The 72089-nt window shown below is 43.8% G+C and overlaps 1 long non-coding RNA gene across 1 annotated transcript; it reads left to right on the top strand.

Moving 5' to 3' along the window:
* The first annotated feature begins 17366 nt into the window (after window positions 1-17366).
* Window positions 17367-68306, top strand: LOC143840694 (uncharacterized). The gene is made up of 6 exons (XR_013232326.1): window positions 17367-17506; window positions 31496-31640; window positions 38414-38467; window positions 60054-60150; window positions 61278-61328; window positions 64716-68306. It is a non-coding gene; the product is annotated as an uncharacterized LOC143840694 (long non-coding RNA).
* The last annotated feature ends 3783 nt before the right edge of the window (window positions 68307-72089 follow it).

Genomic DNA, 72089 nt, shown 5'->3' with positions numbered 1-72089 from the left:
TTTCCATTTTGATTTTGGGCGATTTAAATTTCCCCTCTGCAACAAGCACGATTGAACCGGAGTGACCCTGCCTTTCCTCCACGATATCCTGGAGTGGATATAACCCTCGATATTTAAAAGATCACCATCAGTAAGCATGCAACTGTATGCTTTCTCCCAAATAACATGCTGTTGAGCCTCCAACATTGTAGAAAAGCCCTGATTGGTCAGGGCATCTGTTCAAAGGCTTCCTCCTTCCAAGGCTGCAAGGCTTCCATTAAATGGGAAGACCTAACTTCTCTTGGCAGAAGTTCCAAAAGCCCTAACTTCTCTCAGCAAATATTTGCCTCTTGGATTTATTCCCCCTTCTCTGCTATCTCCAATCCCCCCCCCCCATTCAAGAAAAGAAAGATGGTCCTGCTGTGCTTGGCTCCCCCTCTTTTCTGAGCTTCCCTAATCACATGCAGAATACTTTTCTGTTTCAAAGTAAGTGCAGAATCAGCCCTGGTATCTTGCCCATCTTTAAAAAAGCTATATGGCTGCAAGTTTGTTTTTGAGTCCAATTCAAGATGCTTAACCTTTAAAGGTATTTTAAAGCCCTTCACAGCCTAGGAGCAATGAATCAAAAGAACTGTTTCCTCCCATATGTCCCCATCTGCCACCAGATGTTCAGGCCACCAGCCAATAGCTGTTCTTTCACTCAAGGTGTCCACCTAACTTTAGCCAAAGCCTCTTTCTTTGCAACTGTAGCTCTCATTCTTGGAATGAGCTCACTGAGGGGTTCCTATCTGTGATTTTAATCTGCTGGCTTTAGATGGTGTGTAAGGCACCTTGAGGCAAAGGAAATGTATTATATACATTTTAATAAATAAATTTCAAAATGTTTTTGACTTATATCAAATTTACTTTACTAACATTTCATCTTCTGTTTGAGAATGTCTAGTTTATCAAATGATATCTTCATACACAGACTTAAGGAAATCCTCTAAACTGGGAAAAGACACCAGGATATGGTGTGCAACATCCTGATACAGGGTCAGCAAATACATACCACTCTGTAGGTTCAGTTTGGAATGGGAAGGAAATGTGTATGAAAGAACAGATTGCAAATTAAAGGACAAACTAAAAAAATTAATGAGCTGAAGAAAACCTCTTATTCATATCAGCACCATTAAAAAATCTGTGAAATTCATTAGCTTCATAATTTAGTTGAAATATTATTCTCAGTGGATGCATAAAGTCACAGTAGAATTGCATATACAAACTTCTGCTTGTTCATTAGTCACAGCAGCAGTTGAGGGCAGGGCCAACATGCATGTAGGTGGGAAAGTCAAGTGAGAACAGGCTGCTTTCTGGCTAGAAACACAAGAGAATTTGCTATATCCAGCATGACCTTATCTGCCCTAATGCAGTTTGTTAGACAGTTTTACCACTGATGTGTCCAGGCAATGATTGTGCAACCCAAGCCATATGGCAACCATTTAGGAGAGAAGGTGGGTGAAAGCAGGAAAGTTTTTTCCCCCTTTTAGCTTATGCTAAATATTTTTAGTAAGAATTTGCCACTCTGGAAAATCCATTTTTGGTTCCTGTGAAGTAACTAGAACCACAAATGTATCAGCTCCAGTTTGGGATTGGTGCATTGATGACAGGTTTTTGGCAAACCAAATAACCCCACAGGAACCTAGATTGGCAGAGCGTAGACTGGTTTATGACGGCACTTCAATTTTCATTGCCTTTTAATGTGTCTCAGTGGAGCAACGGATCATACAGTATTATCCAGTTTTAAATTGTCACTCCATCATTTCAAATCCATACAAATAGGATCAAAGAAATAAGTTATATGGAGCACCACACTCTTGTTTGAAATAAGTACACTATATAATAGTTGAATATGCACTTTGGTTGCCTCCACTGTCACAGTGAACTCCTAAGATTATTTCCAATTATTTCCAAGAATGAGCCCAAAGTCTTTTTCCCACTCAAAGTTTTTCAAACAAAATGGTTAACCTCAGAATACATAAGCTTATAACATGTAGATATTGCTTTGCACTAGGGGAAGAAACCTTGTATGTGTGTTTTCATGTACCTATTTGTTAAACATCATTCATTGTAAAGAGAGGGATGGAAGATTTTACTTTAACAGTAAGGAACATAGACTGATGCTGAATCATACCAGTACCCCACTTTATCTCCAAGGGAAGATGAGGTTCAGCAATTTGTGCTGCTCTTTACATAAACAAAAAACAACCCCCCTATTGCTGCCTTATATTCACGCATCAATATTCTGCCTTTCTGACAGGGGGACCAGAATGTCTCCCATGAAGGCACTGAGTAAATCCAGACTTGCTTAGCCTTACCAAAGTACCATATCCCATGCTCATTAGCCATATAGTTGCATGAATGTGTTGCTTAAATAGTCTGCATTCAAAAAATACAATGTGATTGTGTGTGTTTGGGACTATGAAAAAAAATGTATGAAAGTATTTCTTTCTTTCTTTCTTTCTTTCTTTCTTTCTTTCTTTCTTTCTTTCTTTCTTTCTTTCTTTCTTTCTTTCTTTCTTTCTTTCTTTCTTTCTTTCTTTCTCCAAAGGGGACCAAAACAGCTTATATTGTTCCTGCCTTCATTTTACTGCTGCAACAACCCTGTGAGGTAGGTTAGGCTGGGTGTGACTGATCCAAGGTCATCCAGCAAACTTCCATGGCAGAGTGGAGATTCAAACCTAGCATGACACTGTAACAGCTATACCACATAATACATCCAATTATCTGTTATATGAGAACAGAGCAGACATGTGGAAGGAAAAATGTGCTTTATGCCATCACAATCATGGCCTAATTCTAGCACATATGGGTGCCCAGATAACAAAGGAAATTAAAATAAGCACAATTAATTAAATGTTCTGTAAGGGAAAATGAAACCATTTTGCTAAAGAAACAAGTAGAAACAATCTTTGGTTAAGTTTTCTCAATTAATTCATTGAGAAAAGACTGGCAAGAAATTAATGAAATGTCTTGTAAGCAATGGGTTAAATTACTTAGAGTAGTTTGCAGAATAAATAACCTGAAGCTTCTTGGCAAGGCATTGCTACCCTGAACAGCAGAAAACCTTGTGGGTGTTTCCTATTTTTTGAAAACATTATATGAGCACTGATGCCACCCAACAAGGAAATGTACAGCTTTCAATGGGTTGATAAGAATTTGGAGATTTTGTAACATCTAAAAATTAAATAACAATAACAATAACAATAATAATAATAATACGAGGAGGGTGTACATGGCATGGGCAGTTACATAGCTCTCTGGGAGTGTGGTGAACAGTCCTGTGCTGGTCTGCAGGCCCTGTTCCAACCTACATAGATCATAATGGCCACCGTGGCTGAGTATGAAAATAATAGAGGTGTTCTGAATATGAGGAGGTTGATTACAATCACTTGCCAACTGTGTTATCTGCTAAAGATTGGGGGAAATGCCTAGGCTAGTATTTTGACTGCCAGAGTTTTGTATGTGTAATAGTCTGAGTTATGGTCTGACTGTGAGAATGATTTAAGTAAATCTGTATTTTTTCAAAGAGTAATCAACAGCAATGAGCCTCTTGTGGCGCAGAGTGGTAAGGCAGCGATATGCTGTCTGAAGCTGTCTGCCCATGAGGTTGGGAGTTCAATCCCAGCAGCCGGCTCAAGGTTGACTCAGCCTTCCATCCTTCCGAGGTCGGTAAAATGAGTACCCAGCTTGCTGGGGGGTAAACGGTAATGACTGGGGAAGGCACTGGCAAACCACCCCGTATTGAGTCTGCCATGAAAACGCTGGAGGGCGTCACCCCAAGGGTCAGACATGACTCGGTGCTTGCACAGGGGATACCTTTACCTTTACCTTTAATCAACAGCAGCCTCAGTTTTATTTGATGTACATGCTTGAATTGTACAACCATATACACACTCCTAAGGCTGCTACCCTAATAACACTTTCTTGTGTAGTCCTAAAAGTGCTTTACTTGGAATAAGTGCCTTTGAATAGGACTATGAATCAGATTGACTCCTAGTCTACTAGGTCTACCTATTTAGGCTTGCACTCACATGAGCTACATTGCTTCAGCTCAGTCTTTAATGTTCTGTTTTTTTAGGTTGCCATATGAAACCCCATGAACTGAGAAGGGTGGAACATTGGTGGTGGCACAGAAATGTACTAACTTGTCAGGGACACCCATAGAAGTTGTTATCCAACCCATTTCATTGCTCTGCTTCAATTCATTGTTAGCTGCCAACACTATGTATATGAGTCAAGAGAAAGCTATTTGTTTCTGTTGGCATTTGCTAGATCCAGGTTCTTTCCCCTGGGCCCACACAGGTGCCAGAACGTTTGAAATGAAAAAAAAAATTGGCAAGTTTTGCCATTAGAATCCCTGTAGGTTTTTACAAGATGGGGAAACTCTAGGAACAATGAAAGGATAAACAGGTGACTCCTGGTTGTTCTACACATCTGTTCTCCCTCTGCATTTTCACAGTTATGGAGTCAGTTTATTTTCTTCCTCACACAGTTTAAGTAATCTGGATTTATTTATTTATTTTTGGGTTTTGATCTTCCACGTTCAGTATAGAAATGCCTAAGATAGAGCAGGACCCCAGTTCATAATTTTGGTCAACCCCCCTCCCCCCCCCGGCCTCAATCAAATGCCTGGAGGAAGAGCTCTGTCTTGCAGGGCATGTAGAACCTAGATTTATTTATGTATTTATTTATTATATTTATATACCGCCCTCCCCGAAGGCTCAGGGCGGTTTACATAAAACGTCTGAACAATGCATGAAACAATCCATAGCATATAAATAACTGTAACAATATTAATAACTGGTAATTATAACATTGCAACAGTGCAAACAACAGTGCAACAGTGCAAACAGGCCCAGAGCGTGTTAATGGAGTTCTGGGAGGGAGGTAGCAGGGGCCCTTCAGATGTTGTTGGTTAGACCTGGCCCCAACAAAATGCCTAGCAGAAGAGCTCCTTTTTGCAGGCCTTGCGGAACTGTTTTAGCTCCGTAAGAGCCCTGATCTTCTCCGGGAGCTCATTCCACCGGGGGGGGGGGCAGGATAGAGTATGCTCTGGTTCTGGTCGAGGCCAGGTGGGCATCTTTAGGGCCAGGGACCATTAGCCGGTTGGTGGTGGCGGAGCGAAGAGCTCTTTGAGGGGCAGAGGCAGGGAGGTGGTCCCTCAGGTACACTGGGCCCTGACCGCGTATGACCGCGTACGACCACGTATGACCATGAATGGAGCGATAGTTCTGTCAGGGCCCTTAACTTTTCTTGGAGCTCATTCCACCAGGTTGGGGCAAGGGCTCAGAAGGCCCTGGCCCTGGTTGAGGCCAGGCAGATAACTTGGGGGCCCAGGACAACCAGCAAATTCATACCCACAGAGCAAAATGCCCTGCAGAGGCATAAGCAGATAAGCAGTTCTGCAGATAGGTAGGACCTTGGCCACGTATAGCCTTGAAGTTCAAACAAGAACCTTGAACTTGATCCGGAAGCATACTGGTGACCAGTGTAGTTGTCTCAACACTGCCTGAATATGAGTCCTCCAAGAGGTCCTCACGAGGACCCTTGCAGCCTCATTCTGTACTAGCTGCAGTTTCCAGGTCAATCAAGGGTAGGCCTGCATAGAGCGGGAACTGCACTGTTATTATCAGTAGCATCATCAGTTAAAAAAATGGAAATAGAACTACTTGGGGAGGGAGAGTGGTTTGATGATGACAACAATCCAGAAACCCAAAAGTGGCTTGTAGATAGCTGGGAGTCAATGAGCCAAAAACAACTGACAGAAACATTTATGCACAAAGGACAAAGGTGACTCAAAATCAGCTTCTAGACCATGACTAAGTACTGAGGGGAAAAAGGGATACCCCCACCTCCCACAAGAAGCAAACATTAAAGACATAAAAATACGTGTAGAAACCAGAGGTTAAATTTAAGCAATATGTGGCTGGAAATGGCAAAAAGCAAGCAAACAAACAAAACCCTAGAAAAACTCTGTGAGCAAGGTTGTTATACTGTGTTTCAGTTTAAACCAGTGCAAGCCTAGTTTCACAGATAGGAAACTTCACTACACAAAATCTCCAACCTTATAACCCAATACGGGAGGGGGGGGGGGCTAATTTGTAAAGGCTCACAAGAATGTTTGAAAAATCTGAGAAGCACCATCTCCTGGCTATAAATGACCCAAGGCCCTGGCAGCACCCTGATCTATCAACAATTTAAACTTAGTGTGGTTTTTAACAGAAGAAAAACAAGTTTGCTATTTTGTAAGGATTTATTAATATTATTGAAAATTTCAAGTTTTTCCACTTATATTACATAATTTCTGCCTTGCAGAAAAAGTGCAGAGAGTTTTCCCTAATCTTAATTGAAACCTGGCAGTAGGAGCATTCCTCTTTGCAAAATTCCAAGTATGAGTGACTGTTCCAGAGCAGGTGGCATTATTAAGATAATATTGGCTACAGAAAACAAGTACAAGTCAGAGGGAAGCAAAAAGTCATATGTGCAAATTGAAATAACAACAGTACAGAGCTGGATCTCTCTGTCTCTCTCTGTCTCTGTCTCTGTTCCTTTTTAATTTGGTTAGTTTTAAAACTGTTAAAAAATCATGGCAACAGCCTTCATTTCATTATGAAATGTTTTTCACTTTCTCTTCTGTTCCAGTCCCCTAGTAAAAGGGAATTTTATGCATAATTCTTATCTAAAGGCCACATTACGTGGGAGATGCACAACCAGATCTTCCAACATTTTCTTTATCACTGAGAAGTAACCGCAGGAAGAGGCTCTTATTTTGGACTGGAGTTATGGGGCTGGGAGAGAAGTCTGCATTCCTTCACTGTCTGCATTTCCATGCTTCTCTGGCTACCTCTTGTTCTGACTTGCTGTTTGCCACAGGAGGGAAAGAAAGACCAGGGAGAGAATTCCTATAGGGGAAATGGCCCAGGAAAGAAAGAATTATATGGAAAAGGATTAAATGTGCCTCCCTGGCACCATATCCCCAGTCTATGTTTGCCTGCTTTCAGAAAATACAGATTTAATCACAGATCAAGCTGCTAGACCAGAATTAGATCCAAAAAGGACAGGCGAGTTGCTTCCAGACACTGAGGCGAGGAGCAGGCTGTTTGTTGTTGAAAAATAGATACCTCAGGGTAACTTTTTAAAACTGGATACATATATATTTCGTATACCTGTATATCAAAAATATATGGATCTCACCCCAAATGTGAAAAGTATATTAATGTATAAAATGTGGCACATATATGTTAAATGTATTTGGAAGTGCAACTCAGGAAAGGCTTGGACTCTGCCTTACAGGTTTTTATAGGTATATGTGTTGTGTTTCCCATAAATATTCATTGGACTGGCCTTCCACTGAAGTAAATGAGGATGTGGGGTGCTGGGGTCCATAAGCCCCAAAGAGCAACTGGATAATTATGTTCTTTCTCTTAGGAATCAAAATTACAAAGAAAATGCTGCAGTATTATGTATCAGATTGCTTTGTTGCTCCCTTTGCCTTTTTTTTTTGAAGTCATGTGCAGTTAAAAAGTAAAAGAGAAAATATTTCCCAGGAACATCACTGAAGCAGTAACAAATACAAGGCATTTTGCAAGGAGGAAAAGACATTAATCCATCTGTGCCATTTCACAGACTTTCAATGTGTGCTTTAACTCAGTGGTCCCCAACCTTTATTAGGCTGGGGACCGGCAGGGCATTGGGCCGCGCCCGCAGGGACCGCGCGGGCCGCGCCCACGAGCCGCGCCCGGCCGTGCCCGCGGGCCGCACCCGCGAATCGGGCCGCGCCCGCGGGCCGCGCCCGCGGATCGGGCCGCGCCCGCGAGCCGCGCCCGCGAATCGGGCCGCGCCCGCGGATTGGGCCGCACCCGCGGGCCGCGCAGGCGCGGCCCGGCCCTGATTCCCTCTCCCCGCCCTCCCCGCAGTAAGAAGCTTCCCGGGCCGCAAGCTTGCGGCCTGGGAAGTTTTTTACTGCGGGGGGGGGGGTCGGGGAGAGGGAGCCGCGGCCCGGCGCCATGGCCTTTGTGGCCCGGCGCCAGGCCGCGGCCCGCAGGTTGGGGACCACTGCTTTAACTCATCATCTCTCAGTGTGCACAGGATGATCCAGTCCACCCAATCTGCCTATGCATTGGTGGGAAAGCAGTTCAAAACAATAACTTCACAAGCATCAGAAAAGGGGCCTTTGTGTACTGTGTGATATGGAAGACTGGCTGCAACCACCTTTGGCATGAACTAATATTGCTCCACATTTTATTGCTGTGGTCACCTATCATCCATTATGTATTTGGGTGCCATTTCAGCACTGCCAATATAAATATAGAACTCTAGTTTGGCCTTCCAAGATTCTTTAACTATATAGGCCTTTATAAAGAGAGTTCAAAAATATTTCAGAGTATGTAAGGGAGGAAGTCCTCATGTGCATATCAAAGTTTTACCCTAGTGTGAGTTCAGCTTTAGAGTCCCTGTCCTTCATGCTCCCTTATCAGAGACAGAGCACCTGAAGCTGGTAATGCATTGGTGATCCTGAACTGTCCCCTCCATCAGTTATGATTCACTGCAGGTTGCTTAAGGGGGCTCAGGAATACAAGGAATAATTGATTTAGGAAGATGCTGATTTTAACCTGGTAAAAATTTATGCGCTTAAAAAATGACTTGCTTATTCATCTTATAGAGCCTCTTGTGGCGCAGAGTGGTAAGGCAGCCATCTGAAAGCTTTGCCCATGAGGCTGGGAGTTCACTCCTAGCAGCTGGCTCAAGGTTGACTCAGCCTTCCATCCTTCCGAGGTCAGTAAAATGAGTACCCAGCTTGCTGCTGGGGGGTAAACGGTAATGACTGGGGAAGGCACTGGCAAACCACCCCGTATTGAGTCTGCCATGAAAACGCTGGAGGGCGTCACCCCAAGGGTCAGACATGACTCAGTGCTTGCTCAGGGGATACCTTTACCTTATTCATCTTATATTTATTTCTGTATTCCTCCCCTGGGGACTAAAACTGGCTTACAAAATGACATAAGCATATATTTTCCAAAACATATATATCCCCTCATTATTTATTTACTTAAACTATTCCTGGTAAACCTGATAAAAATTTATGGTAAACCTGGTAAAAAAAAAAACCTGGTAAAAATGCATGCTCTTAAAAATGACTTGCTTATTCATCTTATATTTATTCCTGTATCCCTCCCCCCCCCCTCCCGGGACTAAAACTGACTTACTAAATTACATAAGCATATATTTTCAAAAACATATATATCCGTTCATTATTTATTTACTTAAACTGCAAGTTTATTTACTGTTGTTCTTCTTCCAAGGTATGAGCTACAAGGATCACGGAATTAGGTGTGTGTATTACATCATACATGTGGAACAAAGCACATGGGCCCACAGTCCATATTTGGCATTTTAACCTTTACAACTGTAGAATACATAGTTGGACTACTTTTTTTTCTTACAGTGGTCCTTCTTCTGAATGTGATCTTGTGGAGAAAATGCAACAAGAGTCAGGTTGTACACTGAAGTGGCCATACCTACCAGTTAGTGAAAAATATAGGTTGGCCACTAGTGATTTTGCAAAATATGAATCTGAACAGAATCTGTACGTGAGTGTTGTTCACAGCATCTTTTGTGGGTGGTTGATTCTTGGAGGGTGGCTTTTGGGGTTGTTTTTAGTCCGAGAGGATTATTCTGCCTCTAGGCCTTCCTATCCAGTATTCCCAGAATCAGATAAGTAGGCTGGCATATATTCTGTGAAGCTTTTAAAAAAATGTTTAAGATTGGCAGTATGCCTTTTTGCTCCTCCTGGAGAGGAATTAAAACATATCCTTTCAAATGAAAACAACATGAGAATTTGTGTGTGGGTTTTATGATGGTGATGCCAGCTTTCTATATTATTAGCAAAATGTCTTGATGTATGCTGTGTTTTAGTTTAACAATAATAACACTGAAAACCCCTGCAAGAGCACATGCGATTACTCATACCTAGACACCCACACTGAGTAAAACTCAGGAAATTCCTGACATTAAAAGTGGCATGTTTGCTTTCTTGTGAAGAAATAAAAACAATAATTGTAAACCCTACCATTTAAACCAAGATTATTAAATTAAAACATAGATTACATTCTTTCCCTGAATTCAGTTGTGTTTATTGAACGGTGAGGTATTTGAGTACTTAGCAGCACATGAGTGTTTACATTGGTTACCAAAGGAATAAATGGTTCTAAGGATGCAGATGTCTAAGTAGTTAACATTACAGCTCATATATGCTGCCAAGGAAATAGGAAAACCTGAACTGCTTTCCTGCAGAACTACTTTGCTAATCTATATTTTTGATATTAATGTCATGCTTCATTTTTCTCTCAATTTCCTCTGGTTCCATATATTGCTTGAGTAGTCAGTGTTCAAAGGTAGTAATAGGTAACGCATACTGAGGGACATTACATCAAGTGGATGGAACTCAGATCCAAGTCTAGAAACTGTCCAACTGATGCATGGTGATGGAGCTTTCAAGTACTCCCACTGACATAGCTGCCAAGAATCAGAGTAAGCAGCTCACTAATGGTGCAATCCTAAGTGGAGTTATACCCTACTAAGGCCATTGATTCAGTTGGAAAGGGGTAACTCTGTTTAGTCTCCAGTCAAACCGTTAATTCCTTGCAGTATCTCCAACCCAAAAAAACATAGGAATTGTCCAGGCTATTCCAAATCAATAATGGATCTTTTTATTTCTTCTTTTAATAATGATTCAAAACTTTATAAAGTATCCAAAATCATAACATAAATAAATCACAACAAAACCAGGTTTGTAGGTAAATTTTATCCCTTTTTCCCAAACTTCCTCAGTGATTGTGATACTTCATAATGTTTTCACTGCTCCTTATTAGTTATCACTTGGGTTCTCTTCTCATTATACTCTTGGGCCCTAATTTGCTAAGGAGCAGTGAAAACATTATGAAGGATCACAATCACTGAGGAAATAAGAGTTCAGTGGCACTATTCAAGGCATGAGCTTTCGAGTGCAAGCACTCATCTTCAGATTATGAACTGACAATTCCTATATTTTTGGGGATTGGAGGTAGCTCTGATTAGGACTGTACTGTAAATCAAATGTCAAATTCCAGCATTTAATCATTGATAGTGAAGCACTACAATCCTTTATTCTTGTTGGGTAGTAAGGATTTCTTCATGTACACACATTTTCCTGTAAGCCACTTTCAACATACTGAAGTAAATACAAAATTTCATAATGTATCACATTAATATTGTTTTCTACATGGATGTCATTAGCCAATCCTCTGTTTTCTAAGGTTTTCCTTTCCTTGGTATGCTCTTTCTCAAATCTGCTTTATTATGATTTGGTGTGTATGTGTCAGAACACAGTTTAAGCATGTCAAGATGCATATTTTGAAGTTTTCACCCACACTGGCTCCATTATCCATGCTTAGCTGTTATTTTTTCCTGCTATGCCACAGGAGGGCTTTTTGTGCTGCTGCAGGAAAAGAGTGCAGGAAGGGCTGGGGCCGGGTATGTGGGCCACGGCGAGGTGTTCGTCAAGTGGGTGGCTGGAGGTGGCACGAGAATGACGGCGGGCGGCCATCCCTGGCTGCCTGTGAATGCAGAGGCGGTTGGAGGCCGGGCGAGGACGACGGGGGGCCAGAGTGTTCGTGCAGGGAGGCAGCGGTGGCGCGGCTGGAAGGCGAAGGTGGTAATGGCGGCGGCGCGGCGCAATTGAGCAAGGCGAAAGGTGGCCGGATTATTCAGTCCTGCGCCAAGGGACCAATTGCGAGCCGCACAGGACTGACAATTGGAGGCGCAATCCTCCGCTTGTCAGTCCGGAGGAAGGGGCTTATGGGCACCCTTCCTCATCACGGACAGGGCCCGCCTTGGTTGGCCTTAGCGAATTATTTAATCCGCTCCGCTAGGAGCGGGTTAAAGATGTCTTGGTTTTATTATTGTTATCTGCCTAGGACTATAAAGCTGCTGCCACCCTAAGTGCCCAGTGGCCGTTGTGGAGGCAGAGGAGGAAATCAAAAAGCACGTTGTGGCATGCTGACTCCGGGTGGGGGACACACGCCCAGGGTGCTGCACGCTGCACATGTGATCATTTGGGTGACGAGTATGCCCGCCTGCCTCTGCAACATCATATACAGTGGCCGCTATGTTGTACTGGAATCTTTGCAAGAAATATGACTTGTAATCAGCCAGAAATCCATGGGAGCACAAACCAGATCCTTAATGCTAGTTACCAAACCTGTCACCAGACAAGATCATGGAGAATAACAAAATAAAGATTATTTCAGACTTTAAATAGATAAACACTTGGAGCATAGTACCCCTGATATTAAAGTTATAGAAAACGTGAGAAATAGGTTTTGGATCGTCGACAGAAGACAGAAGAATAGAAAAGAAAGGAGACGATCACTAAATGCCTATAAACAGAGTTAAATTCCTTTGCAAGAAGAAAGTGACCATCATACCAGTTGTCATTAGAGCCCTTGCAGAAGTACCTAGCAGTCTAAAGTAATACCTGGACATTGAACAAATAATTTCAGTTCAGCTCCAGAAGACAGCATTGACTGGAACAGCAAGAATCCTACTGAGTTACAGCTGCAGTTCCTAAGAACTTGGCTAGATCTTGAGTTGCAGGGCACCGTCTGCCAGTTAAGTATTTGAATGTGGCAATCTATCATCATCAATAATATACCTAATTTCAAACTGAACCACATAATTTGATCAATAGATCTGGAAAAAGGAAGCTAGTGATAAATGGGAGATATCACAGTATAAACCTGAAGGAAGAATCAGCATTAAAGAGGTTGCTAGGTGAATAGAACAATGTCAGTGAGCCTCCCACCATGGTGAAGAGCAGAAATGAACTTAAAGGTCATAAAAATCTGTAAAGGGGCAATTCCCCTGGTGGAGGAAGACTGGGGTAGGACTGGTTATGACCACCATAGATTAATTATCCACCCACTCAGTCTGAATATGGCTGCCATGCAAATGTGTGCTGGGAAACAAACTCTGCGAAGCGTCCTCAGTCATGCAACTTTTTGAACTGCCTGGCTGACAATTTCATTTATCAAATGGTAGATGAACGCACAAGAGATTCAGCCATACTAGACTTAATACTGACCAACAGGCAAGAGCTGGTGGATGAAGTGAAGGAGGTGGGGACCCTAGGGGGAAGTGACCATGTCCTCATAGAATTCCTTTTGAGATGGGGAGCCAAGGAAGCTTGTAGCCAGACGCGGATGTTGGATTTTCGTAGGGCAAACTTTAATAAACTCAGAGACATGATGAGTGTCATACCATGGATGAGAATGCTGGAAGGGAAGGGAGCATGTGAAGGGTGGGCGCTACTCAAACAAGAGCTATTGCATGCTCAATCAATGACTATCCCAGAAAGACAAAAACACTGCAAGAGCTCTAAGAAGCCTATCTGGATGAACAGAGAACTTCAAGAGGGACTAAGAAAGAAAAGGAAAATGTTCAGGAAATGGAGGGAAGGACAGAGCTCTAAAGAAGAGTACCTACAGGTTACTAGGCACTGTAGATCAATCATCAGAAAGGCCAAAGCTGAAAGTGAGCTAAGATTGGCCAGGGAAGCCCATTGTAACAAGAAAAGATTTTGCAGTTATGTGAGGAGCAAACGTAAAGTAAAGGAGGCAATAGGCCCACTGTTGGGTGCGGATGGACAAACTCTAACGGAAGATGCAGAGAAAGCAGAAAGACTTAGTGCCTATTTTACATCTGTTTTTTCCCACAGGTCAAAGTGTTTAGGCACATCTAGAGATGGCAGTAGCCAAAGGATAGTGTCTGGGTGGCAGGTTAACATGGATAGAGAGGTTGTCGAGAGGCATTTAGCTGCACTGGATGAGTTCAAATCCCCTGGTCCGGATGAAATGCACCTGAGAGTACTCAAGGAACTTTCCATAGAACTTGCACAGCCCTTGTCCATCATCTTTGGAACATCTTTAAGGACTGGAGATGTCCCAGAGGACTGGAAGAGAGCAAACGTTATTCCGATCTTCAAAAAAGGGAGGAAGGATGACCCGGGAAACTACAGACCAGTGAGTCTGACCTCTGTTGTGGGGAAGATAATGGAGCAGATATTAAAGGGAGCGATCTGCAAACATCTGGAGGACAATTTGGTGATCCAAGGACGTCAGCATGGATTTGTCTCCAACAGGTCCTGCCAGACCAACCTAGTTCCCTTTTTTGACCAAGTGACAGGTTTGCTGGATCGGGGAAATTCGGTTGATGTCATTTACTTGGATTTTAGTAAAGCTTTTGACAAGGTTCCCCATGATGTTCTGATAGATAAGTTGAAGGACTGCAATCTGGATTTTCAGATAGTTAGGTGGATAGGGAATTGGTTAGAGAACCACACTCAAAGAGTTGTTGTCAATGGTGTTTCATCAGACTGGAGGGAGGTGAGTAGCGGGGTACCTCAGGGCTCGGTGCTCTGCCCGGTACTTTTTAACATATTTATTAATAATCTAGATGAGGGGATGGAGGGACTACTCATCAAGTTTGCAGATGACACCAAATTGGGAGGACTGGCAAATACTCCAGAAGATAGAGACAGAGTTCAACAAGATCTGATCACAATGGAAAAATGGGCAAATGAGAACAAGATGCAGTTTAATAAAGATAAGTGTAAAGTTCTGCATCTGGGTCAGAAAAATGAAAAGCATGCCTACTGGATGGGGGATACACTTCTAGGTAATACTGTGTGTGAACGAGACCTTGGGGTACTTGTGGATTGTAAACTAAACATGAGCAGGCAGTGTGATGCAGCGGTAAAAAAGGCAAATGCCGTTTTGGGCTGCATCAACAGAGGCATCACATCAAAATCACAAGATGTCATAGTCCCATTGTATACGGCACTGGTCAGACCGCACCTGGATTACTGTGTGCAGTTCTGGAGGCCTCACTTCAAGAAGGACGTAGATAAAATTGAAAGGGTACAGAGGAGAGTGACGAAGATGATCTGGGGCCAAGGGACCAAGCCCTATGAAGATAGATTGAGGGACTTGAGAATGTTCAGTCTGGAGAAAAGGAGGTTGAGAGGGGACATGTTAGCCCTCTTTAAGTATTTGAAAGGTTGTCACTTGGAGGAGGGCAGGATGCTGTTTCTGTTGGCTGCAGAGGAGAGGACACGCAGTAATGGGTTTAAACTTCAAGTATAACGATATAGACTAGATATCAGGAAAAAATTTTTCACAGTCAGAGTAGTTCAGCAGTGGAATAGGCTGCCTAAGGAGGTGGTGAGCTCCCCCTCATTGGCAGTCTTCAAGGAAAGGTTGGATACACACTTTTCTTGGATGCTTTAGGATGCTTAGGACTTATCCTGCGTTGAGCAGGGGGTTGGACTAGATGGCCTGTATGGCCCCTTCCAACTCTATGATTCTATGATTCTACTTCCATAGACAGAGCCATTGACATGAAGGTTCCTTTTGTATAGACTCATTAACACCCATCTCCAGACATGGCTAGGCCAATTCACAATTTCCTACCCATGGAAAATTCCATCGTGTGCCCACCATGCCCCTATCATGTCTGCATCATGAGCTTAGCATGACCTCCTTTCCCCTAAAACCTATAAAAACTTTGGCTTAGCCAAGCCAAAATGTCTTCTGTAACACATTTCATGCTGCTGGCTGGTATTGTTGCTCTTTGACATCTTTGCTCTCCAGGTCTGGTAAATATATCTACTGCAACTCTGTTCCCCCTTTATTTGCCTATCTGCTCAAATAACAGTGTGCTAGATATATTTTTGCCTGTTACTTTTTGATATTTTCCTTGTTATTATTTTACTATAACGATCTGTTGTCTGCCTTGAGTTCTAAGGGGTGTAATCACCCCGTAAATGTTGGCAAATGATCCTTAATGCTAGTTACCAAAGATGTCACAAAGCAATTCCCCACAGCTAAATATACACGTGTCTTGGCATACATGTGTGTGTACATTTCTGGTAACTGAGTCAGGCCCAGAGCAGCTATAAATAGCTGCCACATGTGAACAGTCTGCCTCTCCATCCAAGCAGCTACTGGAACAGCTGGCTGGGAGGTCTGGGGCTCATTGGCTGGTCAGCTGGGAGGGATAGCCCAATGAGGTGGGTGCCCATTGTCCCCCCTTTCTGAGGCTACTTCCCCAGAAAAGGATTCCCAAGTGGCAGGGGACCCACTGTCCTGGCTGGGAATACTGCGAGTCTCAGTGCGCCTCAGGGAACCGGATTTGAGCAGCCAGATGGCTGATGGTCAGGCTTCACTCCTCATGCCAGGCCAACCCTTCAGTGGGTGACAGTTCATCTTAATAAAAGCTGTGGCCTATGTTTAGTGCCATGTAAGAATTGTGTCTTTCTTCTGGCCCCGAATGCTATCCTGCCAGTCAATTAGCATGCCCTCATTTCTACTTCCCTGCCATTTCCCTCTGGGTCTGACCAAACCCAGTACTGGTAATCACTGCACAATACAACCAGAGCCTGCTAGGGTAAGGGAAGGAGGGAAAGCTGAAGACAGAGGAATAGATAAAGGTAGGTGGGCTAGTGGGTAGAAATAAGGGAAGGAAGCAGGAAAAGTGGAGAAGCTATGAGTGCTGCCAGAAAAAGGAAAAGGGAAACAGTGGGGGATGGGAATGTAAGGGAAAATGAGATTTCACCCTGCAAGTCTTCACTGATATCTCAACTGTAAGTTGTTTCATATTTCCTTCAACATGTCATTGTTGAAAGGGAAGGCTATACCAGTACTAAATATTTTCAAAGCAATTATTTTTCTAAGTAACATACCAGAAACTACAGCTTATAAAATGTTCTCATTTGTTATTTTTTTCTTTACCAAGTAATATTGATTGAGCAACAAAGCAAAACAAAATATTTAGAGGACTGGTCTACTGATTAAAAATGGCAACTGTTAAAGCAACTTCTTGAATTAAGGAATATATTTATGAAGATGAGATAGACTGATTGCTCTCTGCCGTCTTGAGCTTACAGTCCTACATTCTGGAATGGCAGGGGGTGGGTGGGGGGAGAACAACACAGGGACTTTCTTGGCATCCTACATTTGGTTCTGTTCCCCGCCTTGCAAAATTATTGTAACAATTGCATTGACAATGACTGGATCTGGAGGACACCATAACTAGTACGTTTTGAGTGACTGATGTGGTAGATTCCAGGCAGTCCAACCACTGCCATAAAGACATTGAGTTGTGCATGGAAATGTTAAGCCCTCTGCATCTCCTTTTACAAAACCCATGACTCTTCTTGTGCTTGTTTGCATGGAAATGAAGGGGATTGGTGGCAGAGAACCAACCCTATAAATAAATAGAACAAAGCTTTGCAGCTGCTGTAGTCAGACTAAATGTCCCTCCATTTCATGGTGAATTTTTTCGAAGCTTGAATTGATTTCTTTGTCTGGATTTCCCTCTCATGCAAGAGACTGAATAATGAGGGTTTTAATGGAAGGTGCAGGTTTGCTGTGTTGAGCCGCCATTATAGGTAATGTAATTTTAAAACTTTTAATTGTATTCATACACCCAAAATGAGGATTGGTATGCTAGCAACCCTAATTTAGCAATACATCCATGTTGATAGACTCATCCAACTTGTCACCCCCCCCCAGCCCCCATTACCTGATGGAAAAAGTACGCAATAGTGGAGCTTGTGCACCAATAAAGGGGGGAGAATGGCAGAAGGTGCAGAGTAGAATGAACTATCTCAATGTGGGCAGGAGAGTGACCTCTGTGTGATGAAAAAAAGGTGGAGGGGTGTATCCAAGGGAATCTATATGCTTCAGAATTACCTGAGGCTTAGAAGTGAAGCAAGGAAAAAACTGCCCAAAAACCAGTATAAGAAAACTCAGGAAAGCAATGACTAGAAAGTGAACTGATTGCTGAAGAAAGTATAGGAAAACACCTGTTCATAATAGGCCATAATTTGCTGCCTGTCCGGCAGGATTTCTGACATGTCCCTCCCCAATGCCATCATAATTAGAGCTCTGAGTGAATCAGTCCTTTGAAACAAATTTCAATGTGTGATGCTTATTCTCTAGCACATTGCTTAGATTTTTCTCCACCGACACTCCGAATGTAGTGTAGGTAACTGGCCTCCAGAAAGAATTGTTAATCTCAGTAGTTCTCAACCTTCCTAATGCTGCAACCCTTTAATACAGTTCCTCATGTTGTGCTGACCCCAACCATAAAATTATGCAAGTGTTCTTATGTGTGTTATGCAAGTAAAGATCCATTGTGCATGATTGTAGATAAATTATATATAAACTAGAAACAAAGCCCATTTATAAAAATGGGCTAGAAGGAGAGGTTTGGGGAGGTGGCGCGGCGGCGCGCGGGCAGCGTGGGTGGAGGGCGGAGTGTGGGAATGGGCCGGTGTGGCGTCGGGCAGCGGGAGTCGACCGGGAGGTCGGGGTTGGGGTTGGGGGGGGGCAGGAGAGCGACGCATGTCCGGAAGTCTGGACATGCGTGGTTTGGCTGTGTTGGGTAGGCGGGGATAGGGTGGGGGAACAGAGCGACGCATGCACGGGACGGCGCGCGTGCGTGGTTCAGTCTTTTGGTGTTGTCCCAGCCGCGCGGGTCGCGTGGCCTGGGAGCGGCGTCCGAACGGTTCGGAGTCGGCGTGGGAGAAGGCAGCTGTCAGCAACATGGGAAGTAGGGGCGCATCGGAGGCGGGGTGGGTGGGTTAGGGGGAAAGGTTCGTGTGGGGGTGTAGGGTGTTGTTTGGGAAGCGCGGCAGAGTTGGGGTGGCTTGTTGGGGGGTGGGTGTTGGCGCGGGCAGGAACGGAGGCGTTGTGGGGCGTGGGGATGGGGCTGGATGGAGAGGGTGGTAAGCGTAGGGGTGTAGCGGCGTAGGGTGGCTTGCCTGGGTCGGTGGTGGGGTTCCGGAGGCCGGCGGCGTCGGCAGCAGCAGCGGCGGGGCGTCCTTGTTTCAGTGGCGGGGCGAGAAGGGAGGCCGTTGCTTCAGGCGGCGGCTCCCAGGCAGTCTGGCGGCGTGTGCGGTGGCGGCTCGTCGACGGGTTCCTGATGTCGGCGGGCATGCTCGTGATGCGCGGCTGCCGGGGGCTCCCTTGAGCGGAGGCAGGCAGCTCCAGGGCAGCATCTTCTCTGCAGCGGCCATCTTCTTGTTGTGCTGGGTAGGGAGTCCCCGGCAGCCGCGCTCCGCGTGACTGCCGGGGGCTCCCTTGAGCGGAGGCAGGCGGCTCCAGAGCGGGGTCTTCTTGGTGGCGGCTATCTTCTTGTTGTGCCGGGGGCTCCGTCAGGCGGTGGCCTGATGCGGCGAGAGGCGCTTCGCGCCTCTCACCGCATCAGGTTGGGAGCAACTGCGAGCTGCGCTGCGCGTGGCTCGCAGTTGCTAGGGCTGGGAGGCTTCGCTTGTTGTGCCGGGGGCTCCGTCAGGCGGCTGCTCTGCCATATTCCCTGGGCGGGTGAAGCAGCCAATGGGGAGCCGCGCTTTGCACGGCTCCCCATTGGCTGCTTAGGGTGGGATGGACACTCGGAGGGGCCCCTCCGAGTTTTTATCCCGGACAGGGCCCGCCCTAACTCCTCCCACACAGCCCTTACTGCTTTATTCAGTCCGTGGCGCTCCGCGCCACGGGGCTGTTTAAAGATTGGTGAGTGCCTTCATGAGGAGCACACTTTTGTGTGCATGCACATTTGCATCTGTTGAAGTATGCATGATCATGAAAGCTTATACCCAGGCTTAAACTTAGTTGGTCTATTCTTGGACATTCTCTGCATGGAGGACTCACCCAGCTGTTATGCCATTGTTTCCCCTGGTTCTTTGCCTTGGGATAGCTTTCCCAATCTTTGCCCATGTCTGCATGGGGGAGCCTTTGGTTTGCTTCCCTCCGTTTGCCCCCAGGCTAGTGTCTGCACACAATAGCCAAGGGACAGGAAGTGAATAACTTGTCAATCATTGTCACATGGCAAAAACTCCCCATCAACTTTTGTCGCATTTGAATGCCCCCTACAAATCCAGAATCTTAAAAAAATACCACAATTGCATTATAACAACACAAAAATTGGCTCCAAAAAGGTGGGCTGTTTTACACCGCCCCCCCATGCAGACTGTCCCCGATCTCACTAAAACCAAGTATGAAGTTGAATTCTAAAGAAAGGAAGAAGAAGAGTTGGTTCATGTATGCCACTTTTCTCTACCAGAAGGAGTCTCATAGCAGCTTACAATTGTCTTCCCTTTCCTCTCCCCACAACAGACACCCTGTGAGGTAGGTGAGGCTGAGAAAGCCCTGATATTACTGCTTGGTCAGAACAGCTTTATCAGTGCTGTGGTGAGCCCACAGCATGTGTGTGTGTGTGTGTGGGGGGGGAGCAATGCTCCACCAAGCTGGAAAGGTGCCAACCAAACATGGAAGCGTGGGGGGGGGGTTGTTGCTATTTTGTTATATTGGAATTACATTGTAACATGTTCAGCAATTTCTTCTTAAGGCCGAGGAAGGTTGTGAGGGTAGATGACAGAAGCGACACTTGGTGTGTGTGTGTGTGTGGGGGGGGGCAATGGCTGGGAATGTTTGTCTAGGGATGATCCAAGTTTTCCAACTTCTGCATGGCTCAGCCCTGATATACACCCCAATGAATCCCATAGCAAAAAAAAAAAAAAAAGAGTGGAATGGAATGTGGATTTCTGAGCATTCCCTTGAGGTAGGCCAACAGAGGTGGTTTTTGGACAGCCCTGGGACCTCCCCAGAAGGGGCCTGATTTCATCCAGAACCAGGGGAAAATTCCAGACATTAACAAATGATAATCAGAGCCTAATCAGTTGTCTCCAAATATATTATTAGTAAACTGACAGAGAAATCGCAAACAGAAGAATGTAACAGTTTAGGATTATGCCATGGATAATGGCAGGATTTAGTTTCAGAAGGTGCCCAAAATCCTTGCTCTCTGACTCTAAAGTAGTTTAGCAGAACAGGAAACAAGTCAGCAGTAAAAGTCTACAGTTTTAGTGAAGACAGAAAGAAGAGTCAACAGTAGATTCAGCCAATAGCAAGCCAGTTTTCAGCAGTGGTTGTAATGACTCCTTGATGATTACTCTGTAAAAAGCTCTATCCCACAGACAAGAAGTGTTCAGCAGGAGATTATGAATGTATTATTGTCTGTGCAGGTTTCCTAAAGTGCCTGCTCTGCAGATTTTAAGAAGCTTAGAGGGGGAAAATGACACCTTAACCTAGCATGACCAGTGATATCCATTAAGGTCAAGGCAGATTTGCTCAAGTGGCTTCCTGTGCTCTGTAAGCAAAGGATTGCATTTCTGATGCTAAATCTTTTCTTGGACTGCTATCTCAATCTGCCAAAAGGCTTGCATTACTTATACTGTGAGACTGAAGAGTTATAAGAGCCAGCTGCTGAAAAGGATAAGATAAAAACAAATAGAAGCAATTCCTTTTGATTTCCTGATAATATTTCAGTCTGTTTCATCAGATCCATAGTAGGGAAGAGGAAAACAACAAAAATCAGAGTTCTTTTAATATCAGTTGGAGCTGTATTTTAATGCATATATAGAGCAAAAATAATGACAGCCTCTATGGTATGGTTCTTTGAGTGCTGGACTTTAAAAGGGTGCCATATGGAGGATGGAGCAGAATTGTTCTCTCTTGCCCCAGAGGGACAGGCCAGAACGAATGGGATGAAATTAATTCAAAAGAAATTCCATCTAAACATCCAGAAGAAGTTCCTGACAGAGTGGTTTCTCAGTGGAACAAGCTTCCTCAGGAGGTGGTGGGTTCTCCATCTTTGGAAATTTTTAAACAGAGGCTGGATAGCCATCTGATGGAGAGGCTGATTCTGTGAAAGCTCAAGGGGGTGGCAGGTTACGGTGGATGAGCAATAGGGTTGTGAGTGTCCTGCAGGTGACCTAGGAGTTTCCTGCAGGTGACCTGCAGATGACCTAGGAGGTTCGTTCCAACTCTGTTATTCTATTGGGATGTGAGTGTCCTGCATAGTGTAGGGGGTTGGACTAGATGACCCATGAGGTCTGTTCCAACTCTGTTATTCTATGATTCTATGACTTGGCCTGGAAAGACCAAAGTTCAAATCCCAGCTTGCTATGAAAGCTCCATTTATAACAGAATTCTTCTGTAAAGCAGTCCTGTGCATGTTTACTTGAAAAATAAGGTTCACAGTATTGGGAGGGACTTTCTGCTTGGTAAATATGGACAGAGGATTGCGCTGTTAGTACAATGGACTATCCTATTTTCTCACTGTATAGTTCTTTAAAGGGAGATTTACGTAGCAAGGCTGTCTTGCTATACAGAAAGAGATCAATTTTCTGCTCTTTACGTAAAATATATATTTTCCTTTTTATGAGATTCTGTTTAACATGCTAACCATGGAAAACATTCAGTGCAAAGGGATTTTTAACAACTGTGCTTCCTCAGACCCATAAATCAACACAATCATATAAACAGTAAGGCAAATACTCCATCACACAAGCAGTCAATCATCTGTTTGCACATCAGAGAACAGCAATTTAAATTATGCTCTGCACTAAGTCATATAAGTTGTTAGTGATTCCCATCTCCCTGTGCGATTTGATTGACATATGTCATAACAGTCAGATGGATCAACACAGAAGCAGCTGTGTAACCCAGGTGTTCAGTACTGCAGGTGCCAAATTGCTTAAAGCAGCACCCAGAGTTTAAATAGTCTTGCGCAATTAGGACCTCGTTCCTCTCAAACTCATACCACAGTTGTGGTCTTTATTTCATTAACTCCATACAGGTTTCTTTCAATAATTCTCTTTTGTAATTATCTTCTGATACAGGGATGAGTATAGACAACCACTGAGCAGGAGACAACTTATATTCCTAGTGTGACTGAACCAGTTATCCTGCACTGTGATACCAAGTTGTAAAGATAATATTTATGGCCTGAAAATTTTGATTCTAAAATTACCCTTACCACTTGGCCAGGCAGTGTAGACATGACACATATCTCCTGACTGGTTACACTTACAACTTATTGTGACCCTGCATGGTTTTCAAGGCAAGAGACATTCAGAGGTGGTTTACCACTGCCTGTGTCTGCATCGCAGCCCTGGACTTCTTTAGAATTCTCCCATTCAAGTACTAACAAGTGCTGACCCTGCTTCACTTCCTAGATCTGACAAGATAAGGCTCACCTGGGCTATTCAGAAGAGGACACATGCTACATTTACCAGGCAAACTGAATATTAGAAAATATTCAGATGCCAAATGACATTAACAGGTAAATGCCAATAGCAGGCATGAGGAGAGTAGTACAATGCCTTCAAATGAGCCATTTTTTCCTGCAGTTGGTAGGGTGTGGTGCAGGAGTGTCCCTCCTGGCCTATGGGTTATGGCCAGCCCTTACCAGCAACTGTTTGTATTCTGGGGTGCAGACAGGCAGACCAGCATCAGTCCTATGAGTCTGGAAAGTGCAGGAAGATCTAAATAAATATTTACAGCCTAAAACTGTAAATAGAGAACAAGTAAATGTCTGGAGACACATAGTAACTGAAATAACCTATTGGCCTGGCAAATCACCTTGGCCTGGCAAATAAAAAAACAGTATAAAAAACCTTACTAAGGTCAAGACTGCTGTGCACAGAGAGTCTTCCTCTTAGGGTTGCCAGCTTCCCTGTTAGGCTCACTACCCCACCTCCCTCATGTGGAGTCTGCTATGGGGAGAGAAAGGAAAGACGATTGGAAAATGCTTTGAGACACCTGAGGCCTGCTGGGTCACTGCGGCCCATTCCCAGTTCTCTCAGACCTCTCACAGCCCCACAACCCTCCCAGGTAGACTATTGTGGGGAGACGAATGGAAAAGGTGTTTGTAAACCACTTTGAGACTCCTTTGGGTAGTAAACAGGGTACAAAAATCTGTTCTTCTAAGGAGCAAAAGAGCCTCTTGTGGTGCAGAGTGGTAAGGCAGCTGTCTGAAAGCTTTGCCCATGAGGCTGGGAGTTCAATCCCAGCAGCCGGCTAAAGGTTGACTCAGCCTTCCATCCTTCTGAGGTCGGTAAAATGAGTTCCCAGCTTGCTGGGGGGTAAACGGTAATGACTGGGGAAGGCACTGGCAAACCACCCCATATTGAGTCTGCCATGAAAACGCTGGAGGGCGTCACCCCAAGGGTCAGACATGACTCGGTGTTTGCACAGGGGATAACTTTACCTTTACCTTACCTAAGGAGCAATCATGAAAGAAGCATGTGGGCACATAACATTTTATCAACAGTGAAAAAAATGGGAAAGAAGGAACAGGGTGGACACCTGTGTACTGTGACTACCCCATGTGTATTAGGGCAGAGGGGCATTTTGGTGTCTGTGGCCTAATTCACACAAGAGGGGAAATAACGCAGAACTGGGGGGAATTGCCATGTAATCTTCCCCTAAGAAGAATCTCCAGTCTTATTTTCCCTTCACATATCTGAAGACATGGCTCTGGAAGGCTCATCTGTAAGCACTATGCCACAATTCCCAAAGGTCAGTCCTCTCCCACACTCAACAAACATTCCAAACCACAGGTACTTTACACCCATATCTCCACACCCATGCCCTCATTTGCCACCATGCCACCACAACCTCACAACACACACATTCAACCCCATGCCCTTACAGACTTGGCAACACCTCCCCTTCCTCTTCCCACTGAAGAAGAAGAAGAAGAAGAGTTGGTTCTTATATGCTGCTTTTCCCTACCCGAAGGAGGCTCAAAGCGGCTTACAGTCGCCTTCCCATTCCTCTCCCCACAACAGACACCCTGTGGGGTGGGTGAGGCTGAGAGAGCCCTGATATTGCTGCTCGGTCAGAACAGTTTTATCAGTGCCGTGGCGAGCCCAAAGTCACCCAGCTGGCTGTATGTGGGGGAGTGCAGGATCGAACCCGGCATGCCAGATTAGAAGTCCGCACTCCTAACCACTACACCAAACTGCCAAGCTCTAGCGCCCATTGTATTCTTGGATACAACGAGCTTTGCCCCTGTTGACTAAATAAACTAAATAATCTGCCCCTGACTTGAAGAGATTGTAGAGGAGTGTGCAGTTCCCTGTGCATTTGTTGTGTGTAACTTCCATTCTATGCATTTTCAAACCTATGGCATTCTCCCAAAAGCACTTTTTGGGGGGGGCATTTTCTTGGGGGCATAATTTGGACTCCCTAAATCTATTCTGCACATAGTTTAGAGGACTTATAGAGCATCAGAGGAAGGCCTCTTGTGAACTTGATACCTCTATCTTGTACAGGTTCATTCTATACACTCCTGAACCTCCTGAACCTGTGCTGTCATTTCTGTCATTTCCCTAGAAAGCACTTTCCAGGGGGCATCTTTGGAGGATGGAACACTGAGCCCACAAATCCAATCCAACCCTTGCAGAGATGGTAGAGAAGAGTGATTTGGAGATCCCTCACAAACTTGGTTTCTCCAGCACACTGGGAAGCTGTTCTATTGCATCACAAACTGTACCAGTTCATTTGGCACCTAAAAGTTTGTGACTTTATAAACTGGGTATGCCACAAACCAAACCACATTTTCCTGGTTTGTGCCCAGAGTTTTAATGACTTTGGTTTAGCTTGCCTGCAGTGCGTGGATTCTACCTGAAGCCTCATCTCGCCCACATATGACAGTATTTTGGAAGTCTCATGTGGTGAAAAAGATGACTTTTGCTAGTGTGAGTGTGACTGCATTTTAATGCCTTCCTTTGTTTGCAAATGCTAATGGGAACATAAGATTGGACCCAGCCAGTTTTTCCTTCCACTCAATCACGCCTATTTCCCCCTTTTACTCCCCCTTCGCCATACATGCCATTTATCCATGCAGGTCCTTCAAATTTCAGTATAGACTTTTTGGTGATCAAAGGGACCCTCTCATCCCCTTTTCACCTGTGGAAAAGCTGGTTGGATGCAACCCATGATATACAAATATCAGGTATGAGTCAACAATGGTATTACAGAATGGGACCCAGATGTCCTTTTACTCATGGTTTAATTGAAGGGGGTACAAGTCATTTAATTTTTACTTTTCTCAGGAAATACAAATATTTACATAGTAGATGTATTGTAAAGTAAGGACAGGAGAGAACCGGGTCTGTTGCATTTTGGAACCCACACACTGAGAAGAGAGTATAGGTAATTGCTACCTGAAGCATGCAGACATTATAATTATGTGTTTGATTTTCTGGCATGAGTATTAATAGACAGATTAAAATAAATACAGGATGTTACTTGCTCCAATGTTTTGCCCTGTGGCAGTCATTCATTTTATTTATTTATTTATTTATTTATTTATTTATTTATTTATTTATTTATTTATTTATTTATTTAATGATGGCATTAGTAAATAAATAATTTTTTATAAGGCAGTCAAAATATTGTTCATGACAATTGCAATAAATGCATAATATAACCAGTGTGTGTGTGGGGGGGAAATATAGGGCACAAATCTCGATAGCACAGAAGAATACAGAATACATGCTCACCTGGGGCTCTTCCTACCTTTTTTCAGCCCATCATTGGCCAATGGTTGTAAATAGCTGTCAATAAATGATGGAGAATTTATACTCAAAATTATTGGGTGGCAGAGAGGTATCCCTAAGGCTGAAATTGGTTTATGAACCTTAGGTAATACATGAAACATTGGAAGTCTGGGAAACTGTCAAAAGTCTTATTGGAAATATAATTTAAAGATAAGCCTCCCTGAGCAATAGTTTTTATGATGGAAGATATATGCAATATGCAATCCCGCCAAATAGGTGTGTAAAATTTATTGACATTGAGCTGTCTCTGGACTTCTAAATCATATTGTGTTCTGTCCATAACTACAATTCCTCCTCCTTTGTCAGCCTGCTTGATAATGAGATCTGTTTGCTCCTTTAATTCACTGAGTGCTTTGAAAACCTCCTTGGAAAATTTCCTGAAAATTTACTTGAAGTTTTTCTGTTAATACTTTTGGATCAGAATAAATTACATTAATTCCTGAACAGACGCAGTGCCACCGAGATCCCCCTCCCCCTCCCAAGCAGCCCTTTCCTCCAGGGCAGTGGTCCTCAACCTTTTTATCACCGGGGACCACTCAACGCTTGACAATTTTACTGAGGCCCGGTGGGGGGGGTAGTTTACTCCTCTACTCTCAACCACTGCCCTAACGCTCTCTGATCGCTATGGTAATGTTTAAACATCCCTTCAAAATAAGATACATACACGCCATAACAATGAACATAAGGAACATTTTATTTTCATGGAAATTTTAACTCATGATAATAACAAATCAATGGGAACTCTGAACTTGTTTCTCTGCAACGAGATAGTCTCATCTGGGAGTGATGGGAGACAATGACACCTGAAGTGTGTTGTAAAGGGCCAGGGGGGATGAAGTAAAGGGCCGGGGGGGGGGGAGAAGGTGTCCTTCGCGGCCCACCTCCAATTAGTCGACGGACCACATGTGGTTAGCGGCCCACAGGTTGGGGATCGCTACTTCAGGGGAACTGATCTCTGCAGTCTGGAAAAGAGTTTTCATTCTGTGGGATCTCCAGGTCCCATGGTACTGAATTTAGCTGAGAAAGCACATAGAGCAGGCTTGCTCCACCAAGGTTTTGTGAAACCCTGGGGTTTCTTGACAGCCATGAAAGGGTTTCCTGTGTGCAAGAATTATTTTAATATATATTTTAAATTTGTTACAGATTTATTGGGTGACATGACTATGGACAATGATGGGCCTGGAGGGGGTGGGAAATAGAATGGTCCCTGGGTAGGCATGTACACTGCTATGCTTCCCAATCTTATTCTCCCTATTTGCACCACTTCTGGGGTTTCTTGAAGCCTCAAGAATGTTTCAGAGGTTTCTCAATGGTAAAAAAGTTGAGAAAGGCAGACAGATGCAGTAATTGAGAAATCCATTGTAAGTTCTTTGCCAACCAATATTTTCATGTTCGATTGTTACTTACAACTGTTTTTCATTTATTGTTTTATTTTCATTTTATTGAAATCAACTGAGGAATGTAGAGACTGAAAGGTTTCAGTTCTTCAAGCAAATTTTGCTATCAATTAAATATTTTCATTGAAGGAAGAAACTGTGACAAGTTTATGAATTATTTGATATTTACTATCATTAGCAATTACTGCCCTCCAGCATTTCTCTTTGTTTCCCACCTGAAGCTTGGGATTCCTGTATCTCCATGGCATCCAAAGCCAGAGAGTCCAGCCTCCCAAGTAACCCTTTTCCCCAGGAGAACTGATTTCTGTTGCCTGGAAATGACCTGCACTTCCAGCAAATCCCCAGGTCCCAACTGGAGACTGGCATCTCTTAACTTTACTGGGGTGCAGTGCCACAGGGTTCCCCCCTCCCAAGTAGCCCTTTCATCTTCAGAAGCCTGGAGATGAGTTGTCATTGCAGAGTTCCCCTGTCAAAACAGCCATTTTCCATTTGGGAGCAGATCTATATGGTCTGCATATCTCTAATTCCAGGAGATTTCCTGTCCCTTCATTTGGAGCGCAACCCATTAAAAAAATAGATTCCTCACTCTTTGACTGTCATTGACTAACAGTATTTCAGCCTTGCCTAGTCTGAGTTGCAGTGATCACCAACTAGTTCATTATTAGTTTATTACTGCTTCCAAAAACTCATTCAGAACATTAGCTTAACTTTGTCCAGGTGAAACAATATTAGATGTTATCTGCATGGTTTATTGATGGCTCTTCAAAACCCTGGATAACATCTATCAGCAGTGACATGGGGATAAGATGGAACCCTATAGGATGCATCCCTGTTTCATCACTATATCTGCCTTGCCCAGACTTTAAATATTTGTTTGCATTGCAGTCTGGTTCCTATGTTTGATTAATGTGAAATAATGACAATGCACGGCCATGTCTTACTGGGGACACCAGCTGATGATGGTGGGCCAAGGAGGACACATTGACCTCTGGTGTGGCTGTGTGTGCGCCAGTGTAAATTGGCATCATGAAAGCAAGGAGGCGGGCTATATATAGCTGCCACGTGTAGTCGGCCTGCCTCTCTGTCCAAGAAGTCACAGGAACAGAGGTTTTGGGAAATGACCCCTGGGATGAACCAGAACCTGGATGATTTCCCGGACAGCCTATGGAATCTTGGCATCAACTAATATTGAATGGCGTGCTGGGCTCTGTGGCAGCATCAACCCACAGAACTTACAAATGGGTGGCAAAAGGGTTCTTGGACTTCACCTTGAGGGCAGTCCATCAGTTCACTTGGCCAATGGAGGAAAAATATTATTGTGTCACTTGGCCCACTTGAAGAAATAAGGGATTTCGAATATAATGATCTGCTTGACCCTTGTGGATCTGTCATTCTACATCAGGGCTCTAGGGATGTGGGACCCAGGGTCCTCCCTTCTGGCAAACAGGGTACTAAAAGGCTGGGGGAGACAAACAGCTGTGAGGCTGAATCCTCAGCACCCCGAATGTTGGTCATCTGAAAGGTTATGATTGAGGCTTTGAGGGTGATTTGTCACTCATTATATGAGAAAAAGTTAATGAAGACTGCATTTATATTGGAGTTCTTTGGTGCTTTTAGGAGCAGTGAGCTTCTTGTTACCTCTGGAATAGTCAAGGACAATCCCGCTCTGTCGGCAGAGGATATAGAACTTTACAAAGAGGGCATATTAGTGACCATTAGATGGTCAAAAACTGACCAATTGGGGAGGGGGCAGAGGCTGATCATACCAAAAGCAGATGACCAAGCACTCTGCCCTGTGTGGTGTCTGGAAAAATATCCTGCAGCCCCACCTGGCTTTCCAGGGGTGTTGCTTATACACAAGGATGGAAAATATCTGTCCTGCTTTCAATTTGGGGCTGTTATGCAGAGCTGTCTTGAGAAAATGGGCTTAAGGACTGAGAGTTTTGAGATCCATTCCTTTAGGATAGGTGTGGCCACACAGGCATATCTCCCATCTCCGTGGGAGATAATGGGTTTGGGTGACTGGCTGTCTACAGCATACGCTTCCTATTTATGACCCACATTCCATATTTAAACTTAATGTGTTGCAGGTCCTCATCGTGGTGTAAAGCGTAACGTATTGGGCAGGTTGGTATGCAGCAAAGCCAGGTTGGGGGCGCCACCTGGGGCTGCAGGATCATATCAAAATCATCTGGTTTGGACAACACGGACTCACCTGGTCAACATTTATGGACGTTGTGTCAGCAGATGTTTATCATTATGGGGCCCCGGCCATTCTCATCATTCAATGATTTGCTGGGAATTTTGGGACTTAAACTGTTCAAGCTTGTTTTGAGCAATTTTCAGTTTCCCAAAATGCACCTTATGTTGGCCGAGTTTTTGGATAGAAGTTGTTGGAGCAATGTGGTTCGGCTGAATAGAGTTAACTGGGAAAAGGTTAGGCTCAACAAGACCATGAAGAAAGTGGTGTTGGAGGTGGGTGGCAAGGTCATGTACCAGTTATGCCCGCTCTATATGAGGGATGGAATGCACTTATCAAATTGGGGTTGCGACTTGTTGCTCCATGGGCTATGTGATGCCCTGCTGGATTGGATATCTTGAGGCAGAAGGTTGGTAGGAATGGGACATTCAGTGGTGGTTTGGGGCCTGAGGGGGAGCCTGTTGGCAGACAGAACAGTTTGCGTACCAGACTCCCTGAGTGGTGGGGAGCCTCATTAAGAGGCTGGCATAAAACTAGCCTGGCTGACCTGTCTGGGGAGGCCAAGGGTCTATTTGACAGGTGGCTAGTGGGTAGCTAAATGAGGTATGCTCCCATCGACCCCCACTTCAAGCTGCCCCCTGGATGGTATGGATTCCAGGCAATAAGGAGCCCACTCTTCCAGCTGGGAATGTGGCTGGCTCCAGGGTACCTACTGGATCCTCATGTGAGCAGCTAGATGGCTGAGGTCAGGCTCATAATCTCATACCAGGCCAACCCTCCAGGAGCGTTGTTATGAATAAAAAGCTGTGGCCATGTTAACACCAAATAAGGAGTTGCATCTTCATTACACCCAGAATTCCAACCTGCTAGTCAATATCTCTTTGTCTGCCACCTTACTCCACATGGATATTCCAGTTTCCTTATTAGTTTGAAGGAAGAAGAAGAAGAGTTGCTTCTTATATGCTGCTTTTCTCTACCTAAAGGAGTCTTAAAGTGGTTTATAATCGCCTTTCCTCTCCCCACAACAGATACCCAGTTTTATCAGTGCCATGTCGAGCCCAAGGTCACCAGCTGGTTGCATGTGGGGGAACACGGAATCAGACCCAGCTTACCAGAGTTGAAGTCCGCACTCTTAACCACTACACCAAGTTGGCCATCAGGTGTTCTTTATTAGTTTAGATTTAGTTTTTCATTGTCTAGATCATTCAGGAAATACCTGTTTTGATTCAATGTGTTTTCCTTTAGCATTGATACACTCCCTATTATTCCATTTCTCCATGTGGAAAAGCCCTCTATGATCCAATGCTATTTTCATTTAAATAGAAATCATTTCCAGATCTTAATTTCTCTTTCTGTTTTTCTTTTCAGTGCTGATGCAAGAGCTCATTCTTAATTACAAAGGAGGCGTATCTGTAATTCAAATGAGACTTGCATATGAACAGGATATATTTCCTTGCCTACAACAGTGTTATTTTCCATTCTCAAGAGGCAATGGAGTTCCATATGGAAAGAGGTTTGTTTACTCTATATTGTAAATCAAGATATAGTGCCATCCCTCAATGTCAAAAGGTTAAAATCCCTGGAGCCTAGTAGAAAACTTCTTGAAGTCCATTGAGAAGCTTCTAGGAATAAACTAGGGAAGGAGAACATGTAAAAAAATGCACTGATGAAATTACCAGCTTTGCAGTATTTACAATGCTGGATTTTTAAAATGCAATTCAAATTCACAACGTTGTTTCATTTTCCAACCCCAGTGAATTAATTTGCATATATAATTTTTTAAATATGTTTTAGGGAATTTCTACCTACATACTAAAATGGCAATAACAGTCTTCTAACTCGATGTCAAATCTTAGCCCATATATTCTGAGGCTTTGTTATCTTCAGCTACTACTGCATTTCAGTATTTTCAAATCAGTGAATTTAAAAGAATAAAGACGATCTGAGATGACAAAATTTAAGATTTAACTAACATGGAAGAAGCATAAAGGAAATATCCTATTTAAAAATAGTTGTAAGTAAACTTAATTCACATGAAACATAAATCATTGGTAGAAACTGAAAAAACATTAGTCATTCATTCAACACTGTAATAAAGAAAACTGTGTTTCATGCGTTTTATTACCTCAGGACTATAGCAAAATGCAACAATGGCAAATTTTCTGGGGTTATGATTATAAAGTTTATGGGAAAAGATTTATAATTTTTGATTTTGATTGTCCCAGTGTTTTTAACTCAGGAGTTACCAAGAAACAAAGCAAAATAGAAGACTTTCAAGCAGCTCCAAAATAGGCATGTGATTATATGTACAAATACACTTCCAGATTTTTTTTTAATGAAGGCAGTTAAGGCCGGTATGGCTTAAGGATTAATTTTAATACACTTGAATAGGAGATCCAAAAGGGGGGGGGGAGCAACTCATATAGTTAGCTGGAAAAGGGACTATAAGAACTAAATGTCACCTATTAAATCCCTTCTAGTCCACATATACTGGTTTACATGAATTTTAAAGAGAAAACTCAAAAGGTTGTGGCTTGTATATGTATGTGCATATGTAAGTGATATGCAGCTGGTTGCTGATACTCAGCCCTATGTATGGTGGGAAGGATATACCCCAAAGTTGTGATGTGGCATAGTCAGCTACTGAACAGTTCAGGCCAGATAAAGTGTTTGCTGCAGTTCTGATGAACTAGTATCCAAAGGACTATTCAACCAATCTTATTTGTCTAAAGGACTTTGAGCTGGAATTCTTTTAAAAGCAGATATTTCTACCACCAGGTAATATCCTTTGGAATGGCAGCCTAAACACACATTACATTTTATACATGCATGTCTACATTGGTTAGGTCCATTTGAATCATAGAATCATAGAGTTGGAAGGGGCCATACAGGCCATCCAGTCCAACCCCCTGCTCAACACAGGATCAGCCCTAAGCATCCTAAAGCATCCAAGAAAAATGTGTATCCAACCTTTGCTTGAAGACTGCCAGTGAGGGGGAGCTCACCACCTCCTTAGGCAGCCTATTCCACTGCTGAATTACACTCACTGTAAAAATTTTTTTCCTGATATCTAGCCTATATCGATGTAGCCTATATCGAGTTTAAACCCATTACTGCATGTCCTCTCCTCTGCAGCCAACGGAAACAGCATCCTGCCCTCCTCCAAGTGACAACCTTTCAAATACTTAAAGAGGGCTATCATGTCCCCTCTCAACCTCCTTTTCTCCAGGCTGAACATTCCCAAATCCCTCAACCTATCTTCATAGGGCTTGGTCATCTTCGTCACTCTCCTCTGTACCCTTTCAATTTTATCTACGTCCTTCTTGAAGTGAGGCCTCCAGAACTGCACACAGTACTCCAGGTGTGGTCTGACCAGTTCCGTATACAATGGGACTATGACATCTTATGACTTTGATGTGATGCCCCTGTTGATACAGCCCAAAATGGCATTTGCCTTTTTTACTGCTGCATCACACTGCCTGCTCATGTTAAGTTTACAATCCACAAGTACCCCAAGGTCTCGTTCACACACAGTGTTACCTAGAAGCGTATCCCTCATCCAGTAGGCATGCTGTTCATTTTTCTGGCCCAGATGCATTTGCCCATTGCGTTCAGATCTCGTTGAACTCTGTCTCTATATTCTGGAGTATTTGCCAGTCCTCCCAATTTGGTGTCATCTGCAAACTTGATGAGTAGTCCCTCTACCCCCTCATCTAGATCATTAATAAATATGTTAAAAAGTACCGGGCCGAGCACCGAGCCCTGAGGTACCCCGCTACTCACCTCCCTCCAGTCTGATGAAACACCATTGACAACAACTCTTTGAGTGTGGTTCTCTAACCAATTCCCCATCCACTTAACTATCTGAAAATCCAGATTGCAGTCCTTCAACTTATCCATCAGAACATCATGGGGAACCTTGTCAAAAGCTTTACTAAGCTTTACTAAAATCCAAGTAAATGACATCAACTGAATGTCCACGATCCAGCAAACCTGTTACTTGGTCAAAAAAGGAAACCAGATTGGTCTGACAGGACCTGTTGGAGACAAATCCATGCTGACTTCCTTGGATCACCAAATTGTCCTCCAGATGTTTGCAGATCGCTCCCTTTAATATCTGCTCCATTATCTTCCCCATAACAGAGGTCAGACTCACTGGTCTGTAGTTTCCCGGGTCATCCTTCCTCCCTTTTTTGAAGATCGGAATAACGTTTGCTCTCTCCCTTCCTCTGGGACATCTCCAGTCCTTAAAGAGGTCCCGAAGATGATGGACAAGGGCTGTGCAAGTTCTCTGGAAAGTTCTTTGAGCTCTCCTAGGTGCATTTCATCCGGACCAGGGGATTTGAACTCATCCAGTGCAGCTAAATGCCTCTCGACAACTTCTCTATCCATGTTAACCTGCCACCCAGACACTATCCTTTGGCTACTGCCATCTCTAGATGTGCTTAAACCCTTTGACCTGTGGGAAAAAACAGATGTAAAGTAGGTACTAAGCCTTTCTGCTTTCTCTGCATCTTCCGTTAGAGTTTGTCCATCCGCACCCAACAGTGGGCCTATTGCCTCCTTTACTTTAAGTTTGCTCCTCACATAACTGCAAAATCTTTTCTTGTTACAATGGGCTTCCCTGGCCAATCTTAGCTCACTTTCAGCTTTGGCCTTTCTGATGATTGATCTACAGTGCCTAGTAACCTGTAGGTACTCTTCTTTAGAGCTCTGTCCTTCCCTCCATTTTCTGAACATTTCCCTTTTCTTTCTTAGTTCCTCTTGAAGTTCTCTGTTCATCCAGATAGGCTTCTTACAGCTCCTGCAGTGTTTTCGTCTTTCTGGGATAGTCATTGATTGAGCATGCAATAGCTCTTGTTTGAGTAGCGCCCACCCTTCACATGCTCCCTTCCCTTCCAGCATTCTCGTCCATGGTATGACACTCATCATGTCTCTAAGTTTATTAACGTTTGCCCTACAAAACTCCAACATCCGCGTCTGGCTACAAGCTTCCTTGGCTCCCCATCTCAAAAGGAATTCTATGAGGACATGGTCACTTCCCCCTAGGGTCCCCACCTCCTTCACCTCATCCACCAACTCTTGCCTGTTGGTCAGTATTAAGTCTACTATGGCTGAACCTCTTGTGGGTTCCTCTACCATCTGATAAATGAAATTGTCAGCCAGGCAGGTCAGAAAGTTGCATGACTGAGGACGCTTTGCAGAGTTTGTTTCCCAGCACACATCTGGGACATTGAAGTCACCCATGATGACAAGGTCCTGCCGCTTGGATATTTTCTCAAGCTGCTCACAAAGTGCAGCATCCACATCCTCTCATTGGTCAGGTGGTCGGTAGCAGACACCAACCACCACACTGTTTTCCCCTCGCTTATTTTCACGCAGATGCTTTCCACTGTAGATATGCTCTCCTTCACTAGAATTTCCTGACAGGTAAGCCCTTTCCTCACATACAGTGCCACTCCTCCACCTCTTCGATCTATTCTGTTTTTTCTGAACAGTTCATATCCATCCACCATTACATTCCAGTCATGAGAATCATTCCACCAAGTTTCTGTGATGCCTACTAGATCATACCTTTCCATCAGCATAAGAAGTTCTAGCTCGTCCTTCTTATTGCCCATGCTTCGGGCGTTAGTATAAAGACATCTGAATCCTTTTACTTTTGGTTCCCTATGAGCTGGCCTTGCCGGTTGGGCTGCCCCCGATCGTACTGCTTCCTTACACTCTCTATGTTGATCGTCTCCTTCCCCTTGTGGCTTCAGTTTAAAGCTCTCCTGATGAATCTTCCCAGGTTCCTGCCAAACACATTCTTCCCCAGCTTCGATAAGTGCAGTCCATCAGGTGCTAGTAGGCCTTCCTCAAGAAAGCCTATCCCATAGTCCCAGAAACCAAATCTCTCCTGCCGGCACCAACTACGCAGCCACTGATTCACCTCCATTATCTTCCTCTCCCAACGCATTCCTCTTCCCTTGACAGGCAAGAATGAAGAGAATACCACTTGTGCCCCCATTTGCTTGAGCTTCCTCCCCAGATCTTGATAGTCATTTTTAATAGGAGCGATGGTATTCAGGGACATGTCATTTGGTTAGACCAGTGCATTTATTTATTATTTAATGTTTTACACATTTTATATCCTACCTTTCTGTCATTACAAGAGCTGCCAAGGTGATTAACAATTTAAAATAGACATAATAAAATACATTATAAAACCATTAAAACAAATCCTGCCCTCCGTTGTCAGCTGGATCAAGGCGGTTCAGCCGTGCTGGTTCTTTTTGATCTGTTGGCTGCATTTGATGTGGTCGATCATGAACTGCTGGCTTTCCACCTCACCGGGACGGGGATATGGGGGACAGCTTTAAGCTGGATATGCTCCTTTCTCCAAAACCAGACCCAGAGGGTGGCAGTGGGAGAAGAGTTATCAAGTCCTTATCAGCTCCCTTGTGGGGTCCCACAGGGCTCAGTCCTCTCCCCCATGCTATTTAACATTTTTATACACCCTCTGGCCCAGCTGGTGTGGAATTTCAGCGGGGTTAAATTCATTGGTCATTCCTGGCCCCCGGGAAGCACGACTGTCTTCAACCAGGGCCAGGACCTTTTTGGTCCTGGCCCCAAGCTGGTGGAATGAGCTCCTGGAAGAGCTAAGGGCCCTGCAGGAGCTTTCAGCATTTTGCAGGGCCTGTAGGACAGAGCTCTTCCGCCAGGTCTATGGTTGAGGCCGGGATGCAAGCTGAGAACAAGGACTCTCCTTGGGACATCAAGTCGGTGGCATGGTATTATCAACACCTCCTCTTTTGCTTCCCTGCAGAACTAGTTTTTTTTGGAACTGGGTTAATTGGATTTAATCACCACTGTTCTTGTTTTATCTGTTATTGTTATAGTTGCTGTATTGTACCTTTAGGGGATAGTTTTATGGGGGTTTTTAAGCACACACTGTAACCCGCCGCAAGCCTAGTGGGAGCGGTGGGCAAGACACTTAATAAATAAATAAATAAATAAATAAATAACAGCACCTTGAATTGTGCCCAGAAACAAATAGGAAGACAGTGAAGGTAGGCTAAGACTACAGTGACATAATCCATATGACCCACTCAAGTCCACATCCTTGCTGCAGAATTCTGTAGCAGTGGAAGTTTCTGAACACTTTTCAAGGCCAGCCACATATACAGTACATTGTACTAACCTAATCTAAATGTAACCAGGCCATGCTTCACAGTAGCCACGTCTTTCTGTCTAGGAAATGCCTGCAGTTGGCTAACAACTCAAAGCTGGTAAAAGGCATTCTTGGCCACAACTATCACTGGTAGGTCCCAGGTTCAAGAGCATCCACAGACTATGAACTTGTTCCTTCAAAGGGAGTGCAGCTCCATCCAGAATGGGTGATGCCTGGAGGAGAGTGAATGTTATCCCAATCTTCAAAAAAGGGAGGGAGATGACTTGGGAAATTATATGACTTGGGAAACTCAGTTGCAGGGAAGATAATGAAGCAAATTTTAAAGGGGGTGAGCTGCAAAGCTCTAAAAGTCAGTTTGTTGACCAAGGGAAGTCTGAAGCAGGAGATAGTAAATGGAAAAAGAGGGATCTTTAATGATTAAATCCCTTGACAATTACAAAGACGATTGCATCTTTAATAGTTATCCCACCAAATGCTAACTGAACAGTCTTGAGGTCTTCTAAGTATACTTTATTTTCATATGTCTTTGTTTTATATTGCCTTCAGAAGTGTTTTCAGTTTTGTTGCTCTGATGTCGTAGCTGGGTCAGGTTTCTTATTCTTGGAACTGAGGAGAGTCATTTTGAATTTTAATCTTCCATTGTTATTAAAAAGTCCCTAAAGCCCATGCTTTTCTTCAGAATAAGTGGGATGTTAAGTTCCAGCTACAATGACAAATACAACAATACCCAACTCACAAGAACCCTTTCTATTCTCTACTTTAGAATTAAAAAGGCTGCACTTTCTAATCGAAAAGGGCTTAAATCTTGGTGGTTAAGGACACAGCATGAGCACATCATACAATGCAGAATATGTGATGTAGGTCGAATGTCAGATGGAACACCGAAGGTGTATTGGCATTAGTTTGAGATGAACTCATTATTTGTTTGTGCTAATGCCAAGAATGGCTTATGTAGGCCATTGGAAATGTGTGACTTAATAAAACACCTATATCATCCCCATTGTGTACCAGGCCTTTGCCATATGTTTTACAGAAAAATAATCACAATATGCTATAGAATTTTTCTTTTTAGTTTTATTGGCAACTCCTTTTTTGTATCCTTACATTTGTAGAACCAGATGTCTTAGAACTGTGAATCCTGCCAGTAGACTCTAAATCTGCCTACAGTAAGTTTTTCTGTAGATAGTAATATCACAGTTTTATGGTCTGATACTTTCTCACAATGTACATGGGCCTGAAATATGTTTCTTATATAAATGCTCATAAGGTTTATGAGGCCACAGGAGCTCAATAAGTTCTGGTCCAGAGTAAAGCATGTTTTGTACTATGTCTTGAACTAGAATCATTCTGATGAAGAAATTATATTTGGAAAAGAAAGAATGATTTGGAAAGGCACAGGGGCTCATTTGAGTGTATATATGTGAAATTGGAATCTTAGATTAAGTCCCAGTGGAAATAGTTCGGTGGGTAGAATATAAGATTAGAGGTCAAAGTGACATGAATCATACAAATACTATGTTTGTTCAACAGCACCATAGAAACATTATTTTTGTCAATTTAATCTTGTTTCTACTCTTATGGAAAAAAAGATCACTTGAAGTCATCAGGAAACTTTTATAAGAAAGCTGGAATAATCAGTTACATAAGAACAGGTAACAAACAGCTGGGTTTTTCCAGGTTTTTTAAAATTATAATCCTGTGGGTATATTGATGGCTATGAAGCTTCATGACTCCTTCTCATTTACTTTGTACTTGTGTAACCCAGCTGGAATTAACATGCTCCAAGAAAGTGCTATAGTTTCTGAAAACAAGTTTGTATAAATATGGTGGAGGAAAAGTGAGAGAAAACATGCTATTTTACAGAAGAAATTCAAGTTGTAAAATGTAAGCTAGGACTTTGGAATTTTACCTTTAAAAAAAAAGGATAGTTGATTCAAAATTGCTTCTTGTCTACAAACAAATTTTCAGGATCATACTATAATACTGGCACCCTGTTGGCATTCATTACATATGATAATTATTGTTGCATTATTTATTAAAGCATTTCTACTGGAGGTATGATGAACAACTCTGGAGACAAAGGGTAAACAATTAATTAAGAGGATGGAAACCCTGACCTCGATAGCGCAGGCTAGCCCAACCTTGACATATCACAGAAGCTTATTAGGATTGGCATTGGTTAGTATTTGGATGGGTCCAGGGTTTCAATGCAAAGGCAGGCAGTGGTAAAGTACTTATGAATGTCTTGTATCATAAATAAAATACAATTATACTGACACGCTATGAAAAATCTTAATGAAAGCTTTTGTTATTCAGTTACTGAGCTTACAATATCTTGCATAGAAATCTACTTTTAAAAATCAAGTCTTAAAAATATTATTTCAGGCATATTACATAAACTTATTAAGTTAATTCCTTTTACCAGCATAGAGATTTTCCAGATAATTCGCACTCATTCCAAATTAGGAGATAATAGAACACGTAATTTGTTTATACCCCAGGCTGCCCACATTTTTTGCTAAATGTACCAATGACATATACCATACATAAAGCTGCCTTATGCTCAACTGGCCTTTATTGATCAGGACTATTATCCTACATGGGTCAGTACTGCAGACTAACCACCAGGATCTCAGGTGGGGTGCTTTTATATCTCTTTCTGTCTGATCTTTTTAGACAGAGATGTCAAAGATTAAACTTAGGACTTTCTGTGTGCAAAGCAGATGCTCTACTACTATGCCATGATCCCATATCTCCTTGACAGCTGTTGCTATGCAGCTGACTATCAGAAGAAAATTGGACTGCAGAATGTGTTTATTTTTATGATCAGACAGGTAAGATTTATAGGATAGATATTTTATAAATATTCTTGACTGTTAATGAATGTTAGTTCATAGGCATTGCCTATGTGTGATTTCATTTATTTACTATTTCTATAGTGCCTCCAAAGCATCATTTTGCAGACTCTGTGGCACTTGCACATGTGTAGCATCAGTAACTCCTTCCTATACTCCACCCCTCCATTGGCATGGATCTCCCAGATCCTCATCCAGTGTACAGATTACACTGTAACTATAGTTTTTTTTTAAAGATTTTTATTTTTATTTTTCAGGATAAAAGATAATGAAATACAGGCAATCTACATTGTAGATACAGAAAAAGAAAGGTTATGCTCTTCATTTGATACATTTAGTTCCCCATTTCAATCCCCTTTTGTAATATTTAAAGATAATGCAATGCAAGTAATCTACATTATTGATACAGAAAGAAAAAGATTATGCTCTTCGTTTGATACACTTGATACCCCGTTTCAATCCCCTTTTAACTTATTTTCTTAGGTAAATCAGATAAGGGCCCCATTGTTCTTGAAGAGCCTCTTCTCTTCATTTAAGATTATAAGACTCCACATGGCTACAATATTATGGACTTTTACCCAAAGCTTATAAACTTTTTCATGTTTCCACCACATTTAAAAAGAGAAGTCTACTTTGTTACCATCGTTTCAACATTTGTTTGCATAGTTTTTAACAATTTTAACAATTTATACTTAACGTGGTCTTAGAGCCATCCTCATTTCCACTAGGGAAAAGAAAAAAGGAAAAAAATAAAAGCCTGCTTAGTTGTACGGAAAAAGAAAAAAAAAATATATAGGTTGTTAAGGTTGTTAGGTTATATAAGTGTACATTATTAATACAAAAAATGATAAAATAGAGTCTTCATTAGTAAAATAAAGTCTTCGTTAGTTACATTTACACCTCCTCAGTTAGGTGCCTCCTTTTAGTTATGCTTTAAGTTTAAGCTGAGAGTCACTACAGAGATATGTTAAATAATTCAAATTCAGCTAACATAGGAAATCTAAGACCGCACACTTACATGGTAGTATAAACCCATTCCATTGTCTCCTTTTAATTAAGCTTTAATTTTGGGCTGGTAGACACTACGAAGTTCAGCTTACTTAGAAGATCTTAGACCCCAGATTAACTTCTTAACTAGTTATATTGCCTATATAGCAGAAGGAGGAAAAGAATTTCAACCACTGTGTTTCATTTCCGTTCCCCAAGCTTCTTAAGGGGGTCTCGTATCGAGGCTTGTTACATCTTGTTGTTCCCATTGACTTATGTTCTGTCCAATTAGCCTTTGGCTTAGAGAGTGCAGTTGTAGTCTTTCCCTCGGAGTATACATTGATGAATCTTGAAACAGTTGTACCTCCTGGGCTCCAATATCAGTACAGTTTTTTTTCCAAGAAGCTCCTTTCAATCTTTCACAGCAGATCCATATATCTTTTGATTGATTCTTGTATACTGTTGCTTTGGATTACTTTCACAGCAGATCCATATATCTTTTGATTGATTCTTGTATACTGTTGCTTTGGAGTGGCTGTATGTCTTCTTAGGTAGGATGTCCTTATCTAGGCTGCAAAGCTCCGACATCCCCTTTTCCAGCTCCATAATTTCAAATTTCTGTTCTGCTGGTAATTTTCCACCTTGTTTAGAGCTATCATCAGCCACTGTTATTGATTCATCATTCCTGTTAGAGACTTCTTCCTTGCCACCCTTGAACTCCTTGAGCATATTTTTAAGCAAGCCATCTGTAAATGCTTTCAAATCTTGTGTTTGTCTCTCTAATATGTAAGCGAATTTCTTTAGCATGGACATTTTCTAGGCTTGAAAGTTTGTAGACAATTTTGCAAATAACCAGTAGAGGTCCTACAGAGTCCTAACAAAAAGCAACAGTCTGTTTTTTTATTATTATTATTATTATTATTATTGAATTTATTTCCCGCCACTCCCTTGCGGCTCGTGGCGGGTTACAACAGTATAAACCCCATAAAATACATTAAAACCAAATAACATGTCAATATTAATGACTACCTGGCAAGAGCGGCTAATCAACTACCCATTCCCCCTTAGCAAATGGAGAGGGGATACTGATGGTACTCATGTCTAATCCCAATCCTCAGGTCCCGGGGGGGCGTAGGTGTTAAGCCTGGTCTCAACCGTAAACCTGGCGGAAGAGCTCCGTCTTGCAGGCCCTGCGGAACGATGGAAGGTCCCGCAGGGCCCGCAGTTCTCCCGGGAGCTCATTCCACCAGGCAGGGGCCAGGACCGAGAAGGCCCTGGCCCTGGTCGAGGCCAGGCGTGCTTCCCTAGGGCCGGGGACGACCAATAGATTTTCTCCCGCAGAACGTAAAGCTCTACGGGGGGCATAGGGCGATAAGCGGTCCCTCAGGTATGTGGGTCCCAACTCGCGTAGAGCCTTGAAGGTTAAAACCAAAACCTTGAACCGGATCCGGGCAGCAATTGGCAACCAGTGCAGCTGCCTCAGCACTGGCTGGATATGGGCCCTCCAAGGTGTACCAGTGAGGACCCTGGCAGCTGCGTTCTGCACTAGCTGAAGTTTCCGGATCAAGGACAAGGGAAGGCCCGCGTAGAGCGAGTTACAGAAATCTATTCTGGAGGTGACCGTTGCATGGATCACCGTGGCCAGGTGTTCGGGGGACAGGTAGGGCGCTAGTAGTCGGGCCTGGCGAAGTTGGAAGAATGCCTGGCCTGCTACTCTTTTGATCTGTGCCTCCAAAGTTAGGGAGGCATCAATGATCACGCCCAAATTCCTGGCCTGGGACGCGATGGTAAGATGCGCCCCTCCCAGGGTGGGCAAGCGCGCTTCCTGATCCTGCCCCCTGCGTCCCAGCCACAGGACCTCCGTCTTGGAGGGGTTGAGTTTCAGACGACTCTGCTCGAACCATTCTGTCACCGCTTCCAAACATCTGGCAAATGGTTCCGGGGGAGAGTCCGGGCGGCCGTCCATGAGGAGATAGAGCTGGGTGTCATCAGCGTACTGGTGGCAACCCAGTCCAAAACTCCGCACCAGCTGGGCCAGAGGGCGCATAAAGACGTTAAATAATGTGGGGGAGAGGACCGCGCCCTGTGGGACTCCACATGGAAGTCTGTAGGAGCGCGAGAACTCATCCCCCACTGCTACCCTCTGGGTCCGGTCCTGGAGAAAGGAGCGTATCCAGCGTAAAGCTGTGCCCCGTATCCCCGTTTCGGCGAGGCGGTGGACCAACAATTCGTGGTCCACGGTGTCAAAAGCGGCCGACAGGTCCAGAAGAACCAGCACTGCCGACCCGCCTCTATCCAGCTGGCGACGGAGATCATCCAGCAGGGCGACCAGCACCGTCTCCACCCCGTGGCCAGGTCGGAAGCCAGACTGATATGGATCGAGTGCCGAAGTTTCTTCCAAGAATGCCAGGAGCTGGTCTGCCGCGGCCCTTTCAACCACCTTGCCCAGGAACGCTAAGTGCGATACTGGGCGGTAGCTGTCTGGGTCTCGCGGGTCCAGCATGGATCTTTTCAGGAGAGGGCGGACCACTGCCTCCCTTAACTGCTCAGGGAACTCCCCGGAATCCAGGGAGAGATTGACAATATCCCTGAGCTGGCCTCCTATCTTCTGGCCCCCTCCTTTGAGGAGCCATGACGGACAGGGGTCGAGGGGGCACGTGGTCGCCCTGACCGAACCTAGCAACTCGTCCACTTCGGGTAAAGAGAGCCGTCTGAAGCCATCGAACGTCACCTCCAAAGGCGGCCAACAGGTCTCCAGTTCATTTACTGTATTAACTGTGGCGGGAAGAGCGCGGCGGAGCGACGAGACTTTGTCCGCAAAATGGCTCATTAAAGCCTCACAGCCTAGTTCTAATTTTCTACTATTTTGGCGCCCCTCAAGGGCGGTAAGGGATCTAACTGTTCTAAATAGTTGGGCCGGGCGGGAGCTCGCGGACGCGATTTCCGCGGCAAAAAATTCCCGTTTTGCCACTTTCACCGCCATCTCATACGCCCTCATAAGCGTGCGATGAGATGTTCTCGTAGCTTCGTCGCGAGTCTTCCGCCACACTCGCTCTAGTCGTCTCACTTCCCTTTTTCTCTCCCGAAGCTCCCTGTTATACCAGGGTGCCCGTTTGAGTCGAGGGCAGAGAAGACGTTTAGGGGCGATCTCATCTATGGCAGCCGATAGGCGGGACTGCCAGTCCTCCACCAGGGCCGCCAGTGAGTCGCCAGGAGGCATCGGGTCCCGCAGAGCATTCCGGAATCCTATTGGATCCATAAGTCTCCGCGGGCGGACTAAAATGCGCCCGCCGCCCAACTGGGGGGGGGGTGGTATCCTGAGCCGGGCCCGCAGGGCATAGTGGTCTGACCACGGCACAGCCAAAGCTGTATCCAGATCCACTTCTATCCCAGCGCCGAAAATCAGGTCGAGTGTGTGTCCGGCATGATGGGTGGGCCCAGCAACAAATTGCGAAAGTCCTAGTGTTGCCATGGATGACACCAGGTCTCCGCCATGGACTGGAGAGGGCGCATCCGCGTGGACATTGAAGTCACCCAGGATCAGAAGCCTGGGGTACTGCAACGCCCAGGCGGCCGCCGCCTCCAGCAGGCGGGGCAGGACATCTGGCGGCGCGTTGGGCGGACGGTATACCAACCAGATAGCCAAACTCTCGACCGAGTCCCATCCAATACCGACACACTCCACCCCCTCGATTTCCGGCGCCGGGAGAGCCCTGTGGGTGAGAACCTCCCGGACCACAATGGCCACCCCCCCTCCCCTTTTGTGGGTCCGAGATTGGTGGAGGACCGAGTAACCTGGTGGGGCTAGTTCTCTCAGGGCCACTGTCTCACCTTCCCTCACCCAGGTCTCGGTCACGCAAGCAAGGTCCGCCTTCGACTCTGCAATAAAATGTTGCAGAGTCGAGGCTTTGTTCTTAATCGACCTTGCGTTGCACAAGACCAATGTCGGATCCTTTACCCTAGCCTCCACCCTCACATTCCTGGGGATGGGCCGGAGGTTAGAAGGGGATCGAGCACACCCAGGGCGCCGACCATGTCTCCATGACCGGGCCCTATACAGGACACCAGTGCTCCCACCCCTTCTCTTGTCCAACCTCCTCCCCTCGCTATAGCGCCCCTTTTGATATTAAAGCAACATCTCGTACTGGAACAGAATTCTCGCGAGATCTTCCCACCCACAGTTCTTATCTCTTATCTCCGAAAACCAAAACAAATGCAGTAAAAGCTATTACTAATTAGTTTGAGTTATTTTAAGTCCTTCTTCTACTTAGAAAAGAAAATTGGCCTGCCTCATATCGAGGTGGCTTCAAGCAGAGCCAGAGACGGGGGAGAAAGGAGAAACGGGAAAGTACTTGCGTCTTTATGCGTTGATTGATGTCTTGAAGGCCCATTATGCATGGCCGCCGAAACGGCGATTTCGGGTCACATGGAAAACGCGGAGGGGGATGACGCGACGCACACTGGTTATGCATCGGGCGGGGCACGACGGTGGCAAAACCCAGGGTAACCGATTATGCACGCGGCGATCTGGGCACCGCTTCTGGTTGCGCCCCTGTCACCCGGAAGCTGCGCTTTCTTCCGCGTTTCACTGACGCGGCTTTTTCGGCGGCATGCACCGAAGCTGCGGCCGGTTGCAGCCGGCTCCGTGCGTTATCGGTGATTTTAGTCGCCGCCATTCCACCCTGAATGTGTGCTAAAACCCCCGTGCATAATGGGTCAATATCTTGGAGTTTAGCAGATGTCCTCCCCTCAGTTCACAACATTCATTTGCATTAAATCGTAGTAGAGGATCAAAGTAGACTCGCTTATCTTCCTGTCACTTTAGCTTGCTTAAATTAAAGAAAGCAGCTTTCCACGCCGAGAGTTTATTCCAGGGGAGAAGGTGCCGTGGGAAACCCCACTCACTGTTTATAGGCTCGATCTGATGTCTACCAGATGTTTTCACTCCGAAGTTGTGATGAGTTGAATGTCTTGCAGGGAAGTATCCAATTAGCTTTGTAGATTAAGATAAGAGCTTTGTAGATTGCAGAGTTGAAAGAAAAGAAAAAAGTTTTAAAATGGCGGATGGCACTTACTGGACCCTGTGAACACTGAGCTTACGTTCCAATGGGATATTAATTTCCCTGCGGAACAGAGAGTCCCCAGAGATTCACAAGGAATTCCTGAGTAGATGGTGGGTGGGTTTGCGTACCCAAAACCCGATTCTGTCAATCACAGCAGCGATTGACCCTCAGTGGAACAGGAGCTCGAAGTATTCGAGCTATCCAAGTGTCATGTCTCTGCCCCCTTCTGTAACTATAATTCTTCACCACACTGTGTCTCTTTCTGTCTGATTAGGATTATGAATCAGCATATATATTATGATCCCGCCTGGGGGGGACCCTATGTTGTATTTATGCAATCTGAAGATAAAACATAGTATATTATCTTAGATTTGTATTATGTACTGGGCCTCTTCTGCATGATGAATACCCCCTGGTGACTCGTTTTACAGCTTTTATTTCTGCATGTCAATCCTGCAAAAGCCAGAGGCACAAGGGGAGATGTTGACATTCTCCTATGACCATGATTGTGACCCTTCCACCACTACTCATGGTCCTGAATGCCTCACCAAGCAAGTACCCACCCAACCACAGCCCAGGACAATAGATCAAGTTGATCTTGGCAAGTTGCCAGATAAGGAAACAGACAAGCAGACAGGCAAACAGGCAGAGATTGATGGGCCCCCAGAAGAAAAGCTGGTCAGATGGAGGGAGGTTTCTAACTAAGCGTGAAGAGCTGGACACTAAAGTCAGCCCATGAGGTATTCTGCATGGAGCCAAATAAAACAGTTTTAAAAACAACCAGTTTAGACCGCTTTATTATATTACAATCGTTATGCATTGAATATAGTCTGTTGAAAAACTACGTTGCAATGCTCTCTGCATGAAACAATTCATAGCCCTGCCCCCCGTAGTTTTGCCAACTCCACTTTGTTCTCTAATGCAGTCACTAATCTGCATAACTAAAGATCTTCTCTGCATGGCTAATAGATCATCTCAGGCAGGCAGGAGAGAAATGAATCGCTGAAAAGCATCTTTCAGAAACAACGCTTAAAAGACACTTAAAGCACTGAAGAGGCAGTTCACCATGCAGAGCAAAATCAGTTTTGCAGAGTAAATTAACTCTTCTGTGCAGAGATCAGAAAAACAACGATGTATTTAGTGAATTTTCATCAGTTTATCTATCATGCATAAGAGGCCCTGGACATGCTCCAAGACTGGAACAAGTCTCCTCTAAATGAATAGCAGCCCAGTGTGTATTTGTGTGTGTGCGGGGGGATTTAATGGGCAGAGGACTCCATTGAGGGTCACTCCAAAAAGCAGTCCCCCAAAGCTCCAAAGAGTAATCTCTCATCAAATTGTTGGGTGTGTGTGAAATTAAATGAAAAAAGAAAGGGAAAGTATGAAAGAAGCAGACAGCAGGAAAATAACTCTAAACAAATACGGTATGTGAAATGAGGAGAATTCATCCAGCAAACAATGACCCCCCCTCAAGTGCATCAGAGAGGAACCCAGGACAAATCAAAGTCCTTTGGCCCTTGACTGAGTAAACTTGCTAAACAATCTCCCCATGCCCAGCAGACAGACTCTAACTTGTCACAAGCATACCCTCTCCATCCAAAGCCATGACAGCAACAAAGGGAACTCATCCTTATCCTATGCTTATATAGATCTGACTCGCGAAGGATTATGCATGGTGGCAGCCACACCAGGCTGCTGCCGTTCTGTTGTGGCAGGGCAAAAAGCCCCACTGTTCCCCGTCTGGCTGCCTTGATACAATGCGTGGCATGCAACGCGGGGCTGGAAGCTCTGGGAGCGCTCTGCAGCCATGGCAGTGGCGGCGGAGGGGTTGGGGGCATGGGGCCCCCACTGCATGATGGTGGGGAGCAACATGCTTCTCTCCCACCATAGTGGGGTGGGGGGCACCCCTGTCAGCTCCTCAGAGCCTCAGAGCTGGCAGGGTTGAGAGGCATCCCTGCAGGGACACTGTGTCATGACCCCCCTGGTTCATGCCATCCTGTTCCCGACTGCTCTTGCATATTCCCACTTTCTCAGGCTTCCTCCGACCCAAGGCCATAAAGCAATAAACCTGTCCTCTGAGATGTTTCCTCCCTTCCTTTTCCCAGCGGGTGAGGAGGCCCAACAACTGTATCAATCTCACTGTAAGTGTCCTTGCGGAGACAGCCAAATCTCAACAATGTGCCATCTCCCCGATAAGGCACCTGGCCATCTGGTAGCCTGAGAACCATTTTATGGCGGACGCCCTCTCCCGCATGTTCCCGGGAGAACACCGCCCCTCCCGGGTGGACACGGTCTTTACCCCCAAACAATTGGGGCTCTTGGCTCAAACCCGCAGCCAGACCAAGGCGGGGCGCCCGGCCCAGGGCCCCCCTCCGGACCCCTCAGGGCCTCCCCCCACGGTGCCACTCTCAATTCCCCTGTCGGAATTCCGCTCGGCCCTGGGTCCGGACCCGCAACTTGCCAACCTCCGCTCGCAGCTTCGTGCCCACGAGGGGGTCTGGTACAAAGGGGATCGCCTGTATGTCCCCGCCTCGATGCACAAGATGATCTTGGAATTGTGCCACGACAGCAAGGCTGCGGGGCACTTTGGCTTCCTGAAAACTTGGGGGCTGCTTCGCTGCCAATTTTGGTGGCCGGGGGCCCGCCGTGACGTGGGGAAATACGTCGCGGGCTGCCCAGTGTGCCTCGCGCACAAGCGGGGGGTGGGTAAACCCCAGGGCCTCCTGAAACCCCTGGAAATCCCCGACCGCCCCTGGGAGATCATCTCCATGGACTTCATCACCGACTTGCCCCCCAGCCAGGGGAAAACGGTGATTTGGGTGGTAGTGGACCAATTCTCGAAGCAGGCCCACTTCGTTCCCTGCCCGGGATTGCCCACTGCGCAGCGCCTGGCTGAGTTGTTCGTCACCCACGTGGTGCGCCTACATGGTTTCCCCCGCAAGGTGATTAGCGACCGGGGGGCACAGTTCGTTGCCAAATTCTGGGGGGCCCTAATGGACCTGGCGGGAGTATCTAGGGGGCTGAGCTCTGCGTATCACCCCGCCACAAATGGTCAAACTGAGAGGGTTAACCAGGTGCTCGAACAGTATCTCCGCTGCTTCCTGAACTACCATCAGGACGATTGGGTTTCCCTCCTGCCCCTCGCGGAGTATGCCTACAACAACGCCCCGCACTCGAGCACTGGGAAAGCACCCTTTGAAGTGGTTCATGGCTACGCCTCGCCCCCCTTCCCCACTCTCGTGAAGCCACCGGGAGATCCCACCGCCTCCCCGCCGGGGGTGGACGAGTGGGCGACCCGGGTGCGGGAGGCCTGGGGGGAGGTAACAGAGTCCCTGAAAAAAGCCAAGGCTGACTTCAAGAGGTGGGCTGACCGCAAACGCCAGAGCCCCCCCGCATATGCGGTGGGGGACGAGGTGTACATCTCCACAAAACACCTCAAAAATAGGCGGCCGTGTAAAAAGCTGAGTTACCAGTTCGTGGGCCCCTTTAAGGTGATCCAGGTGCTGAATGAGGTCACCGTGCGAGTGGAACTCCCAAAGAACTACCGTAAGGTTCACCCGGTTTTTCATGTCAGCTTGGTCAAAAAGGCTCCTCCACCCGACAAGTGGCACCCCCAATCCCATCCACCACCCCCCGTTATGGTGGGGGAAGAAACACACTATGAATTGTCCGATGTAGTCGATTCCCGCTTTTTCCGCAAGCAATTACAATATTTGGTCTCCTGGAAAGGCTTCCCTGACTCTGACAACGAATGGGTGGACGCGGAGGACGTCGCTGCCCCGATTCTCCTCCGCAAATTCCACTCCCGCTTCCCCGATAAGCCGGGCCCTTCCCCCGTAGCTGCCGGAGCCTGAGGGCGAGGGGCGGGGAGGGTCCTTAAGGGGAGGCGAGTGTCATGACCCCCCTGGTTCATGCCATCCTGTTCCCGACTGCTCTTGCATATTCCCACTTTCTCAGGCTTCCTCCGACCCAAGGCCATAAAGCAATAAACCTGTCCTCTGAGATGTTTCCTCCCTTCCTTTTCCCAGCGGGCGAGGAGGCCCAACAACTGTATCAATCTCACTGTAAGTGTCCTTGCGGAGACAGCCAAATCTCAACAATGTGCCATCTCCCCGATAAGGCACCTGGCCATCTGGTAGCCTGAGAACAGGACCCCTTTTGTCATTTCTACCCACTCTCCCGCCAAATCCCCTGAGCACCCCTCCTCTATTTGGTGCACCCTATATCTACCCCACCCGTTTCACTTGTACTTTGTTATTATCAAGATCTTTGCTTAGGAAGATCTTGGCATGCTTAGCTAACTGTGGACTTTGCCTAATAAAGCTCTACTTTGGAATTTGCAACCGACTGTTGGATTCTTGATGCGCTTTCACTTGGGACTCCACCGGCTGGGCTCAGCCTGATTCCTGACACACTGTAGGTCAGGGGAGGAGCCGGGCCCAAAAGCCTGACTCCTCTGATTATGCACTAGGCTAGCCCGACCAACCCTCGCCTGCACCCTCGGTGGACCCAGGAACATGGAAGAATCTGTGTTTCCTTAGTGTGGGTTTTCCAAGGGCCTGGGTTGGGCCAGGGCTGGGATGGTGGTGACGTCGAGAATAATTGGGGATTTTCCCCAAAACCCTGTCACTGTCATCTCGGGCATTCCAGCCCGTGCATAATCAGTCATAGTAATGAATGCAAACTTCTTATTTACAGGCAGCAGCGCCTGTTGAGCTTTGGAAGTCCGTATTTGTGTTTCCAAGGCTGGAAAACACCACTCCCACCACTGTTTAACATTTTCATGACAGAGTTTCTGGGTAGGTTTTGTTTTCTGAACCACCCTGAACCTTGCCCCAAACCTCAGAGATCATTTTCATGCAGAATGTGGCCTCACTTAAAATTAAAACGTATTAAAATTAAAATGTATTAGCAGGTGTATATTTAAACTTCAACTTATTAAGAAATAAATCTCATAGTATTCAATGTACTCAGAATTGCAACTCTAACATCTGGTAGGCCAGATTCACAATTCATTTTTTAAAATTGTTCCTAGCCTGTGCAAATAGCCCAGTACTTCTGAGAACTCTAGTGGACACGTAGGCTAAATTTTGGTTTAAGATGTGGCCCTCTTTAGACACTGGGCATGCTAATGCAGCCCCCATGTGCCAAAAGTTTGGGGACTCCTGCTTTAGACAATCCAGATTTTTAATAGGTTTGGTTATTCTCAATTGGTCCTCTCATTAATTTATTGATCGACATTTCTAGTAATTTCAAAATCATGTGGAATATTTGATGGTTTGTATGTTCTTCAATTGGCTATCTTTCGGCTATAGTATTCAGGGAATGTATGTATGGGTTCCATGAAATTGGTTGACAGGTTTATATCTGACAAATTTTCAGACAGAACTACAGCAGCCACTTTCAAATTAATTTATGATTTTCCAATAGTATTTGAAAGAATTGTAAATTCAGATATCTTTTGAGGATTGGCTATGTATCCTATGCATATCTTATATCAATCTGAATGGTTTTGGGGGAACGTAATTGGTGACAACATAATTTATTTGAATCCTGAGTCAATTCTCTTTTGGTGTGCATCAACAAACTGAAGCAGCAATAGATGGCAGTGTTGCCTTGCTCAAATAATTCAACAGTGGAAATAATGGAGAAATTATTATTCAGTTGGTTATATAGGCTCCATCTATTAGTTTTGTATAGTACATTGTAATTTCAATTTATGTAAGGTATGTAAAACAGTATGGGAAAGTATGTGATGAAAACTTCATGATGAAATGCATTCTAATGAGAAATTAAAAGACAAAAAGCAAAAACAATCTGCTGTGTTTCAACTTTTTAGAACATGGGGAAGTACATAAGTAACCAGAGTGCAGCAAATAGCTAAACATTATACTTTGATCAAGAATGCATTTTTGTAATTAATCTTTCTCTTTTTCTATATGTGGACATGTGAAAGTACATAGCTGACAAGGACATATGTTCTTTTAATACCAAAACTGTATGGTTGCTCTTCCACACTGCTAATCTGGGACTGTTTTTGGCCCTGAATTGGCCCAGTTATAGATTCCAGTTATAGCTCGACACAATCAAAGCCGATACAGGGATGACCATGAACCAACTAAAAGAAGCAGACAGAGACAGGGGCGCATGGCAGAGACTTTCCTATAGAATTGCCAAGGGTCGGACATGACTGAACGGATAACATCATCGTAATCGCTTCCGTCTTTGAACAAAATGGATTTCACACCCTGACCCTGTGTAGTTTGCCATCAGAAAACATAGCTTACACTGAGATGGCAATGATACAGCACTGAGTAATTGTTGTGCATTTCATGAAAAACATGTAAATGCAAGAAGCAGTACCACTGGAAAAATATCTCTCAATATTGAGTGAAAGCTTTCATTGACTTGCCGTTGTCTAATCTTGTCCAAATGGAGTTCTGTAGTAAAAGGCCTCTCCCACTGGATGACATCAATGATGTTTGGACCTAACTGATGTTACGAGGTGAGAAGAAGCACAGATTACTGGATTTTTAAACGTCTTATTTTGTGTGATGGTTTTAATGACTTTGGAAAAAAATATGAGTGATTGATTTAATGGCTGTGAGAACATTTATGGATTAAGCTAAAGGAATCAATAAAATGGTGCATCAACTAGAATATTAAATTCACCAACTAAGATAAGATAAGCAGCTACTGAGATGCCATGAGAACCAGATTGTATGGGTTCCATCCACTGGAGGGAACAGGCATTCCCCCTTCCCCCGAATGCTTGGGTGCCCAATCATGCTACACAGGAGTAGTTTCCTTTGAACTCTAGCATGAGACACATCATTGTGTGGTGGTTGGTGTCTGCTACCGACCGCTTGACCAACGAGAGTATGTGGATGCTGCACTTTGTGAGCAGCCTGAGAAAATATCCAAGCGGCAGGACCTTGTCATCATGGGTGACTTCAATTTCCCAGATGTGTGCTGGGAAACAAACTCAGCGAAGCGTCCTCAGTCATGCAACATTCTGACCTGCCTGGCTGACAATTTCATTTATCAAATGGTAGAGGAACCCACAAGAGGTTCAGCCATACTGGACTTAATACTGACCAACAGGCAAGAGTTGGTGGATGAGGTGAAGGAGGTGGGGATCCTAGGGGGAAGTGACTATGTCCTCATAGAATTCCTTTTGAGATGGGGAGCCAAGGAAGCTTGTAGCCAGATGCGGGTGTTGGATTTTCGTAAACATGAGCAGGCAGTGTGATGCAGCGGTAAAAAAGGCAAATGCCATTTTGGGCTGTATCAACAGGGGCATCACATCAAAATCACAAGATGTCATAGTCCCATTGTATACGTCACTGGTCAGACCACACCTGGAGTACTGTGTGCAGTTCTGGAGGCCTCAGTTCAAGAAGGACGTAGATAAAATTGAAAGGGTACAGAGGAGAGCGACGAAGATGATCTGGGGCCAAGGGACCAAGCCCTATGAAGATAGGTTGAGGGATTTGGGAATGTTCAGCCTGGAGAAAAGGAGGTTGAGAGGGGACATGATAGCCCTCTTTAAGTATTTGAAAGGTTGTCACTTGGAGGAGGGCAGGATGCTGTTTCCGTTGGCTGCAGAGGAGAGGACACGCAGTAATGGGTTTAAACTAAAAGTACAACGATATAGGCTTGATATCAGGAAAAAAAATTTCACAGTCCGAGTAGTTCAGCAGTGGAATAGGCTGCCTAAGGAGGTGGTGAGCTCCCCCTCACTGGCAGTCTTCAAGCAAAGGTTGGATACACACTTTTCTTGGATGCTTTAGGATGCTTAGGGCTGATCCTGCGTTGATCAGGGGGTTGGACTAGATGGCCCGTATGGCCCCTTCCAACTCTATGATTCTATGATTGCAGCTGCTTAGAATGCACGGTATATTGCTGAGAAAGCATAATGTTCTTGGGACACAGCTCTAGCAACCAAGAAATCACACCTGTTTCCACCTGAAGCTCTGATGAACAAGAAGTTACACCTCTGTTTCCACCTCTGAGGAGTGGGATATCACAATGGCATCACCCCTGCCCAGGCAAAATACAGAAAAGTTTAGGAGGAAAGCAAACTAGGGAACAGCTTAACTTTCCTTCAGCTTTTTTTTTTTTTGAAGGGGAGGGGTAATAGTGGCTTTTCTTTTATGGACAGAAGCAACATTTTCTGATTGACATCTTCCTGCTTTGAGGATATCTTTAAGCCTACTTTACTCTCTCTTCTCCCTAATTGTTAGGAGTTTGAGGGTTGACACCCTTGCAGCTACATCGCTCCGGTTTTATGTTTTTGTCATAATTTAATACATATATATTAGAGAACTTTTTGTCCTCCAAAGTGAAATATGTTGCTTCTGTTTTCCACTCCTAAAATGGAATGTCCATTCTAGCTTAGAATTCTTTCTCACAGCAGTAATCAGCCCAATGATTCTTGTGTTCATGAACGAAGAATGCAAGATGGTAACAGCCACCCATTTCTAGTTGTTAATCCCCAGAATCTGGCTGTCAGAAATTAGCTGTCTCTGACATAGTTAATTATTTGTCTGGTTGAGAAAGTGACTGCTATGCAAAAATATATTATGCTTTTAAGATTTACTGAAATCAATGAGACTGGCTTTCCATAATGTGGTTGCAATTACAGGTTAGATCTATAATGGCCTAGAGGCCTGAAGGACTTTTCTCCTTTTCAAAACTTAATATTTTTAGGGAAAATTTAACATGCAATATCCCATTTATTTTGTCCTGATTTGTTCCCCCCTTCTTGTTTGTAAAGATGGTTGCTTATTGCTGTCTAACATTTGTTCCAGTGTCACACACACACAAAAAATGTGTTTCCCCCCTCCTTTACTCCTGCTTTTTGTGACTCTTGACTCCTCAAAACATAGTCCAAGGGTGTAGCACCTAGGTAGTTTTAGACATATTAGGGCTTTTTTGAGTGGTGTAGGGGCTCATTAGATAATATAGCATACGTCAGATATGAATCACAGAGTGAAGATACATGGTACAATCTGGTTTTATGCATCAAGGTAAAGGTATCCCCTGTGCAAGCACCAGGTCATGTCTGACCCTTGGGGTGATGCCCTCCAGCATTTTCATGGCAGACTCAATACAGGGTGGCCTTGCCAGTGCCTTCCCCAGTCATTACTATTTTATCCCCCAGAAGCAAGCTGGGTACTCATTTTACCGACCTCAGAAAGATGGAAGGCTGAGTCAACCTTGAGCCGGCTGCTGGGATCAAACTCCCAGCCTCATGGACAGATAGCTTCAGACAGCATTTCTGCCGCTTATCACTCTGCGCCACAAGAGGCATATTTACTCACAATTAAGTCACACTGTGCTCTACCATCCAGAGAAAATGAGACATTCTCAATTTCCATTGAAATGATTTACTTTCAGACTACTTACAGTTCTCATATTGATATCAAAGACAAATACTCTATTTTGATGGTGCCATGTTGTATTTTTTTGTTTTCAGGACTGTAGTATTAGTCAGCAATAATTTAGCTTTTGCTGGTTTTGGCTTCTAAAAGTGCACCAGATATTTTGAAATGCTGTTGAGATTTGACATGAGAGATTAAAAGTGCTCTGTAACAAGATGATAATAATGTTTATTTAACAGTCTTCTAAACAGAAGGACTGAAAATCTGTATCAGTTCTGGAAAAACTTCTTTGAAGTCAGTTAACTGAAATAAAGCTGATAAGACTGGAGGGTGATTCAAGCTGGCACTTAGTTGTAACTCTGGAAGATAGCTGAAGTTTTAAGCTGGAAACTTCAGAAATAAATCCTCTACGTTTCTTACTATCAAAATTAAATCTATATTTTTGCATTTTTTTACCATTCCCCCCACCCTATTTTTTTCGGTTCACAGACCACAATGCTTTGGGATATGCCTTTTTAACAACGGGTTTCTATACAAAAGGAATTGGTAATGCAGTCTGTTTTAAGTTTGAAAGTCACATGAATGAATTATGAAGTGAATTAAAACAATTATGAAGTGAATTAAAACTACATTTCTTTCTCCACCAAAGTGTTTTTCCACCAGCACAACCAAAGGAGAAAAACTGAAGCAGAATGATGTGATTTTAGATATTTCTAATACGTGCAGCCACGGCCAGAAGCACATAGCTGCCATTATGCCCAGCAGAGGAGGAATGGACAGTGTGGCTGGCCTCCTTTGCCACTTGCTGCTGTACTGCTGGCTGCTTCCCAACCTCCCACACTATAATTTGTGCAGTACCTGTCTGCATTTGATCTTGAATGTTGTAATTTATTTGTTGCCTTCTTATTAGGTAGGGGCCCTACCTGGTGGAACGAGCTCCCAGAGGAGATCAGGGCCCTGACGGAGCTTAAACAGTTCCGCAGGGCCTGCAAAAAGGAGCTCCTCCACCAGGCATTTGGCTGAGACCAGATGTAATCTACAGCGACCAAGGGCCCCTGCTCCCCCCCACCCCCCCTCAGAATTCAATCAATAAGCCACCCCCCTCAGAATCCCATCAACAAGCCCTGGACCTGTTTGTGTTATGATTGTTTATTGTTATACTGTGTTGTGTTTGGTTGCAATTGTTGGTTATTGGTGTACATGTTCTACAGACTGTTTTATGTATGGTTCTCTGTTATAATGTAAACCGCCCTGAGCCTCCGGGGAGGGCGGTATAAAAGTATGATAAATAAATAAATAAAATAAATAAATATTTTCATTGTTGCAGTGAGCAGTTATGGTGGGGGCAGATTTCCTGGGGCAGTCCGCACACTTGCCCCACAGCAAAGGAATCCCCAGAAAACCGTATCTTTTCAAGTAGAGCATAATTAGGGGTCTAATTAGGTGCTGCCTAATGTGGAAATGCATGCAATCGGGTTCTTCCCTATGTCCACCATTTTGAGTCATTTGGGAATGCCCCTTCTCCCATCACCTAAGGAGCCTAAGGAAGCTAAGGTGGCTCCATAAGCAGCATAAGATCCATAAGCAGCTGTCAAATGATCTGAGGAATAAAAAAGAGTCATTTAGGAAAAGGAAGGAAGGCCTTATTACCAAGGATGAGTATAAACAAATCACCAATAATTGTAGGGAAAGTGTTAGAAAAGCTAAAGCTCAATATGAGCTTATGCTAGCAAGAAGTGCTAAACAAAGCATAAAAGGCTTCTTTAGTTATATTTCAAGTAAGAAAAAGACTAGGGACTCTGCAGGACCACTGTGAGGGCAAGAAAGTGAAATTATAAAAGGATGAAGAAAGGGCTGAACTGCTTAATTCCCATTTCTCCTCAGTTTTCTGTAGTGAGGGAAATAGTGTTCAATGTAGCAAAAGTGTATCACAACAGGGGGGATGGGAACTGTGGCCTAGGATCACTGTGGGGGCAGTCCACAAACACCTAGTTTCTTTAAATGAAACAAAGTCTTCTGGGCCAGATGAATTGCATCCAAGTGTACTAAAAGAACCTGCAGATATAATCTCTGAATCTCTGTCCGTTATTTTTGAAATTTCTTGGAGAACAGGTGAGGTGCCAGATGATTGGAGGTGGGTGAATATTGTCCCCATCTTCAAGAAAGGGGAAAAGGATGATCTGGATAACTACCGACCCATCAGCTTGACATCTGTATATGGCAAAATTTTGGAACAAATCATCAGTCGTTCCTTGAGCAGCTGGAACAGAGAGCTGTGATTTCTAAGATGGGTTTTGCAAGAACAAGTCATGTCAGACCACCTTGCTGGATAAGGGGAATGCCGTGAACCTAGTTTGTCTGGATTTCAGTAAAGCTTTTGATAAGGTTCCACATGATATACTTGTTGACAAGGTGGTAAAATGCGGTACGGATCCTAATTCTGTCAGGTGGATCGATAACTGGTTGACAGATCATACCCAAAGGGTACTTGTAAAGGGTTTAGCATCCTCTTGGAGAAGAGTGACAAGTGGAGTTTCCCAGGGATCTGTCCTGGGGCCTGTGTTGTTCAACGTATTTATAAATGATTTGGATGAGGGATTAGAGGTGCTACTTATTAAATTTGCAGATGATACTAAGCTGGGAGGGGCAGCAAACACAACCGAAGACTGAATCAGAATACAGGGTGATCTTGATAGGCTCAATAATTGGGCTAATCTGAATAAAATGAAGTTCAATAGGAACAAATATAAAGTTCTGCATTTAGGTAGGAAAAACCATTTACACCAATGTAGGATGGGGGAGATGAGCCTCTTGTGACGCAGAGTGGCAAGGCAGCCGTCTGAAAGCTTTGCCCATGAGGCTGGGAGTTCAATCCCAGCAGCCGGCTCAAGGTTGACTCAGCCTTCCATCCTTCCGAGGTTGGTAAAATGAGTACCCAGCTTGCTGCTGGGGGGTAAACGGTCATGACTGGGGAAGGCACTGGCAAACCACCCCGTATTGAGTCTGCCATGAAAACGCTAGAGGGCGTCACCCCAAGGGTCAGACATGACTCGGTGCTTGCACAGGAGATACCTTTACCTTTACCTTTAGGATGGGGGAGACTTGTCTTGGCAGTTATATGTGTGAAAAGGATCTAGGAGTCTTAGTAGACCATACATTGAACATGAGTCAACAGTGTGACTCGGAAGGATGGCTCTTAGAATGGGTCAAGTATAAATTGTTTTGTAGATGTATCTGTATTAAGGATAAGGAGAAGCTATGAAATCCTCTTGTAATTTTTTTTTTTGTACATCTTTAAGGCAAAGCCTTACTTTCTTTTCCTTTCATTAGAGTATTGATACAGGGCCAAAACTCATACTGTTCTACAAGAAATGTTTAATGTTAAGCATCTAACTTAAACCTAGAAATATCTGTCAGGATAGCTCTTAGATTGTATCAAGCAGTTAACGTGAGGTCTACGATCTCTCAAGTAAGTTGATTAATAACAACTTTTCTTTTGTATATCTAAATAGGCCTTTTTAAAAATGTAGTGGAAATGTGGATGGCTCTTAGACTCAGCTTTGGGCAAAAGTTTATATCATTGTGTAGTTAATGTGGGGTCGTACATTTTCAAATGATGATTATATTTTATATTTTACTGTTCTTTGTATTAATAACTCGTATTGTATCCTATATTTCTATCTTTATGAAAATAAAAAAAAAACTTGTATATAAAAAAACCCAGTGTGACTCGGTGGCTAAAAAGGCAAATGGTATTTTGGGCTGTCTCAAGCAAGTATCGTGTCCAGATCATGGGAGGTGATGGTACCGCTTTACTCTGTTCTGGTTTGGCCTCACTTGGAGTACTGTGTTCAGTTTTGGGCACCCCAGTTGAAGAGGAATGTAGATAAACTGGAGCGTGTCCAGAGGAGGGCAACAAAGATGGTGATGGGTTTGAAGACCAAGACATATGAGGAAAGGTTGGGAGAGCTTGGTCTGTTTCGCCTGGAGAGGAGACGACTGAGAGGGGATCTGATAACCATCTTCAAGTATTTAAAAGGCTGCCATGTAGAGGATGGAGCAGAGTTGTTCTCTCCTGCCCCGGAGGGATCGACCAGAACCAATGGGATTAAATTAATTCAAAAGAAATTCCATCTAAACATCCGGAAGAAATTCCTGACAGTTAGAGCAGTTTCTCAGTGGAACAGGCTTCCTTGGGAGGTGATGGGTTCTCCATCTTTGGAGATTTGTAAATAGAGCCTGGATAGCCATCTGACAGAGAGGCTGATTTTGTGAAGGTTCAAAAGGTTGGCAGGTTACAGTGGATGATTGATATAGTTGTGAGTGTCCTGCTTAGTCCAGGGGGTTGGACTAGATGACCCATGAGGACCCTTCCAACTCTATTAATCTAGGATTGTATGACTTGCAGCATCCAAAGGAAATCCAAGGTGAGGCTAAAATAATTTATGTCTCCTAATGCAGAAACTGTTGGAGAGACTTTCCCATCTGATCATTGTGTGGTTGTTTCCCTGACTACATCACCCCAAGAAGCTGCAGCATGACCCAAGCCCACAAAACAGTAAGTGCGGGTGGGTAGGGAAAAATGAGAAGGGAAAATGAGCAAGTGAAGTGGTCATCCTAATTGAAGCAAAGGTGAACAACAACAACAAAAATACAGTAATTAATGAGTCAAAATCAAATGATTTTAAAAAAATGTAAACTATAAAAAAGGGGGAAACGTAATGGATGCTCACTGTTAAACAGGGTTGCCAGTTTCCAGATGGTCATTGGAGACTTCCTGGTATTACGACTGATCTCAAGTCAACAGTTCAGTTCACCTGGAGAAATCAATGAGTTCTATGGCAACTATACCCCATCTACAAGTCATTCCACTCCCCAAATCCTGTCCTTCTACCCCCTTAATTTCCAGGTGTTTTCCAGCCCTGAGCTGGCTATCCTGCCCTTTAACCAAATTACACCTTTAGGGGTATAAGAATATCTTCTCCTTGTACATGTTGAGCCATTCGTTCCAACCATTTTTCTTGCTTATGTTCCTGTTTATATTTAAACAACACTTTTATAGCATTTTGGACCATTTTTGTACCATTTTACTAGAATTTATACAATTGATGGAAAAATATATTTCATTTTTAATTATTATAGTTGTATTGAATTTAATTAGTATCTCTGCAGTTTTATACTGGAAAGGGAAAAAATGAAATTTTGAATTGAAACTATCTGCTCATGTAGTGTAGTAACATCCCTCCTTTCTAAAGACTTCTGAAGTACATGCCATTTGCATTAGTACCTATGTATTAGATGTCATTATGAAATATAAGTTCTTCACAGCAGTACTTTATTGACAGTGGCTTATGGGAACTAATGCCCTTTCAAAGAATGGAGTTCTTATAAAAGTCTGAATCACTTTAATAGTTTTAATCTGCCATTTTCCAGATTTGTTATACAATTTGATTGATGGATGGATTGATTGATTTAGATTTATATACCGCCCTTTCCTGCAGCTCAGGGCATTTTACAGGGAATATGAGTTGCGCAATACATTATAAAAGAAATTCGATAACTCTCATTAACAATGCAGCATCATCAACAATAATCTTAACTTAACATAGGCATTTATTCCCGTTAACATTTTTGTTTTGCAATGTGATCTTTTTAATATGACTTCACTTGTTTGTTTTTCTGAAGGGCACATTCTAATTCCAGTATTTTAGAATTGCAGAGCTGGCTTTAACTGAGGTAAGGAAGCTGTTGAAAAGCAAATGGACCTCAGGATGAGATGCTGACTGAAAATTCAAAATAAATCCAACAAATTGTTTTCAAAGAGTGTTTTCTAAAAAAATTACATTAACATATTGAGTTCTATCATAGAACAAGATTGTCCTATATTTGCCCGCGGCTTCTATGGAACAAACTTATTGTTGTGTCTGATTCTTCACTAGGAACATGTAGCTAAGAATGTACTAATTCAATGTTTGACCTGAATAACATTCGTCATAAGTATCAGATAAGCACAAATCTGAACAAAAGTATTTCAACAGTCATGAATTGGTATTCTGGTGCCTCACTGTTTGGTTTTGATATTTTTAGCAGAGGAAAGGAAAGGCACCGTACGGGTATTGCAACCTGGTGATCCCCCAGAAATACAGTTTATTTTTATAGTCTGCAGAGATCAATTCCCTTGGGAAAAAAATTGATGTTTTGGAGCAGGACCATGTAGCAATTGAGGAGGAAGTCATAGCTCAGTGGAAGAGCCTCTGCTTGGCATGCAGAAAGTTCCCATGTTCAATCCCCAGTATCTCCAATTAACAAGGACCAGGCAGTGATATGAAAGACCTCAGCCTAAGACCCCAAAGAACTGCAGCCAGTCTGAATAGACAATACTGAATTTTATGGATCTGATTCAGTATAAGGCAGCTTTATTTTTTGGATTAGATTTATTCTCCACCGCTATCAAGCCATCTTGCAGCAGGTTACATCAGTGGTCCCCAACCTTTTTGAGGCTGGGGACCGGCAGGGCAACTGCCCGGCCACACATGCGCGATTTCGGCCGTGCATGTCACATGTGCGCATGCGCGGCCCGGCCACGGCCCTGATTCCCTCTCCCCCCCTTCCGCAGTAAGAAGCTTCCTGGGCCGCAAGCTTGCGGCCTGGAAAGTTTTTTACTGCGGGGGGGGGCGGGGAGAGGGAGCCGCAGCCCGGCGCCAAGGCCTTTGCGGCCTGGCACCGGGCCACGGACCGCGGGTTGGGGACCACTGGGTTACATGATAAAACCACCACAGAAAATATAACAATTATATAATACCCAATTAAAATTATATACTCCAGTGGCAAAAAACTATTCTCCCATTTCCACAACAACTAACTCCATCTCAGAGTGCCATAGGGGAATCTACAGATGCTGGCAGTCTACCACGAATCAATGGTGTGGCCCTGTGGCAATCTCTCCCAGGGGGGTCCCTGATCTTCCATACCCTGACCTCAACCATAGACCTGGTGGAAGAGCTCCATTTTGCAGGCTCTGCAGTATGCAGGCAGCTCCCACAGAGCCCCACTAGGTTGGGGCCAGGACCTAAAAGGCTCTGGCCCTGGTTGTGGCCAGGCAAGCTTCCTGGGAGCTAAGAACCACCAATAAGTTGGTACTCACAGAGCATAAAACCATGCAGGGGGCATATGACAACAGGCAATTCCTCAGATCTGTGGGTCCCAGACCACAAAAAACCATAAAGGTCAAAACCAGAACCTTGAACTGGTAACCAATGTAGCTGCCTCAGCACAGGCAGGATATGAGCCCTCCAAGGTGTTCCCGTGAGGACCCTAGGAGCTGCCTTTTGCACCAGCTGCAGTTTCTGTGTCAGAGATAGAGCGAGTTACAGAAGTAAATTCTGGAAGTGACCATCTTATGGATCACCATGGCCAAGTGCCCCAAAGACAGCTAGTAGCCTCACCTGACATAGATGGTAAAATGACTGGTGGGCTACCCTCGTGCCCCTGTGGATAGCGAGGCATCCAGGATCATCCCCAAATTTCTGGCCAGGGGTTCGATGTTAAGCAGTGTCCTGGCCAGAGTGGATAAACACACTTCCTGACCCACCCCCTTCCTTCTGAGCCATAGAACCTCCATCTTGGAGGGGTTGAGTTTCAGGTGACTCTGGTCAAGCCACCCAGCTTCAGTTTCCAAACATTTGGCAAATGGTTCTGGGGGTGGGATCTTGGGTGGAGCTGGGTTTAATATGGGTGCCAGAGGGCACATAAAGATGTTAAAAAGTGTAGAGGAGGGCACTGCTCCCTATGGGACCCTACAAGGGAGTAGAAAGAGATATGATATCTCATCCCTCACTGCTACCCTCTAAGTCCAGTTTTGCAAGAAGGAGAGCACCCATTGAAAGGCTGTCTCCTGTATCCCCATTCCAGTGAAGCAGTGGGCCAACAACTCATGACCAACCACATCAAATGCAGCTGATAGATCTAACATCACGAGGATAGCTGAATTACCCCAATCCAGCTGGTTCCGGAGATCATCCATCAGGGTGATCAACACAGATTCCACCCCGTGGCCAGGATGGAAGCCAGACTGTTATGGGTTGAGTGCCAAGGTTTCTTCCAATAATGCCAGTTGCTGGTATTTCTATCATGTGATAGAAGGCTTAACTGCAAACTGGCAAGTTTCAGTGGTTTTACCTTTATTATTGATGGTGATGATCTTGATTTCTAATGCTGCTAGGTGCCATTTTTAGTTTAACAGAACACCAAGTAAGTGCAGGAGTGAGTGCAAACAGAAATGTTCTGAGCTTGATTTCAAAACCAATGCTTTGTTTAGCTCTTTGTTTTAGCCTCTAATAAATTCAAATCCATGAGAGAAGATCCAGTATCAAAGGAAGACCTATAGTTCATTCTTTTCAAAGTCTTGATATGTGTATGAATACATGTATACTTTTCATTTATAGTCTGCCTTTTTCACTTCAGGGCAAATTTTTAAAATGCAATCAAATAGCAAAATACAAATATTCATTAAAATTGAATTACAGCAGTATAATAAATATAAAATGCAGTACAACAAGATTACAAATTTGGTGAACAATGCAACAAAGCAGTACAATGTGTGGACAAATAATGTAATGTCTCTTACTTTTAAAAAAGTCCATAGTTTTGAAAAAGCTTTCTAACTAGACCAGTTCTGCTGACTCCTCCACAAAGTGCAGTCGACCTTTTGTAAATATTTGATAGTTTGTAGTATATTTTTGAGGTTAATGAGCAATCATAGTCTAAATGAACCTATTTGTCTTGCATAAATGTTGGTCAGCCGCCTACTTACTTTGGAAATAACTGAATATTTCTGGATGTGCATCCCATTTGCTAGTTTTAATTGAGGTAAGTAAACAGGTTTCACCTTCCTTGCTTGCCATTTATTTGCTGAAAATAAACTTTGTCGGTTTGGACATCCACTCTTCCAGGAACCACTAACATTGCAAATATATGTTTAAAAGGTACATTTGTTTTTGAATATTTGTTTTTCCTTCTGAAAAGATCATATTAATTTCATATATTGATAGAAATAGAAAGATTACCCATCATCCAGTCTTTCTAAAATAATAACAATGCATTTTCTTGTCTCCTGTCTTGCAGGGAAATTCTAAAGAGATATGGATCCTTCTTAAGTCCACTGAAAATTTATTGCTTCCTACTGCAAGCAACTCCTACAAATCACTGGAATTTGAGAAATTGTGAAAAATAGCATTTATTTTAAAATAATGCATGAATTGAATAATCTTATGAATATTCTCAAGAAATGGTAAATTATTGTAAGAACATGAAATTACAAAGTTAAAGGAGGGATTAAATACCTATCAGTGTTTTGTGATAATCACAAAATATTAACTGGCATAATGTTTCTGTAAAAATAAAGTCACCCCCCCCCCCAAAAAAAAAAGGTCAGTGGGCTTAGAAGGACATAACTGTTAGCACTCTTCATTGATGAGTTCTTCAATAATGGTCAAATTCCGGCCAATCATTTTAAAGTCCTGCTGATTTCCATGGGAAAGATTTAAATAACCATCCTGTTCTGGTGGGCTTCCTTTTCACTTATTATATTTCATAAATTGTTGGAAAGCATCATTTAAAGTGTAATAATTAGGAAGAGTACTTTCCTAGGAGTAGACCCCATTAAATAGACCCGAATAATGGTCTGAATAGATTTGCTAAGTATGATATTAGTTGTGACTAGGTTTTGCTGGATTTTGTTCAATGAGCACTTAGCAAGACATTTTTGGAAATGCTTCCTCTCTGTAAGTTTTAACTTTGCTAAAATCCTGATTTACTGACACAAGAACTTGTATTGCTTAAAAATAGACAAATTAGATAAATTTCTGAAGAGCAGATTAATAGATTATGAAAACATACAGCAGAGCTGCCACCTCCTTCTTGCATTCCGTGTGGGTTCTCAAGGAGAAGTTGCTAGCCACAGGAAACAGAATGGTGGGTTTGATGGACCTTGATGGTTAACTTTAGCATTTGTGCTTTTCAGAATATGGTAGGAGGTATTTTCAGCTTTGTGGATTTCCATATAAATAATCAACTTTTGAGAAAAACAAAACATGCCATGCTTATCTGAAGATGTGACCAATGACTCATGAAAGCTCAAACTGAAGCTATATATTCATGCAAAACATGCACACTGGTGCTATTCAGACAGCATGACAAATGCACTATGGGAGGATCTGTGAATGTTTTAGAAGCTCCTTTTGTATGTGAATGTTATGTATGATAAGGACTTTTGTACATGAGAAGTCTAGGAATCTAAAGATGAATAAAGTGGGTAATTGTCATTGTCAAGCGTCTGGCAGTAAGTACCAACAGACTGCAGGTCGATTTTATGTACCACAAGTTTTTCAGGCCTGATTTCATTTGCCAGGTACAAGGTTTGAACATTCATTATACAAGAACTTCATGCTTCAGAAATGGGTTGATGTTATTAGCAGTGTCATATGGCATATTTTATATGTGTTCCTAATCAGATTAAAATATGAAGGGCAATTTATATCATTTTCTTCTATGTACATTCTTAAGGGCAGAATTTTTCACCAGACACTTTTTGGCGAATAGAAACAAGGTGTATAGTTGACGTAGTAAACATATAGTTGACATAGTAAACATATGCTGTTTTCTGTACTAAGAGGAAATCCTTCTTCATTCCCCCAGCAGGTGGTCTTCCCTCACCTCACAAGTTTTGTTCTTCATATAATTCCAGGTGTTTCCTTATAAGTGATATGGGAAAAATAGTGCCATAAAACAATTAATACTAATATATTCATAGTATATATTTTAACAAGGAAATTCTGAATGGTTAAGCACTTGGTTTACAAGGTGTTTTTATTGTATGCATTACATGTAAGGCTGAGTGTGAAAATATTTATTATTTTAAAAACTTTTTTCTTTGCTGAGTCAGCACATGTGACATAATACGTTAATTGTCTTTACTGGCTGATTCTTTCCAAGGGATTTATTTATAAATGTTTATTTTTTTTTTCTTCTGGAGCAAAGTAAGTTCCCTGGAAAACCGAAGCTAATTGAATGGAATATTCTATAGTACAGCTTTGTATCTTTTGCTCAAATTATTTGTTTCTTTTGAACTAACAAGGGTGAGTCACATGTAGAACAAGTTTTCTATGCATAGATATCACCTGGTGAGTTAGCTGCCCCAGTCTCTCTTAATTTCCTGTCTCAACCATACAAGTCCATTTTAATCCTGTTACTCAAGATTCTCAGACCGGCCTAACACATTAACTATTCACTGTCTGTTACAGGCCTACTGTGTCCCTTCAAGAAGAGAATTTTGTATACAGAATCAGGTCCCCATGTTAGCAGTCATACCCCTCTTCTGTCACAGAGGCAGTTTATAGCAGGAACACCCTTCTTCATATATCACCCCAAAAATCGTAAGTACAGGACACTGCCTGGTCCAAAGGGAAATAAAATGGGATGCCAATCAGAAACAAGCCTGGACAAGTAGTTTAGATGGTGATCAGAGCAGTTGACAGCCTGCTGCCCATCCATGCCCTGGAGAGATCCATAATTTAGTGCAATGGTTCTTCCTAAATTTATTGATCTTGGACTAATCCCATCAAGTCCAACCTTATTTCCTCTGCAACACTTAATTCTATTCAACTAAACCATTAGGCCTTCTTGCTAGGTACTTGTAGGGTCATCAAACATTTAACACATTATTGTCCACCTCAGGAAAACCCAATAAGTTATTGGGTGTCATACCCACTAGAGAGGATTCAGTGTGTGTCTTGGATCCTCCACATACACCCTTACTTTGTTGGGTTCTCTTTTCCTCATGAAATTCTGGCTGTTTCACTGCTTCCATTGACTTTCTCATGAGACTGGAAATTATCACCCTTCTCTAAGACCTCTCTCTTCCCTGTGTTTCTTTCAGCAAGTTCTCCCTCTGTGTTTATTGTGTGCATTTAATCTTTTTCTTTAAAATAATTTTTTGGAGGTTGAATGTCTCCCTGGTTTATTTTGAGAGTCCTCTTAACTTAATAATCCCCATATACATAGGTGGAGAATCCCAGTTACCCCCTCTAACTCTTAAAGTTTGTTCCCACAACTAATTAGGAGGCCACCTCTTTGGGTACATCCATGTTGTTCTTCTTCCGAATACATTGATGATTGCAGTCAACAATTCCTCTGAGCACAAAGCTTTTATGGGGCTAGAATATTAGCTAGGTTTTAATACTTGTTATGATGAGGATGTTTCATTGAGTTTTTTAAACCCTGAATTCTTCAGGAAAATAAAATCGAATTCACTCTGAACAAAAAGTGCATAATTACTGTTCTCAAATACACTGACCCAAGGTCCAGTTATACACCATTTTTTTCTCAAATTATAGTCAGACTACCATTGCTGAACTTAAATTGTAGTACAGCCAAAGACATTTAGGTTAAAATTCGAAAGAAGCTAAAAATCATTGATCACACTCTTGTGCTGCTGCCCACCATGATGTTCACTACCTTATCCCCAATTGGTTGCTATCAAGCAAGTGAAAAAGTTATTGGGGGGGGGGTGGAGTCACCAAAGCAACAGAGTGGCAAAACAATGGCTACCATCAGACATGAAATAATAGAAGTGAGGATTTGGAAGGGTTTGGAGCTTTATGTACTGCCTTCCCATGACAAAATTGAAAATAATTTTAACAGAACTTCTCTGCAGCATTAGGTGTAACTGAGTTGATAGGTTTAATATAAACTATTGACTTGTCTTATATTTTCCTTTCCTCATAATTTCCATGGTTTGCTTGCTGTTAAGCTTTTATTTTTTTGGCCTGCATTCGAAAGGGCTTGCTGGTACCAGAAGCCCCATGCCTGTCCTTTAAAGAAGAAGAGTTGGTTTTTATGCACCACTTTTCACTACCCAAAGGGGTATCAAAGCAGTTCATAATCCCCTTCCGTTCCTCTCCTAAGAACAGACACCCTGTGGGATAGGTGAAGCTGAGAGAGCCCTGGCAGAACTTCTCTGTGAGAACAGCTCTAACAGGACTAGCCCAAAATCACACTGCTGGCTGCATGTGGAGGAGGCGTTGGGAATTAAACCCAGCTATCCAGATAAGAGGCCATTGCTCTTAACCACGACACTACACTGCATGTATCATTTTTTCCATTCCATCTCTTCTTCCAATGTCTTTAAAATATTTTCTGTTTAAATATTTTCTTCTTGCATTTTTTAATTATTATCCTTAAAAAATAAATTAGGAAGAATAGGAAATAAATCCTACCATGATAGTGATCAGATCAGATTTATTAACACAGTCAAAAAATCAGCAAACACAGTACATTTGATTTTATGATTATTAACATACATTAAATAAAAATAGATACATTGATAGTAGAGTATAAAAATATAGCAACAGTGAAATTACCCACTTTATTTAAGTAAAGCTTTTCATTTTTTAAATGCTAAGAAGTAAATTTTTGCAACTGCATTTGAAATCACCTTTGACCTGTCAACCAAAAGCAATTTTAACAGGTGCCCCTCTGCATATCACTGCCATGATAGTGATATGTAGGTTTGATGCTGATCTATTAGTAGAAAATACTGGAGATGGAAAGAACAAATATTCATTTGGAAATCGTTATTATTTGATACCATTTCATGGGAAGTGGTGGAATTTTCTTTAAGTATATATCCACCAATCTACTTATATTACATGTACAGTTTGTAAAGAATAATCTTTGTTTCTATTTAATATCTGTTGATTTCAGTAAAAAGCAGGCTTTTAACTTGACCTTTAATGAACATTTCAGAGAGGGAAAAGTGCCAAGACTCCTGGCCTGTGGTTCATGATGGCAGTTTTATCTCAACTCGTGGTTCAGACTGCTGCTCAGCTCAGAGAATCGGGAGTTGAAGCCTCTCTGGGACTCAGTTATTTTAGAATCAGTGAAAGGATGAAAAGTTATCTTAAAGATGGCAGTTATTCTACAGCTTCTCGCAATTACCATCATAATGTATCAGCACTGAAAATCAGTCCAGCCTGCTTCATTATTTAAATCTTTCTATGAAAAGAAAAGTATCAAAAGGACCCTCTGGAATAATTTAATTTGACTAATGCCCTTTTTACTAGTGCATCTACGTACTGTTTCCAAAGATTACTTGTTTGAAACATGGAGAGCTCTCAACTACCTTGTAGTTGTGATAAACTTACTCGCATATAAACCAAGTTTTTCAGCTCAATTTTTAAGCTGAAAAGGTGCCATTCAGCTTATATGCGGGCAACAGAGAGTAGCGGAGGTGCTGGAGCCTGGCCGAGCAGGGAAGGCAGGCGGAGATGGAGGCCTGCAGAGCCTGGAGGGTTGGGGTGACAGGCAGGCAGGCAAGCAAGCAAGCAGGGAAGCACCTGGCTGCTCCCAGTGGTTTGCCGTGCTTCCCCCCTGTGGCTGTCTTCTATTTGGGAGCCACACTGCCTCCTCCACACCTAACCAGCCAGGACAGGAGGGGATCGGCCCCAGAGCAGCTGGAGGGAGTGAAAGATGCGATGGGACGAGTGGCAAGAGAGAGGCAGGAGAGGGGAGAAGGATGGGGAGAAAGATCCAGCTGCCAGACAAGACAGGAGGGTGAGGGTGGGAGACGATACTTATATCTGACCAACAACAAGTGAAAGGGAGGATAAAAGGGGGAGAAAAGAAAACCCATCTAATAATAAGATTGAGGGAGAGGAGGAGACAGAACTTGTTCATTAAAGGGAAAGAGGGAGGAAGAGGGTAGGAAGAAATGGAAAAAAATATCCTGCCCAGTAACATAGAGAGGGGAGGAAAGGACGGGAGGAAAGGAAAAGAGAAAAAACTGTCCGATTATCTACCCCAAATGAGTATCACCACCCGTTAGAATCATAGAATCATAGATAGAATCTGTAAACTGCTCAAGGAGCACTATAAATAATTTGCTAAGGCTAAGGGAGGTGGGCTGAGTCCAGGATAGAAAACACGCGTCATTGGCCCCAGAGGCCCTCACCAGGACAGACCAGAGTTCCATCCAGTCAGCCCAGCCAGGGGCAATCTGGAAACATCGCTGCCAGTCTGTTCCGGACCACTGCAGGGAGAGGAGGTCAGTAGGGCTGCCAAGGGAGATGAGAACAGAGGCTTGGACAGAATGCGCCAGCCGTTTTCACCCCAAGGCTGTCCTAGCTGTCATGTCCAGCTGTAAATTGTCCCAGAACAGTGACAGAGCTGGCAGGAGGCTGGTGAGTGTGCTCCCTCCCCCTCCCTTCAGGCCTGCTGCAAAGGAGCCTCTGACAGCCCCTGACTGAGGCGTTTCCAAGAGCAATGCAGGGGAGTCTCAGGGCATGGGGGTGGGCATTCCTTTTTTTGGGGGGGGGATTTCTCCTTTTGCCAAATGGCTGACAGAGAGGCCACAGAAAAGCCCCTTCACACTTAAAGTACTGCTCTGAGTGGGGGTTAGACATAGCCAAGCCATGTGTATTTCTTCTTAGCAACTCTCTGCAGATTTGAGGCCTACTGCACAGCGTTATTCTGCAGACTAAACTGGATTTTGTCTCCTGTTTCATCTGTACAACAACCCAGTGCAGTAGGCCTCAAGTCTTTCAATTCAACAACAACCTGTGTGGGAGGCCTTAAATGTTTCTTCTCTACCACACCCCTGTCCAAAGTACTCCTTTCTGCCTGGGGAGCTGATCTTTATACTATGAAGATGAGACGTAATTCCAGGACCTCTCCAGGCCCCACCTGTAGGTTGGCTACCCCTGGGTTGGAAATATTCCTCGAGTTTTGGAGGTGGGACTTCAAAATTGTAAAATGCCTCAGAGTCCAGCCATCGAGGAGGCTTCTGAGCCTGGGGGAATGGCTGCTTCGCTGCCGGGGGGGGGGGAAGGAAGCCTTCCCCCCAGCCCCAAAAGCACATCTAACGCCCATTTTATTTACAAGTACAACGGGCTTGGTCCCTAGTCATAGAATAATAGAGTTGGAAGGGACCTGCTGGGTCATCTAGTCCAACTCCCTGCAATATGCAGGACACTCACAACCCTGTTGCTCATCCACAGTAACCTGCCACCCACTTGAACTTCTGAACACGTCCTTGCCTTTGACTTAGAATCATAGAGTTGGAAGGGACGTCCTGGGTCATCTAGTCCAACCCCCTGCAGTATGCAGGACACTCACAACCCGGTTGCTTATCCACTGTAACCTGCCACCCCCTGACCCACCCCAAGTAAATATCACCACAAATTCATCTTTTTCAAAGTCTTAAAAAAAATCTTTTTAGATATGGATCCCAGTATTGTTCTTGTTGATTCTTTTGCACTTATAGAACTAGTTTACTGTTTTTCTTTGAAATAAATATTCAAAAACATTTAACCTACTGATGCCTCAATTAATGTAATTTTATTGGTATCTATTTTTTATTTTTGGAGTTTACCAGTGGCTGCTGCATTTCCCACCCTCGGCTTATATGTGAGTCAATAAGTTTGCCCAGATTTTGTGGTAAAA

The sequence above is a fragment of the Paroedura picta genome, chromosome 6 (genome assembly GCF_049243985.1).
Source record: "Paroedura picta isolate Pp20150507F chromosome 6, Ppicta_v3.0, whole genome shotgun sequence".
NCBI lineage: Eukaryota > Metazoa > Chordata > Lepidosauria > Squamata > Gekkonidae > Paroedura > Paroedura picta.
Note: the sequence above shows the minus strand (reverse complement) of the source record. Positions and strands in the feature narration are given on the sequence as shown.